The sequence below is a fragment of the Sminthopsis crassicaudata genome, chromosome 5 (genome assembly GCF_048593235.1).
Source record: "Sminthopsis crassicaudata isolate SCR6 chromosome 5, ASM4859323v1, whole genome shotgun sequence".
Classification (NCBI taxonomy): Eukaryota; Metazoa; Chordata; class Mammalia; order Dasyuromorphia; family Dasyuridae; genus Sminthopsis; species Sminthopsis crassicaudata.
Genome location: NC_133621.1, coordinates 68,935,273 through 69,007,361, shown reverse-complemented (window position 1 = coordinate 69,007,361; position 72,089 = coordinate 68,935,273). Strand labels below are relative to the sequence as shown.

At 36.3% G+C, this 72,089-nt stretch overlaps 1 long non-coding RNA gene across 1 annotated transcript; it reads left to right on the top strand.

The window, feature by feature from the left end:
* The first annotated feature begins 32,623 nt into the window (after positions 1-32,623).
* LOC141542575 (uncharacterized) lies at positions 32,624-47,911 on the top strand. The gene is made up of 3 exons (XR_012482210.1): positions 32,624-32,801; positions 38,093-38,208; positions 45,576-47,911. It is a non-coding gene; the product is annotated as an uncharacterized LOC141542575 (long non-coding RNA).
* The last annotated feature ends 24,178 nt before the right edge of the window (positions 47,912-72,089 follow it).

The window sequence follows — 72,089 nt, the reverse complement described above, 5'->3', positions numbered from 1 at the left end:
CCTTTTTTCTCTTCCTCCTCCCTTTTGTCCTCTTCCTCCTCCTTTTTTCCCTTCCTCCTCCTCTTCTTCTTCCTCTTCTTCTTTGTTGCCACCCTGAAAAAAATGAAGAAAACTATTCCCTCTTGGAATCGGACCTTTGGTCAAGATTAGTTTGGTACTTCCAAGAGCCTATATTACTGCCAACAGAGGAATACATTTTCTACTGCTTTCAAAATGTTAAAATGAAAGGTCTTTTAGGTTACATAGCATTTATTCAATCCAATAAGCATTTATTAAGTTCCTACTATGTGGGTCGGGCTCTGTGCCAGGTATTAAGGGTAGAAAGACATAATGAAGAATAGCCCACCTACAAGAAGCTTGAAAACTATTGGGCGGAGAGGAGGCAACAACATGCAGATAAACAAATTAATACAAAAAATAAATGCATTGATCACTTTTCAGTCTGGAGGATTTCTGTGATTCTGTCAATGTAAATATCTTTTTAATTAAAGCAATCATGACACCGTCCATGCCACCATGATTTAATAATGAACTTAAAGAATTAAATATAGCAAAAAAAAAAAATTGTAGCAAAAACAAAACAAAATAAATAAAATCACAAACACCTACCATTATGTGACTAAATTACCATCAAAATTATATGTCCAGATGTAGCTAAGCTGGTTCACAAATGTTTTGTCATCAGGACCATCTTTCCAATCTCTGTGGGCACTAGATTTAAAGTGTCAGTTGAGGATCTCTTTCAAACTATTTTCCTTCTAATTCCTGACAAAAAAGACAGTTTTCTCAATTTAACATCACTTCAAACTACTAGTCAACATTTGTGCATTGTCATGCACAAAATATCATTTTTTTCTGAAAAGTCCTGAGGCAAATGAATTAATTTCTTTCAGGGTTTGCCCATCCCTAAGATTTTCCTGTATATCTACACAAACAGTAATCATGAAGAAAAAGGATTTAATTATTCAGCAAAGAAGGCTGATGATCAGTTGTCCAGGATTTTGTAGGGATGTTCTACTTTTGATTAAATGTTGGACAAGATCATCATAAGAATGTTGATTTAGATTTGACAAATTTTAGAGATCTACTGATCCAAAGTCTTTGCTTTATGGAAGATGAAACGGTGATCTAGTCGGAGATTCTATGATTCTGATTCCTGCCATATGTTACATATTAGCTTACTTTCCATACTTTTCTCTTCATCCAAACATCTTTCATGCTCATATCCCACCTCTGCTTTCTCACGCCAAAACTCAGTGTAATCTCCCTATTCTGCCCCACCCATGTTCTTTCTCTACCTTGTTTGAAACTTTTAATCAGATCCTTTCACAGATAAAGTCATTTTGCTCAGATTTCACCAATTACAAAGGCCAATACAGAATTTAGGCACATTCTCACAATTAGAACTGCTGCTGGACCCAAGCAGACTGGACAACTTATCCTCTACTTCTTTACTAGGATTTCCCACTACTTTGGCATAAACTCAGCAAGGTCTGAATGAGCTTAGCCTCTGGTGAGAGTTAAGTTGTCTTTTCTCACAATCTTTGGTTCATTAAACCCCTATCCCTATTTCCCACAGACAATTTACTTAAAGCTTAGATTTTGACTCACTCCTAGGGGAGTCTTAGTACAATATGAAGTAGATAGGAGATAGGTGGTTTCTAAAATTGCTAGCAATTCACATTATATCTACTTTTGGGAGAAAGTATTATTAGTTTTGGTACTGTTTAAATTTCTTAGGAAGGTAGAACTGATCCATTTGGAGGGAAAATTCTCATTACTTTTGGCCTTGGACACAAGTCTCTCATCTTTAAAGCCATTTTAGTTCTAAATCCATGAACCTTGATGCTTTTTGTATTCTTTATAATGATACACATATATGTCAATCTCTTCCTCTCCCTTTCCCTCTTCTTATCCCTCCCTCCCTTCCTTTTTTCCTTCCTTTTTCTTTCTTTCCCCCTCTCCTTCTCCCTCTCCCCCTTCTTCTTCTCTCTCTGTCCCTCTCCCTCTCTTTCTCCATATCTCCTTCTCCCTCTCCTTCTTCCTCCCTCCCTTCTTCCCTCTTTATCTCTTCCTCTCCCTCTATCTTTTCTTCTTCTTCCTCTGCCTCTCTTCCTCTCTCTCTCTTCCTCTTTCCCTCCCCCTTTTCTCCCTCTCTTTCTCCCCTTTCTCTCTCTCTCTCTCTCTCTCTCTCTCTCTCTCTCTCTCTCTCTCTCTCTCTCTCTCCCTCTCTCTCTCTCTCTCTCTCTCTCTCTCTTTCTCTCTCTCTCTCCCCCTCTCTCTCTCTTTTTCTCCCTCTATCTCTCTCTTATCTTCATCTTTCTCTGTTTATCTCTCTTTAAATAAAAATAGATGTAAATACATAGCATTCTGTGTATATATGTGTGTGTGTATATATATATATATATACACACATATCTCTCTATACAAATATATGTACATATGTGTGTTTACACATACACATACATACATACATGGGACAGACAGTTGTTACTAGGCCTGGAGTTACCAGACCTGGAGTTAAAAAGTTCAAAATTCAAATTTAGCCTCAGACACTTACTAGCTGTTTTGCTGGACAAGTAATTTAACCCCTATTTGTCTCAGTTCCTCATCTGTAAAATGGGGATATATTGAGAAGGAAACAGCAAGCTACTCCAGTATCTTTGCCAAGAAAACATAAGAATCAGACAATAACTGAATAACATGTACATATTTCTTTGATGTTGTGTTAGATGAGTGCTTACATGAGAAGTAGTGTCTTTAAGAGACAATCTAAATTCTGAAGTTTCCAGAGGAAACCCTCAATTGGGCTTTGACTGAAAGTTTTCGAATATAGAGAAGTCCCACATTAAACTTAGGTTAATGTAATCTCAAAGTTACTCCTTTTTTTTTCAGTGAATGCCATAGTTCGCACACTCTCTACATTATTAATCTGTAACTAAAATAAAAGCAACTTCAGAGATCATATTATTCTCCAGTATCAGGTGTGAAATGACTCCTGCACTTCCCAGAGCTCTTCCTGTACTGAATGCTCATGTACTATTCAATCCTCATTTTAGGGATTTTACTATTCTTGCTAAGGTCTATATTTGATTAATGCTCTGCCTCTCTAACTCCCACTTTATATGATGGTTTTTGCTCAGATAGAGCCAGTCTGTAGTCGCTTGCTGTATACTAGATTGGTCAACTTGCTTCTATCGCATCTTGGGTCATCCTTCTGGAAGTTGTTCAATGAGTCCATTATAGGTTTATTGTCAAGGACATACATCCTGGAAAAAAAGTTAAATGCTCAGGAAACTATCTCTGATATAGTATGAAGCGTTGAATATATCCTTCAAGGGTTTATTATTATGTTTGTCTCAACAAAGAGATAAAGATACTTAATGTAAGAATCTTTTATAGGTTAATTAATCAATAATTCTTTCAGGTTTTTCCTTTCATTCTTTCTTTTTTTCCAATTTTTTCTTTCTGTCTTTCATTGGAGGATGAATGAGCAAATTTGGCCTTGGGATGCCATTCAGCTCAATGCAAGTGGCAATCATAAATGACTTTAATAAGTGAAAGAGATATTTTGGCACAGCCCATTGAGGAAAATGAAGACTAATACCCACACCAGCACTGTTGTATATTAGATATTCTACTCTAATTGCTCCTCATGAATGAAGGGGATCTAGTAAATGGAATTTTAATTTGTATGTAGCTGAACTATTGAAGGAGAATGTCTTTGCAGTTTTAATAGATTTGAAAATATTACAGGAAATAACTGAAATAAGTATAAACATTTTGTACCATAATTCACATCATTGTTAGTTGATAGTTGATCATTGGTAGTTATCAAAGTTTAAAAAGGGGGGGGGCTTTATGCGAGCAAGACACAATTATTTAAATGGTTTTATGATTGCGATTGGCAACAAAGGGCTCCTATATTCTAACCAAGAGAAGAAAGACACTGAAGTAGTTTCTTCAAGTTGTGATTTCTGGTAATGGTAGGAGTGATAACATCTGTTTATACCAATAAACTGGAAAACACAACTCTGGGTCCTGGAGAACATATCCTCTATGACCTGAATTCTGTATTTGTTTCTTTGAATGTCAGGAAAATCAGCTCCAGGTATTAGGAGCACCCTCATGTTAGGGGATGGGTGCAAGAAAGGGAGGAAAGAGGGAATTGAAGAAATTATCTGCTCCAAATCAATTGTAGTGAGGATACTGAATCAGACTGAGATTTTGAATTCTTTTCCCTTTTCTGCACATCTAGTACTTTTGTACTATATGTACAAGAATTCTCTCTCCTTTCTCCTAATTGTTCAAAACTGAGTTCATTAGTTTACATGCTTCTACATGTCGGAAAGCTTTCTATGTTGAATGCTCATGTACTCTGTTATCTTCAGGTTGGGACCTGTTACTGTTCTTTATAAGGTCTATATCTGGTTGCTGTTCTGTTTCTATTTCCCAGCTTATATGATAGCTTTTGCTCAGATAGAGACAGTCTATAGCTATCTACCAGATGAGTAAACTTGCCCCTATTTCATCTTGGGTTGCAATCAAAAACATAATAGGTTTTTGAAGCACTTAATATGTACATCTCATTGGAACCTCACATCAACCTTACAAGATAGGTTTTTCAATTTTTTTTTAATGTCTAAACAGATGTACTGAGGCTGCTAGATGGTACAGAAGATAAAGCACTAAATCTGGAAACCTGAGTTCAAATATTGTCTATAGAAACTTCCTAGCTGCGTGACTCTGGCATATCATTTAATTTTTCTCAACTTGTTTCCTTATCTTTAAAATGGGAAACTATTAGTGTTAATCTCCCATGGTTGTTGTGAAGTCACCACTGAGAAAATATTTGTAAAGTGTTCTGCAAACCTTAAAGTAATGTAAATACTAATTATTATTGTATATACTCTCATTGCTATAGATGGCCTTTCTAATGTTATAAATTATAATTCATACCTACCTGTTTATCCTATGCAATTATTGTCCATGCCCACCTATATTTCCTCTTCAAGGAGCTCACCCAACATACTGGGGGCTTCCTTTGGATAGTTTGATATTTTGTGAAAATGAGCAAAACTCATGGGCTGTCCCTTATTTTCCCCATATGACCACCCTACCTCCAAATCTCAGTATCTATTTCATGATTTAATTATCTCTTTTGGCTATTCTCTTGTGCAATTATTCATTACATGTGCAGTAATATTCTACAGCAATACTCACACCTACCAGGAAAGTCCCTCATGTCTTCCTTGTTGACCTACAGCTTTTATTCATTAGAGACTGTGACATCCCATACTTGGTAGTGATGTAACATCATCAGAAAAATTTTTATGTAAAATGATGGACATTTTTTGTTTTCAGGAAAAAGTTTGAGATCATATAAAGGATGATTCAATTTCCTAAATGCAGTCTAGTCTGTTCTCTTCCTCCTATTTGATTCTGGATTCAGTTCATGGTTCAATAACATTGTCCATTTAGGACTATATCTATTAACACAATCAAATACATATATTTATATATGTGTAAAGGTACATATATACATATATATATATATATATATATATATATATATATATATATATATATATATATATATATATATATATATATATATATATATATATATATATATATATATATATATATATATATATATATATACACATATACCACCTATCACAGTCTGGATAACAGGTATTCTTAACCCACTTGGCTTGTCCTATACTTACAGTTAGGATGAATTTATTTAAGTGATAGACATCATTTAAAAGCTGGTGCAGTTTTTAGGATTTGATGCAATTAGCACAATGTTATCTGTAAGCAGGAACATCTGTGGGACTCCATTCTTTAAGAGATTTCCCTTCTATTTGTCTTCCATTGGAAAGTCTTCTTTGAAACCGGTAATCTCCTTTGGGAAATCTAAGCCTTCTTGTTCTATACTTTACTTGCTATTAATATTTAGAGAATCATTGGACAAAATTATTTCTATAATTAAAATTGTTCAAAATATCATCATTTTAAAAATGGATAATTTGGAGAACATTTAATAATTATACATTTATTAAGTCTCTTGCTGTGAAAACTCAAAGGGTCATTAACAAAGTTATATCTATTGTTAAAAATAAGAGATTAATCAATTAGTTGAGGGATTAATCAATGTTATACAATGAAAGATTTTTTTTACAATGAAAGATTTTTGCACAAATAAGATCAATATAGCTAAAATTAGAAACAAAATATTTAAGTGAAAAAAATCTTTGCTGCAAGTTTTGATGGAGATGTGATATGTAATATATACAGAACAAATGTGAAGAGCATGATTCTTTCCCTAGCAGATAAATGGTTATGGATATGGATATATCACTTTTCAGAAGACAATTTAAAAAGTGTATCCTCCTGTATGGAAAAAAAATCACCAATAATAAAATAAATTCAAATTAAAACAGTTCTAAAGTTCTGACTGAGACTTATCAGCTAAACTTACTTATAAAATCTGTTAACTGTGGCATTGATAAGATTGTGAACTGCACTGGTCCAGGGAATATTCATACTGGTGAAATCATGATTCCCACACCCAGACAAATCACTAGGATTAGGCAACTGGAGTTTTGTTTTACTACTTGGAATATTATAGGTGTGACAGTACTGGAAAACAAGGTGTGATAACTGGAAGACAAATATAAAACCTATAGGTTTTATACTTGTGAGCTTTTTCATAACCCTATGCTACCTTCTTCCTTGAGCCACACCCTTTTTCACACATACTCATGTCTTATTTCTTATTATTCCAGATATTTTTTTGCTCCTTTTCCTGCTCGACTAAATTAAGCATATTTGTTTTTACTTACTTTAGTTACTAAAATGATCATTTATAGCTCTTTCTATAAGATTTTGTTCTTGAATTGCTGCCATATTTATTTATTTAGGTTTGGTTTTTTTTATTTGTTTGTTTTGTTTTGTTTTTGTTTTTGTTTTTACAAAATATATTTGACTCAGTAAAACAAAATGCAATATTAAAGGTTGCCCACAGATATATGCAGATAACTCACTCCCATATATTATCATTATACTTGATAAATATGATGATGGAATCATTGTACTCAGCATATTAATATTAAATATTTTGGTCAAGTGAAATGCAAAATAAACATATGCTTACCTAAAATGTCATTGAATCTGTCCTCCATTAGAAAAAACATGGTGGGTAGGATTTGGCCAAGCATGATTTTCAGATGAGAGGTTGCATAAAAAGCATTATTGAGAGTATAGATGACTAGAAAAGGACATGATCTAGAGATATAGAAAGAATAAGAGAAAGCAAAATGTTCAAGTGGTACATGGGTACCACTAAAATTTTAGAAGTATAGGAGGAAGGTCTCTAGAACCTTGGGTAGATTCTTTTTTTTTATTTTTTAATTTTTTTATTTTTTTATTTTTTTTATTCATTTTTCCAAATTATCCCCTCCCTCCCTCCACTCCCTCCCCCCGATGGCAGGTAATCCCATACATTTTACATGTGTTACAATATAGTCTAGGTACAATACATGTGTATAAATACCATTTTCTTGTTGCACATTAATTATTAGCTTCCGAAGGTATAAGTAACCTGGGTAGATAGACAGTAGTGCTAACAATTTACATTCACTTCCCAGTGTTCCTTCTCTGGGTGTAGCTACCTCTGTCCATCATTGATCAACTGGAAGTGAGTTGGATCTTCTTTATGTTGAAGATATCCACTTATTCTGATGGAAGTGGATATCTTCAACATAAAGAAGATCCAACTCACTTCCAGTTGATCAATGATGGACAGAAATAACTATACCCAGAGAAGGAACACTGGGAAGCGAATGTAAATTGTTAGCACTAATATCTGTCTGCCCAGGTTGCATGTACCTTCGGATTCTAATGTTTATTGTGCAACAAGAAAATGATATTCACACACATGTATTGTACTTAGACTATATTGTAACACATGTAAAATGTATGGTATTGCCTGTCGTCGGGGGGAGGGAATAGAGGGAGGGGGGGCAATTTGGAAAAATGAATACAAGGGATAATATTATAAAATATATATATAATAATAAAAAAAAAAAAAAAAAAGAATACATCCTCATACAGTATTGTTGTTGAAGTGTATAGTGATCTTCTGGTTCTGCTCATTTCACTCAGCAACAGTTGATGTAAGTCTCTCCAAGCCTCTCTGTATTCCTCCTGCTGGTCATTTCTTACAGAGCAATAATATTCCATAACCTTCATATACCACAATTTACCCAACCATTCTCCAATTGATGGACATCCATTCAACTTCCAGTTTCTAGCTACAACAAAAAGAGCTGCCACAAACATTTTGGCACATACAGGTCCCTTTCCACTCTTTAGTATTTCTTTGGGATATAATCCCAATAACAGCAATGCTGGGTCAAAGGGTATGCACAGTTTGATAACTTTTTGGGCATAGTTCCAAATTGCTCTCCAGAATGGCTGGATTCTTTCACAACTCCACCAACAATGTATGTGTCCCAGTTTTCCCACATCCCCTCCAACATTCATCATTATTTGTTCCTGTCGTCTTAGCCAATCTGACAGGTGTGTAGTGGTATCTCAGAGTTGTCTTAATTTGCATTTCTCTGATCAGTAGTGATTTGGAACACTCTTTCATATGAGTGGAAATAGTTTCAATTTCATCATCTGAGAACTGTCTGTTCATATCCCTTGACCATTTATCAATTGGAGAATGGTTTGGTTTCCTATAAATCAGGGTCAGTTCTCTATATATTTTGGAAATGAGACCTTTGTCAGAACCTTTCCTTTTAAAACTATTTTCCCAATTTGTTATTTCCCTTCTAATCTTGTTTGCATTAGTATTGTTTGTACAGAAACTTTTTAGTTTGATGTAACCTTGGGTAGATTCTTAATGGAAGATAAATATAGGCAAGAACTACGTAGGAAGAAGAGTTTTAAAGAGGATACATTTATGTATGAGACCATTAAATTCATTAATCCACATCATTGTAGTTCAAATTTGACTCAGTTGTTTATAAATTACCAATATCATCTCCAGACTAATACCAAGATTCAAAGAGACTAACTTGTTCAAGATCATATAATCAACTGATAGCACCAAGACAAGATTATAAATTGTCTAACTCTGAGTCCCATTCTCTTTTACTACACAATGCTGCCTTTATTTCAATCTACTTATTAAAAGCGATGAACCCTATCTTTCCCCATCTATACTCCTAAATTCCCAAGAATTTTCTAACTTCTGCACATACTCAAATGAATCTATAATTTTATTGATATAAGTATTCTCCTCAATGATGCAGATGTTAATCTTTCCAGGTTTACCTGTCCTAGGTAAGTTTCATCCATGTACTCCTCCAACATCCATATAGGAAACACACTCCAATAGGTAAATGCCTTATTTCTCTTGATATTGCAAACATACCTATGGAGTAGACAAGCTATCCATTGGTTTTCCTTGCTCTGACCAACTAAAATTATTATTATTTTTAGCCTATACATTTTTCAGATGATATTCTTTGTTTACATACTTCTTTGTAAATCCCTCTTTTTAATGTGTTCAAATACATACCAATCAATGAAAAATTTTAATATACCTTTCATATACAATTTGATGGTATGTCTCATTTCTGCGGTCAGGTCTTTGGCTCCCAGTCTTTTCTTAGTTTCTTTGGCTTGTCAGAATCTCATGATTCTGGGAATTTAGCTTCAGGTTGTTAGATGAAATTTAATCTGATTAGGAATTTATTTCCTTTAACTTAAAAATGGACCATAAATATTTAGCTTGATTTGGGTTAGCATACAAAGTAAATTGTCAAGCCTTTGAGCTGGTAATGATCAATCCACATGAAGGTTTCCACAGCTTATCTTCAGATAAGCTCCCTTAACTAGTTTCAGTATAATAATTAACCTCTTCAGTCTAGAGATTAAGCACAGGTGTGCTAATAGAAAAAAGTTTGAATCTTATCAGTGTTTAGACCATTTTTACATGATTTGCTAACCATAGCTATCTGTACTGGGGTAGTCAGTTTCTTCCTCTTCTTGTTTAACAAAGAAAAAAAAAACCCTCTCTTCCCCTCCTTCCTTCTCATTGCCTGCAGTTTGATAGAAAGCATAAGGTAAAGACTGAAAGAGCCCTGCATTGTCTGCTGTCTATCCCAGGGCCTGAGCTGCAGCTGCTTTCCCTTCTCCCTTGTATATTTCAATAAAAAGGAAAATTTCCCCAAGATGTGGCAGAGGGAACCCAAACAAATCACAGGCTTCAAGGACAAGGAATTGCAAAATGGCTTACTTTCCCAAAGTAGGAACAGATATCGTTGGAAATTAAAATGATCTCTTTTTATTTTAAGTAGAAATACTAGCAGATGTCATGAGTAACATATGGAATGTGAAGCAGACAAATAGAAGTTGTGTTTTGTTTTGTTTTGTTTTGTTTTTAAGTGTTTGGGGGTGGGGAGAGTGTCTTGTTTGTGAGAACAATTAAGCAGATTTAAGATTTAAGGTCTGGATTTCCTACTGCAGTTTACTGAATCTGGTATCTTCTCCTAATGACCCTTAACATTTTATAATCTTGATGCAGTCATTTAAATACTGCTTGTCAGGTAGGGCTACACAGACTCATCCACGCTTGTGCTGTTCAAAATAGATTGATGCCAGATATTTTTTCAGATATGCTCACCATTGATTTTTTTTTCCTTTTTGCATTGTCTTGCATTCCCTTCCTAGTTTCCAAGTGAAACAAAACAGTTGGACAGGCAGAAAAAAAATTGTGTACAAGCTCTTCATCCACAGGGCTTTTCTCCACTCCAGGGATCTCCCAGCCCTTCACTGGGCTTCTTAATTCATTGTTATCATTTGTCTGTCAAACAAGAGAGGACACTATTAGACAACTGGGGTATTTTCCGGAGCAATTTCTAAAATAGCATTTCTACACATCTCCTAGATTGCCAAAATATAACCAAGGTTATTCTTCTTCAAATTCTGCCTGGAAACAGCAATGATGGAGTGAATAGTCTGATGCCCATGTGCCCTATGGAATAGGACTATTAACCGATAAAAAAGAAGTAGTGGCAAGCTATCTTCCCTTAAGTGTTATTTATTCTTTCCAAATAATTCACCAAGTGCTGTGACAAGAATGAAATGTGTTCTATATACCACAGACTGTTTCTCGGAGTGAATTCCCATCCCCTGTCCCAGCCTTACCGATTGACATTCATGTTTGAGATACAGTGACTATGTGGGAAAAATGGGATTTTCCACAGTGACAACACCAATAAGAGTTGGGAAAAGGTATGGAAGTAATAAAACAGTTTTATTTGGAACAACTCCTTTTGTAAGAGTAAAATGGTCTTCATGTGGGAGAATATATTTGTGAATGAAGTGCCTTTCAATGAGGAGAAATCAATTTTAACAGCTCATTTATTGATGAAACCAAGTCTGGTCTCAGCAGTGAGAGTGCTTTCTTGGAACACGGCTGGAGGATGCAGCTGTCTCACCTTAACAGATGAAAGAAAGCCTTCTCATAAAAAAGGTTTATGGCCACTCTGCCACAGAGTCTCAGATGAGCTCATTTTTGATAATCAGTAAACAAGGGATTTCGGGAACATACAGAGGGTGCAAACATTTCCTATTCATGTGGGATACTGTAATGTTAAGCTCATGCAAATATTCATAAAGTAGAAACTCTTCAATTCCCTGTCTTCTCTGTTTTACAATTATATGGGAGTTCCAGTAACCATTTGTTTACCTTCCACTTTAAAAGGCTGTTTATATATTTTCCACTTCTGAGATTTAGCTCTCACACTATTCCTCCTGCCTAGAATGTTCTTCCCCATTTTCTTTTACCTATATAATTCCTAATCCATACTTTAAGAGCCAGTCTAAATATCATCCCTGCTGTTAAATCTTTATTAATCAACTCAGACCAAAGTGAAACATCCTTCCTCTGAATTTCTAGGAGATTCAATGTCTGTATCATTCAATTAGAACATAAATCTTGCCTTGTATTGTTAGTTATGTTGAGATGTCTTGTCTATATCTATGTCTCATCTCCCTTAAAAAAAATAACAACTGCAAGCATGAGAGAAAGTATCTAAAAAAAAGACCCATGGAGTTTAAGATTAAAAGGGTCATCCTCTTCTTTTTCACATATGGGAAAATTTAATAATGGGAATTTAGTGGCTTCCCAGTGTTGGTCAAAAGCAGAGACAGCATTTGCAAATCCAGCTTTCTTGATATATATATATATATATATATATATATTTCTTTTTTGGTATCTTTCCTGATATTTTTGTTGTTATTCATCATTTTTCAGTCAGGTGTGACTTTTTGGGGTGTTCTTAGCAAAGATATTGGAATCGTTTACCATTTCCTTCTTCAGTTTATTTTATAGAAGAGGAACTGAAGCAAACAGGATTAAGTGACTTGTCCAGGGTCTCACAGCAAATAAGTGTCTGAGGCTGGATTTGAAACCAAGTACATGAATCTTCCTGACTTAAAGCCTGGCATTATCCACTGCCACCTAGCTGCTTCCTTTGTATTTAGGAACCATTTAATAAATATCTGCTGCTTATTAAGAATTGGAGATTAAAACAACAGGGGTTCAGGTAACTGACTCCTCCATTATTGACAAGCTGATCTAATTTCTAGCCAGAAAACTTAATCCTCATGCTCTTGAATGTGGAGAAATTGCTTTGAAAGCATCAAATACTGATGCCTTTTAAGTACGACGGCCAACCTTTACTAGTAACAAGCAACCTTTAAAAGAAAAATTAAACCTACATCAAGCCTGTCACTTGGAAATTTCAGCTACATTCTTTTCAGACATATTGTTCAGTGGGAAAAGAGAGAAAATGTAATGATTGAATAAAAGATGTTTATTGAATGCCTGGGGGTCTGATCCTAGCTGATTATTTGGATTTAAATGGAACTCTCTTTTAGTCAGTATAAATTTAACTTGACCACCAAAACAAATGTATAGATGCTCCAAATAATTAATAATAATTGAAGTATTACCTATATATATATATATATATATATTTAATGGCATTGTTTGACTGTGAATAGGGATCAGAACTATGATTTTATTGGTATTTGAGTCTCCCAGATCAGAAAACCCCCTATAACAATGCGCTGATACCTCCTCCACACTCATAGAAAAGAACTAGAGGATGGAGAAGTTAGGGATTAACACAAGGTCACATAGTCAGTATGGGACCAAAATCTAGGTTCTCCTGGCTATTCCCTTTCTTTCCACTATAGCATCCTGCCTTTTGTAATTTATCATAAAATGATAGAGTCATAGACCTTGAATTGAAAGGGACTTAAGGTAACAGCTAAGGTAAATCCAATGCCCTCATTTAACAAAAGGGAAACTGAGGCACAGAGAGATTGTGACTTTTTCAAATCATGTGGGTGGTAAATGAATGAAATAGGATTTAAATCTAGGTTTTACTTTTTTTTTATTATTATTATACTATTCCACCTCCTATTTTGGAATCCATGATAGAGAACCATGTGCTCTGGGGACCCCACAATCTTATCTTTGTTTCTTCCCTTCTCTTTTAAATGCTTATTGACTAACTATAATTTGGCTTCATCAGTGAGCCTTAGATATTCACTGGTCTACTTGAGGGCAAGGAAATGCTTTGGTGCAGGAAAATCAAGTACATTTGAATGTGAATATCAGTGCTTTAATAATTGGCCCTCACTGGGCCAAATGTTTTATCAACAGGACATTCATTAAATGAGCATTGATTAAGCACTTATTATATATGGAGCATTGTGCAAGGGCCCTGGGGGAGCCATGTTTCCTGCCTGTGTAAGGTTTTGCAGTTTGATAGATTTTGGAAGGGTGTATTACTTTGTGGGTTGAGGTGGGGTGAGGGGAGTTACTATTTGTAGCTGAGTCAGTTGGCCAGTAAAGAGCCATCTTTGTGCAAAGTTGTGACTACGGCTACATTAATCTTTGTTGTTCCCCAGCCTTCCTTTTCTGAACTTTTCTATGCTCACTTTTCAGTATCTTTCCCTGACTCAAAACTATTGCCTTGGTCACCTTCTTCAAGTAAATTAGGAAAATGATCAATTCTCACATTCATTCTAATGCATTAGAACCTAAAAGTATTTTTTTCATTCTGGGAATATTTATAGACAATAATGCATAAGTCAAAGGAAGAAGGTCAATGGCAACAGTGGAAGAGATATTATGTAATAATATGGTTTCTTTGGACAACCCAAGAAATCTAGAATTCAAAGCTCTGTTTTATATTTTCTAGAGAGCACCAAGAGTTTAAGTGAACATGTGTCAGAGACTAGATCTGACCCCTATCCCACCCCCAACCCCTGGCTTAATAACGCTCCATCAACTATGTTATCCTACCTCTTACAAGTGACGTTTAGTTACCTGCGTGTAAAAGCAGGTTTGTGATATCTGTAGACTCCCATGAAAATGCACTGACCAGCTCTGCATGAGCTTACCTTAAGTAGGCAGGACTCAGTAAGCTACATTTGAGAAGAGAATTGGGAATTATGAATATTTCCCATGAAGATGAATTCCCAGTAAGTGTAGATCCTAAGTTTGCTTAACATGCTGCTGCTAATTAGTGTGTTAGAGTACCTATAACCATTGGATGGTTTCATGAAGTACTCAGATGGGCTCATTGAACTGGTCAAGGAAAGTCAAGTGACCTCCCAAAGGTGATACATGTAGTAAAAGTCAGTACTTTTACCCAGATCCTCTGAACAGAAAACCAGGAATCTTTTTACTATACCATACTATGTCTTGTGGAGCTTTCCTTTTTGATATTTGTTCTTTTATTTGATATGGCTGTAATCATTATTTATGTGGTTTTCTTGTTTCTATGCAGATTTATTCATGACGTTGAGTGTAGAGCATGAATAGTTGCCTGACAAAAATTGCATAGAAAAAAGTCAAAGAGATAGGAACCAAACCAGAAAAGGGAAGGGGTCATGAAAATCCAGGGAAGTGGAGCACTCTGGGAGGAAACAGTAGTCAACGGTTCAAATGTTACAAAGGTCAAAAATGATGCAGATTGAAGTAATGTTTTTTTGGATTTAGCAATTAAGAAATCAAAAGTTGCTTGTGTTTCATTAAGCAATGAGGTCAGGAGCTAGATTAAAGGAGTTAAGAAGTAAGTGGGAGATGAGGAAGTACACAATGGACAAATAGTCTATCTTTTACATGTAATTTGACTATGAAAGATGGAAAGATGGAAAAAAGGGAAGGGAATATAGAAAATAGCTGAAGGAAACAGCAGGGTCAAATAGATATTTTTTGGTTTTGTTTTTTCAGATAAGAAGACCTAGATATGTTTGTAGTGATATATCAGGGAAGATGCTGGTAGATAATGAGAGATGGACAGAGAAAATAGAAGGAGAGGAGATCAAGGGCAAAAAAAGTCTTCACCTTGTCAAGGAGACTAAAGAGGCAGTTAATGATATTGAGGTATATAATTGGAGAGAAAATGGAGCTCACATTGTCTGGCCTCAGTTTTCTTGGTAAAGGTTAAGTGGGGATCTACTAAAGGAGAAAGGATAGGAATCATATCCCTACCCTTTCCCCCCATAATTATTGCCCCTACAAATACACATTTGTCTTTTCTTTTAACTGAACTTTTCCTATGCCATTCCTCTTCCTTACACATAATCTCATATGGTATGGATTCAAATCCATGTTATGTGGTTGCCTTCCTTTAGATCAGTGGTCTTCAAACTTTTTAAATAGGAGGCCAGTTCACTGTCCCTCAGACTGTTTGAGGGCCAGACTATAGTAAAAACAAATACTCACACTCTGTCTCCACCCCTCAGCCTTTTTGCCATAACCCTGCGGGCTGCATAAAAGTCCTCAGCGCGTGCTTCTGGCTCTCTGGCCATAGGTTGAGAATCTCTGCTTTAGATATTATCAGATAATCAATATTCTTCCCAAACTAAGGTCCCCAAAGCTCAAAACAATAATGGATAATTATTCTGACCACAGTCCAGTCCAGTGGGCTGTCAGCTACCACTTCCTGCAATCTGCATCTCTCCTAATGTTTATTTCATTTACTTATATTTAGCTTTCAGGCCACTAAAACTCCTAGATTCTTTTCAAAATCTTCTCTATCCATTTCTGCCGGAATTGTCTTCTTTCAAATAAAATGTGATCGATCGGCCAGAGGAGATCCTATGACTCAAAGTGGGAATCCTTGGAACTTACACTTAATCACATCACAACTTTCCCCACTACAATTTCGATATATCATATCTTAGCATAAGAAATTAAATGGGAATTTGGGGGGAGTTTTGCAGAAGTTACAAACCATATGTGAAGGTCAAGAGATGACACAGAAAAAGTTTAGAAACTCATAAATATAGTATATATACACATATACACAGAGAATTGTGGAATCAAATCAGATTTTATAATAAGGTATTATAAACACAGTGTGAAAGAAAAAAGAAAAAAAAATCACACTTCTTCTTTGGTATGAAGAGAGAGCCAAAAATTTTATAAAGATTTTCCAGATCATAGGGAAGCTACACCCCTAACCACTGCAAAGTGGAAGGGATAATTCTATGGGTAAATTGCAAAGGGAACAAGGTTAGCTGGGATTGGACAGTTGAGGACAACGATGGTGGTGGGAATCATGAGAGAAATGGGAGATGGTACCACCCCATGTTCCACTAACAGAAGAACCTCTGAGAAGGTAAGCATCCATGGGATAGTTGACAGTGGGCTTGTCTGACATATAGACTGACATGTTCTCTACAGCTTAGAGACTTCCTACTTTACAGAGACATTAAGTGACTTTCTCAGGATGTGTCAAAAATGGGAATTTGAATCTAAGTTATCCCAGCTTCAAGGCTAGCCTTCTTTCCACAATATCAGGTAATTCATTGATCTTTCATAAGCACATAAGAACTTCAGTGACTCTTATTTAGGAAAAGCTCCTCCCCTTCACTTCTTGTGCCTTATACACATCATCTATCCAACCCCCATAAGACCTTCCCAAAACATATGGCTTTGTACTCTTTTCATCCCCAAACTAAGAAATACTTGTTATGTGGAGAAAATATCAAAGTGACCCATTAGACATATGGCTATGGACGTTGGTGGTGGATTTTATTGTTGTTTCTTACATGTCAGAAGAAAAAAAAGTGGTTGGGGACACAGCCTGGCAGGATATTTGAGCTGCTTGGGTAAAGGGAGAGATTATTTCAATTTTAGTTTTCTTTGTCCAACTGCTTTATTACAATGAGAGGGACACTACTAAAAAGAAATACGCATCTGAATAAAAGCACCCATTGGTCTTATTCCTCTAAGCAAGGAAATGCACACATTTTATAAGGGGGGGGTCAAAGGATAAGGAGAACTTCATTATTTTTAATGTCTTGGATAAAAGAGCTTTTTCTCCCTACATTTACTAGATTAATCCCAATAATGTCTTTTAGACAATTAATTCTACTTTCCCCATGTATCCCACTTTGCAGTTTGTCCAGAATTAAGTGACCATTAGAAAGCATTAGCTAAAAAACGAGTGCCCTAATTATTTCAGTGTCAGCCATAAAAGAAAACATACAATTTTCTGGAATGTCAGCACACATTTAACCCTTTGTGCTTTTCTCTGTCTCACCTGCATGCCCAGCACATGGAAGTGTGGCTATCCATAACATCCGTCCAGGCTTTTAGATCATACCTGCTACCTGGCCTTCATCTTAGGCAGGACTTGTCTTCTCCCTAGAGGGGGAAAAATCATGCAGGAAAAACGCATTAAAATGTGGACTGATTACTCTAGACTTTTGTCAGTGAATGCAATAAAACCAGGAGATGCAGATGGGCTCCAAATGGTGCATATCTGATTGTGAAGAAATGGAGTTTCATTACTTAGAGGGGGAGGGGGGAATGGTTCATGCACTCTGACTTTCTGGAGTAAATGTGCTTATTTCAGCAACAACTTTATGTCTACTGCCGGGTGAACTCTTGACTAAGATGTTGGGTGGGCATGTCGGTTAATAATCTGCTCTTCACTTTGGGTGTGTTGGAGGTCCCGGCTTTTCAATGCATTTTCAAGGTAGGAATGGTTAAGTACCATTAACCTTGGTCAGTGGACAAGCTGAGCTGGGATGGATTCACTTGGCTAGCTGGAACACATTGTTCTCAGTGGAATAAATCTTATGCATCCTGCACGTAACCCATTTGCACGGGTAACATAGAAGTGTTGGAAGGGTTCACTGCCTTAATATCTGCTTATAGCTTCAGTGTTCACCCATGGAATTGCAGATGTTCCTAAAAAGCTGTGGGGGTAGAAGTTTGCTGTGTTTACTCTTTCCCACTCAGAGGAAGGACCTAGATGAATGTGGGTCTTAAACAAAAAGTTTAGGATTACAAATATTGAAGGGTGATAGTGTTGGGATAGATCAACTAAAATGGTTTAAGAAGGTGCAAAGTTTAAAACAAGGAAGAAATTAATCACAAGCATTTTCTCTGGACTTATATCCAGCTCATCATTACTTCTCACATGGACATGTTAATAGTCTTCTTGCCTAAAGTCTTTTTCCCCTTCAAACCAACCTCCATACAGTGGCCAGTGATAGTCTTAATATTTTTAAACTATTGCTCTGTGTCATTCCTTTGTTTCCTAAGGACTAAGGCTTTAAAATCAAATGCAAACTTCTCTTAACATTTAGAACCCTTTACAATTTGACTCCCACCCATCTTTCTAAGATAATTGAATATTACTTTCCTCGACAGCTCTACCTTAAAGTCAAGATGGCCATTTGCAATTCATTATATACAGTCTTTCCTAGCTTTCCTTTGTGCATTTTATCCCACATACCCATAATGCACTTTAAACATACCACCTCTTGAGAGAAAATGGTTAATTCTAAGAGGTAGATTCTCTAGTTTCTTTCAAAGCTCAGTTTAAGGGCTATGCTTTTTTTTTTTTCTTGAGGCAATTGGGATTAAGTGACTTGCCCAGCTAGGAAGTGTTAATTGTCTGAGATCAAATTTGAATTCAGGTCCTCCTGAATTCAGAGCTAGTGTTCTATCCATTTCACCTGCCTCAAGGGCTATCTTCTGAATAAGATTTTTCCTAATTACCCACCAGTAACTTGTGCCTTTCCCTATACTCTTCCTGACCTCCATTTCAAATGTAAGCCCTGTGAAAGCTGAGGCAATTTCATTTTTTAGCAAATCTTTAGCACCTAGAACAATGAATATATCACAGGTCCTTAATAAAATATTTCTTGAGTAAGTGAATTATTACTGTCTCCTAAGCTACTACCTCCTGAATCATTTTCAGTCTTCACGGAGGGGCTTCTGAACATGTATCTCTGATTTGCCACCAGAGAGAGTTTCAATTAGATTATTCAAAAAATATTCATTTTTCCACCACTGAGTCAATTATGAGCGAACTAGATTGATTACCAATTTGTGATATTTGGGGTATCATGTTTGTACCCCAATGAGGAAAAAAAAAAGAAAAAAAGAAGAAATAGAGAACGTTATATATAGTATCCCAGGTTCCAGGCCTCTGCTTCGTGAAAAGTCCAAACCTCAGTATAAATGACAGCATTAACATTACAGCGCTATCATAGTTTGATGGAGTGTCCTGTACCTGCTGGTCTAATGAAGTCTTTGATGTTGTTTTGCCCTGGTTGCATAGGTACCCTACTGATAATGATGTAATGCCAATGACTATTGTGTAAATCACCAGTCTCTCTTTCATCTCAAAAGAAGCTTATACCATTATGTTTTAGAGGTAAATACTTAGATATATTATCTTTGCCTTTATACAAAATTACAAGCAAGTACAAGATAGAGTGCTGTTCTTCAGCCTTCACCATTCGGAGCTGCACAAAGAAAAGAAATGTGACTCTTTTTCCAAATCCATGTATTTTTTTGAACTCCACTGGCATAGAATAGAGCTGAGGGCTCAAAATCTTAAAAGTTTGGGAAACACATAAGCATGTTGTACCCTCGACTCCTTCCAGAAAGGTTGTCAAATGCAGGAATGCTATGAATTCATCATACATTAATCATCTAGGCCCACTGGGGAATTTTCTGTTCCTTGCCTTTTCCGTCATAGAAAAAAATTCACAAGACTCACATGATTCCATTTATTTTATGGTTATAAATAATCAAATACAATTTGCAACTCTGTGGTCTGTAATGCATTCAGATTGACTTAGAACACGATGGAAAAGAACAAGCTTGGTTTGTACTTGAGGCTTGCTAAGGACTGGAATTCCCCAGGTAGATCCTTCTCATTATGGAGGGCACAGTTATGTTTCAGAGACCTGTCTGGAAACCCAAGGGAAGACTGCTTCTCATTAGGCATGTCCCAGTGAGCTCTGCTGATGGGAGTCTATATCGCACTATCTGTAGTCCAAGATGGGAAGGGTAAAGATCTCAGAAAAATGGAAATCAGGTGACTGCTCTCTGATTGAGTTATTGTTGTTATTGTTGCTCCTGCTGTTGTTATTATTTAATACCTTGAATTGTTTAATGCAAAGAATAAAAAGGGACTAAGAGGCAAAGCTGAATATAGTACAAACTAATAGTGACAAATATATGGTTAATGGTTTGTTTTTTCACAGGTCTATTCATACTTATTTTAAAAGTTAGGCACAAAACTATTATTCCAAAGGAAAGCTGTTTAGAGATGATGGGTGTGTAATTTCAATGGAGAATCTTTTATTTTGAAATAGTGGCTTAGGTTCAAGATTTTGCCTGCTGAAGATCTCCTAAAAAAACTGAAGATTAAAATTCGTTCTCTTCCTTTTTCTTTCTAGCTTACATCTTCCCTTTCTCCCAAACCCTGTAGATCACTTTATAAAAGTGATTACCATATGGTCCACAAAGACCTTTCTGAAGTATCATTGTGCTTTGGAGGAATTCTTGAATTCTTGAAGAGAACGAATACTCCAAATGAGTCTACCATGGTGAAAGAGCTTTGGAGTATGGTCTGAGGACTCATGTAAATAAGTGCAAAGAAGTTTATTACCAAGTGGCTAACTACTATATGGTGAATTCTTTAGCCATAGTAATCTATAGAATGAAAGAACATTCTAAAAATTGCCCATATTACAGTGTGTCCCTCTCCACTTATATAGTGATGGTAGTACTATGAAAAAGCATCCTATATTTTTAGACATTTGTAAATACTAAAATTACAATGGCATTATAGCATCTATATGATACTCAGGGTAATACTATTAGAAGTTACTAGTGATGGACTTGGCTCTTTTCAGCAATGAGGTGATCCAAGACAATTCCAATAGACTTGTGATAGAAAGTGCTATCTGCAATGAGAGAGAGAACTATGGATACTAAATGGGTATCAAAGCATAGTATTTTCACCTTTGTTATTGTTGTTATTGTTTATTTTCTTGCTTTTCTCTTTATTTTGTTTTCTTTTCCTTTTCATTTGATTTTTCTTGCACTGCATGAAGAATATGGAAATATGTTTAGAAGAATTATACATGTTTAACATATATCGGATTGCTTTCTGTCTAGGGGACAGAGGGGGTGAAAAATTTGGAACACAAGATTTTATAGGGGTGAATGTTGAAAACTATCTTATACATGTATATGGAACAATAAAATACTATTTTAAAAGAATTTATGTAATACTATAGTATGATATAATACATCTTTATCTAATGACTAATGAATTGACATGCAATTGAAAAGAATTAGCTACATCAATGTTTATATTCTTCTTACAAACAAAACCAAGAAACAATAGAGATAAGTAAAAGAGAGGATAGCGTGAAGGTCCTCCTTGAATGCATAAATTAGGAAATTTGGTTTCATTACACAACCAAAAACCCTAAGAAAGAGTATCATGGAACAATTGATCCTATCATCTTCCTTGAGCTCTCTTGAGCTCAAGACAACGCACCATAATGAAGATAATTATAGTTTCTGCACCCAAAATTGTTATAAGGTTGACAAAGTAGAAAAATTATATAGAGACCTTGACAAAAACCTACAAACCAACTCAGCAGAGATTCAATGTTTGGTGATTTCAATAAGAATTTGGGGACAAATGAAAAAGGTGAAAACTATGTTGGAAAATATGGCTCAGGCTTGAAAAATAAGAGTCCAACGTCGTCTTATAGCTTACCCCCAAAGCCTCAGAACTATATGCCATGAATACTTTCAAAAGGTAAATTGGAAGCTCTTGAATATGGCAGGTGCCAGACAACATATTTCTAAATAAAATAAATTTTATCTTAAAAGAGAGGAAACAGAGCAAAGTTTAAAATGGAAACCAATTTAGAAAAAAAAGGAATAAAAAAGCATGGACCGTTGGATTACACAATGGATAGAATGCTGGACCTGGAGTCAGGAGGACTTATTTTCCTGAGTTCAAAACTAGCCCTTGACACTTACTAGTTATGTGATCCTGAGAAGTTGTGTGATCCCTGTTTGTTTTGTCCCTCACCTGTAAAATGAGCTGGAGAAGAAAATGAGAAGGAAAAAAAGGAAATGGAAAACTCTGGTATTTTTGCCAAGGAAATCCCAAATGAGGTCACATAGAGTTGAACACAACTGAAACTACCAAATAACAATCATTGAAGTGGTTTCACTCTGATGTATGAAACAGTTAAGTGATCCAGTGGTCAGAGTGATGGGGTTTGACATCAATAAAACCTAAGATAAAATCTTGCCTCAGACAATTTCTAGCCTTATGGTCAAGAGTCACTTAACCATTCAGCCTCAGTTTACTCATCTGTAATGTAAGGGAGTTGAACTCAGTGACTTCTAAAGTCCCTTCCAGATTTAAATATGTGCTCTTAGAATACTTTTCAAGAGTTGAAAAATGGGAAGTTGAAAATGGCAAAGACATTGTTCCTTTTTATTACTATTTCATTAAAAAAAATTTAACCAACATAAATAATTATCAGAATAAAGAGACCAAAAAAGCCCAGAAACTACCTTAGCAAATAAACACTTGATAGAAAGACATAGGAACCAATTACATCATAGTTTCATGATATAAATTAATTAACAAAGTGTGATGAAGAAGATTATTGAAAACTATAAAGAAAATAGCCTTATGTAGTAGTAAACTTCAGTGAAATAAAAAAAAGTCCACAGAAAGTTCAGCATAAGACCCAGTGCAATGATCCCAAGAACAGTTATAGATGAAATTAACATTAGGGCAACTGATAGAAAGAAAATAGAACCAAGTTATCAACATTTCTCCAATGACCTGTTTTGTTATTGGTAACATGGGAACCACTATGTTGGGGTCCTAACACTCAGTCCCTGATGTGCTATATGAGAAGATGAATTGGTACTTAAGAAGACAAAATTAGCAAGAGTGGTAAAACTGGACCAAATACACAGTAAGGAAACTTGTGTTGAAAGCAAGGCAAATTTTAATGCATTGAGGGATTATTGTATCTCATGAGAGTGAGATAAAAGAATAAGAAAAGAATAGGCAATATGTGCACTTCCACAAGTCAATTAAGAGAATTACTACTGATATGTATCTTATGTTTCATCTTTAGAAAATGTTAATGAGAATGAACATCTAATGCGTCCTTGAAGAAAACATGGGAGAATGGAAAGATTTTCACAGTATAATTCTTTACAATGGACCATGTCTTCACTTAGAATCACCCAATAGACTAAAAATGCAGGCATTATCTTTTGGTATTTTTAGTTGTTGATTATCCCCCCAAAAATATGGTAGATAAAACATAGTCATCAAGACTTCATTCCAGTAAGTAGTTGCTTTTACAAAGTTTCTTTTTTTCTCCACAACTACAAGAAAACTCCATTCAAAGATCCTCTGATTAAAAATATAAATCAAAACAAAACAGAGAGCTGTATGCTCTTCAAAGGTCATCACCACTGTGATAGAGGTTGTCCTGCTTAACATCTTAAAGGAAGAGAAATTCTTTATTGAAGATGTGATCCTTCAGATTCCCCTATTTGTAGATGATGCTGTCCTAAATCTATCAGGCACTAGAATATTTCAAGGCTCCTCCATGAGATCTGTGATAACTGAAAACAGATTAATCTAACAATATACATAGGCAAATCTAAATGGATAAAAAATGTCTTATGTCTAGATAATAACGTGCAAGCAGTTAGATTTGCCTTCCTTTCATTAGTGTATCAGTATCAGATATACCTGGGATAGACAACGTTGATAGAAAATTATTTGGGATCTGAATTAAATAGGAAGTAAAGAACAAATTGAACTGCATTTGGAAAATAATGTGTTGCTTTTAATAATACTGAGCTACTGGGGATTTCTTTTTTATAGCTTCCATTTGTACTCTAATTGTGTTAATTTTATTCATGTAATAAATTACATGTAATTGAAATTATCTGTCCTTTGTAATCATTCTGTCCTTTCCTTGTTTGTTTAAAGACTCTTTTCTTAGACATACAGATGGAAGTTACCTAATTTCATACCCTTTCAATTTTTATAGTGTTACTTTTAGTATTTCTCATATAATACTATATATCTATATGTATCGATTTATGTATCTCTATTCATCCATTTTATATATATATATATATATATTTATGTATCTGTGTATCTATCTACCTATCCATCCATCTATCTGGGTATTTATATGTATATATGTATGTATGCATCTATTCTATTTCTATTCATCTTTCTTCCTTCCTTCCTTCCTTCCTTCCTTCCTTCCTTCCTTCCTTCCTTCCTTCCTTCCTTCCTTCCTTCCTTCCTTCCTTCCTTTCTTCTTCCTTTCTTTCTTTTGTCTTTCTTCTTTCTTTCCTTCCTTCCTTCCTTCCTTCCTTCCTTCCTTCCTTCCTTCCTTCCTTCCTTCTTTCTTTCTTTCTTTCTTTCTTTCTTTCTTTCTTTCTTTCTTTCTTTCTTTCTTTCTTCTTTCTTTCTTTCTTTCTTTCTTTCTTTCTTTCTTTCTTTCTTTCTTTCTTTCTTTCTTTCTTTCTTTCTTTCTTTCTTTCTTTCTTTCTTTCTTCTTTCTTTCTTTCCTTCCTTTCTTCCTTTCCTCCTTTCTTCCTTTCTTTCCTTCCTTTCCTTCCTTCCTCCCTCCTTCCCTCTCTCTCTCTGTCTCTCTTTCTCTCTCAGCCTATCCATTCTCTGACGATTTGAATATATATATATATATATTTATATACATACACACGTACACACACACTCGTAACACACACACACGTACACACACACACACATATATATATGTATATGAGCTAGCTAGCTCATCTCTCTGCTCTCTCTCTCTCTCCCTCTCTCTCTCTCTCTCTCTCTCTCTCTCTCTCTCTCTCTCTCTCTCTCTCTCTTTCTCTCTCTTCAACCATCTATCTACCTGGGTATCTATTTCTATGTATGGATGCATGTATGGGTATATATGTATATATCTCTCCATCCATCTATCTGGGTATAGTGTGTGTTTATCTAGCTATCTGTCTATTTATCTATCTGTCTCTCTGTCCATCTATGTATGTATGTATGTATGTATGTATCTACCTATCTAGGTATTTGTATGTATTAATGCATGCATGCATGTACATATGTATCTATCTACCCATGTATGTCTGTATGTATCTAATTATCTATCTATCTACCTATCAACATGCCCCTGTAATTAGATTATCTCTAGAGTCCATTCCCACTCTAAATGTATGATATGTGCTCTGGGGCACCCCATTTTCCTTCTTGGAGTTTTAATTTCCTAAAGTAAAATGGATAGTTTGGATGAGCTGGTTTCTAAGACTCTGGGCTTTGGAAATGTCATGTTACACTGCGTCTGACATACAGTAAGTGCTCGCTAATTGCTTACTGAATTTACTAACTATGCCCCAGGTTTTCATGAGAAAGGGTGAAATCAAAAGGCACCTTATTACTATTAGTCCTATCTTAGAATCCCTTTAGAATTCCCTCTCCCCTGGATATATCAGGCTGCTGTTTGCAGTGGATATTTCTTTTATTGTTATTCTATTTGTTGTTCATTCAGTTGCTTCTTCATAGAAAGAAGCTGGGGGCTCAAATCCTACAAAGCCTGGATGTTATCTAAAGTTCTTGCTTTTTTATCTTTGCCAGTGACCTCAGTATCAGCTAACAGCCTCAAATCCTTACCACCTCAGAAGAACTGGACCTACTGCAATCCTACCTCCTCTTGAATCCTCTTCTTATTCTCCTTAAATCTTTGAATAACTAGGATGATTTAATTCCCATGTCACCCAGCCTGACATCTCTTATGCCTTCTCATTTTCATAATAGCCTTTTTAAAAAGATGACTGAATAATACAAAGTGCAGGACTACCAATTCTCCCTCCCTTCTCCAGCCTTGGGAATGAGGAGCTCTTGATTCTGACTGCAGCTTTTTTCTCTCTTAAACTCTGCCCTTTTGGTGCTTAGCTTTCACTGCTATTCTACTTGTCAGTGGATAACTTTACAATTTTATCCACTGGCAACCTCCACTACTGCCCTTTCTTGATGGGTAGAGGATTATTTTTTTCTTTTCAAAAGTTTTTTTAGATTCATAGCAGGGCTTAATAACATCTGCAGGGTCCTCCAGATGCTTCTGTTTACAAAAGATATCATGCTGATTGCATCAATTGCAAACAATCATAGTAGCACAAATTTAGAACTAGAAATAACCTTAGAACTTATCCAGTCCAAACACTTAATTTTTTACAGATTTGGAAACTAAGGTCCAGAAAGGGGAAAATCCTTGCCCAAGGTCAAAGAAGTATTAGTTCAGCCACTATAAAAATAAAATCTGAAACTGTGCCCATAAATTTACTAAACACCCTATTTTACTAAATTTACTAAATACTATAAATACCTTTTGACATAGCAATATCATTACTAGTCCTATACTCCAAAGAGGGAGGAAAAAGGGAAAGGGATTTATATCTAAAATATTGATAGCAGTTCATTTCACAGTAGCCCCAAACAGGAAGCTAGGGACTTGGGGGAATGACTCAACAAGTTATAGTCCATAAATGCAATTGATTATTATAGTACCATAAAAATTACAAAAATAGACAATTTTAGAGGATATTAAGAAGATGTCTATGAATTGATTCGGTATGGATTCAACAGAGCTAGAACAATTTAGACAATGACAACATTATAGAGAAAAAGAAAACTGAAAAACTTTAGAATTCTGATCAATGCAACAAGACTCATTTGAGAAACATGAACATGAAACATGCTTCCCGCCTCCTGCCAGAGAGATGAAAAAATTTAAATGTAGATAGACAAGCATTTCCAGACATGGTTGATGAGGAAATTTGTTTTGCTGGACTATACATGTTTATGATGAGATTTTTATTTTTTCTGTTGTTTCTTAATGGGAAACAGTGGGAGGTTCAAATTATTATAAGTTCTTATTAAAATAGTTGGATTTTTTTAAAGATCCCATATGTAATGAAGAATAGAGTCAGAGATTTGGAACCAAGTTCTCCTGAATCTAATTTTTATTTTCCACTAGAAAGTTTTCTTTTTTGTTCCCCATGTTTTATATTTTCCCCACTTCTTTCTTGTTTTTCATTTTGTATCATCCACAGAAGTAATCTCCTTCCTGGGTCGTTGTCTTTCTAATTCATTCTCTATACAGTAAGTGATCAAAGAGAATCTAATAAATTTTGTACAGTTTGGTAACTTTACATGTATGTTTAGTTTATCTTCCAAGGTAGATTGCTTCTCCAACATAGAGTATGGGTCTCTCTAATCTAAGTTCTTCCCCCAGAGGATAATCAATCAACTAACAAACTATTATTATTATCATTATGTTTATTAATATAATTATTAATTTATTATTATTAAGTGTGCCAGGGACTCTGTTAAAAACAGTGAAAAGAGGAGCATTTAGTTGGTGTAGTGGATGGAGCACCAGCCTTGAAGTCAGAAGGACCTGAATTCAAATCTAGCATCAGACACAACAATTCCTAGCTGTGTGACCCTGGCCAAGTCATTGAACTCTTGTTTGCCTAAGCTTCCCCATCTGTAAAATGAGCTGGAGAAGGAAATGGCAAACTACTCTAGTATCTTTGCTAAGAAAACCCCAGAACAGATCATGAAGTGTTGGATGTGCCTGAAAAATGATTTAACAATAACAATTATCTCAACACCAAACGAAGAGAGACTGTGTTACTATAAGAATATAATCAGTGAACTTGGGTTCAAATCTCATCTCACATGTTACTACCTGTGTGAGCTTGGGCAAGTCAGAAGTTTCAGAAGTTTGGGAACCAAATTGTCCCTTTCAGTCCTCCAGCTGTGCTTCTATGATATGTGGAAACTACATTTTACCTCCAGTCATGGGCAATAATACCTGATGAATTAAAATTCTTAATGAGTAATGTCTTATAGGTTCAAGATGATCAACTTGCAACTAGGGATAAACATTCAATGCCGAGACAGCAAAAAAACAAATAAACACTTCACACTGACCACTGATTGAATCATTCTTTAAATACATACTTACTGACCATGATTTTAAAAAATACTGTTGCCAGAATAACTCCAACAGATGGATCTTTGGCTCTGGCCTGAAGCCCCAGCAGTGTATACAGACTGTGACAATTAGGGAGCTAATCCTGGGCTTTCTGTATGCTTCCAGGCACTCTGAACATTTTGAACAGCGGGATCTAATCTATGGTGAATCCTGTGGTGTAAAGTGGGCAATATTCAGGCACATTCAGTGCCTTCGAATGCTCTGGACTCCCATGGTCAGCCCATATGGGAACCAAAGTACTTTTTATTTTTTTAAAATAAAGTATAAGTCATCAAAGCACGACCATTATTCCTAATGGTAATAAAATAAAAAGTAATGTTTGGTTGTCCTTTATCTGGTGATCTCAGGAGGCCAATCTGAGCCCAAGAAGTCTGGGGACTCTAGGGTAAAGAAGACCTGTTGGAAGTTGGGTGATACTCCAAAATTCCCTAAAGCAGACCAGGACAAGGCAGGATGACTGGGTTTTGTCTTCATGTATTAAATACGCAAAGGGCAACACTATTATCTATCCAACAGGGATTTCCCCTGCCTCAGAGCACCACAGTGACCTTGTACCAGACTTTCCAAAGCTGCAGCACATTCCTCCTGAGCATCTATTATTCTTGTTCCCTGCTCCAAGGATCCAGGGGATGACATACTGCTTTTAAGATATTCTCAAACTCAAGGAAATAATTGCTACCATATTTCTCCCCCTGATTACATACACAAACTGCAACCCTAGATCATCCTGAGCAGTGGGAGTTTTAGGGTTCTGGACTCTCTGGAGGTCACTTCTAAGTAGAAAAGCCAGAATTCTTCCCCTTAATTATAGTGAAATTGAATTTCAGCTCCACATTCTAGCCGGTGTTGTACCTGATGCCTTCTTCCATTGGAGATGAAGTTGACCCTGTCCCATTCTATTCATCTTTCTCTAGAAGTGGGGATATCAAGATATCCCAGGGACTCTTTATACTTACCATGAGTCAGTGAGCTATATAGAGTTTTGTGTCTCAAGGAAGTCTCCTCCCTTTGTTCCAATTCCCTCTCCTCCATAATCTTGCCCAGGATCCAGAATTGTTTGTTATATAGTATTCCAGTATGGTTGACTCAAGGTCCTAAGAAAACAAGTATTACAATAAAAATGTGACCCCTTTTCCAATCTTCTGCTGACAGTGGAGGTGGAAAGCAAAGTCCGAATCCAACCCACAAGTCAGACAATAAAAACCAAAAAAATTGGAAAGAGAACAAAGACCAAAGTTGATATATTCTCTCATATTCTGGCCAATGTTTTCTGTGTTGTTTTATTGCTCAGGTTAAGGTGAAAATGCCCTCAGGCTATGGATAATAACTTTAAGATATCCCAAAATTATTAGTTGATTGTATTCTATTGTCCTTTTTCCTTCATTTTTTGGAACTAGGGTTTATGGGATGATGTAGCTATCCAACCTTTAAGCTCTTCTGATTGTTTAGGACCTGAGTATGTGTTGTTCTTTCTCTACATGTTTCTTCCATCCCCCACTTGGGAAATTTCCATCTGCTTCTGACATTCTCTCCCCCAACTTCCTTTTAGAACTCAAGGGCAAAGATTTAATTCAATATTTTTAGGCAAATCTACCTCTCCTGTCAAAAAATAATCCCCCCCCTTTTCTTTTAGGAACCTTACCATCTCTTTCTCTGACCTCCCATTCATTAGAGGTTTATGCCCCTTTTCGAACTTTCTTGGGGATAATATTTGGCTTCAGCATGGATGAAGAAGGTGCCTCTGGAGGCCTGGAAGGTGGTCTTCCCATGTCATTATGGGCCAAATCCTTTCCCTGTTCTTTTCCATAGGATAAATACAAAGCTCCGACTTCCTGTGCCGTCAATACCCAAGAGGAGAAAAAAGCCATCCATCTATCTGAAAGGAAAACAAGCCATTATGAAGAATTTTGAATGAGACTCATTCTTGTAAATATTTCTTATTGTAGTCACTGCTCAGGTTCCTTACACAGCCTGTGGAGTGAATATGGCAAATACTGGGTAACTTTCCCATTTGATGGATTTCAGCAAAGCTCCATGCAGTTAGTTTGTGTATTTTACTAAAATCCAGAGTGACTAATTAGACAAAATGATCTTTCACACAGAAACATTTTGTATTTAGGACTTAATGGAAGTGTCTGACTGCTGATGGAAGGAAATCAAGGGTAAGTGAACCTTTGGCTTCAGCTGTACTAAATGGAAGGTCTATTGCTAACAGTATCACAGTACCATTCACCTTCTCCTGAAGCACATAGAGACAGTTCCTATTATATAGTAGTTGTTTCATAAGTTCTTGTTGTTTAATTGACTTCCCCTAAACACTGACCTATAATTTCCAGTAGTTTGAGGTGTTTATAAAAATAATTCCCATCCTCTTCATTATCTTCTGTTCTATGACAGTAATTTTCTTCATATTATTTCCTCATAAAGAAAAAAAAAAGAACAGATGTCCTATATTTTAGTTCTTGAACCCAAAACTAGGGATCATGACAGATAATGCAGTAAGACTTGAAGAATTCAGTCTCCGAATATGTCATCATTATTCCATAGCCTCAAACAACTTGATGATAAGAAATTGGTGAGACTGGAGGAACTGTGTATTGTAGTACCCTTCATGCAAATTCCAAGTATCTATTAAAAATGATGCATAAGGGTTGGGACTGGGCTATCCAATAACCCACTGGAAAGATCAAGAAGGAAACACAAGGCACCCAAATCTCATTGGGTAATAAAAAGTTTGGTCTAGCTATCCTGGCAGTGATCATTAATTTTGCGATGTTTTGATTTAGTGTTTGTGTTAATGTATTCTAAGATGTCTGAGAATATGAAAGTAACACCTGGTGTGCTCTGTGCAAATGCTTCTCCACTTCAGGAAGAAAGCCAAAGGGGACACACAGCTGAACCTGAAGCATCATTATAAATAGGCTCCAGGGAATAAACTCCTCAAATTTCTGAGAATAAAACAAAGTCAGGGAAAATATACAAATATATCAGTCTTTCGATATGCACAAGATGTATCTTGAAGGAGATATTATGTATGAAAGGTTGTTTTGGATAGTTTATAAACCAGGCCAACTTTCTATATTGTCTTCCTCTACATGAAAATTCTCTTTTTCCTTCCTTCCTTCCTCCATTCCTCCTTCCTTCCCTCCCTCCCTCCTTCTCTCCCTTCCTCCTTTCCTTCCCTCTCTCCCTCCTTTCTTCTTTCCGTACTTCCCTCCTCCTTTCTTCCTTACCTTCTTCACTCCCTCCTTTTTTCTTCCTTCCTTCCTTCTCTCCCTCTTTCCTTCCTTCCCTACTTCCCTTTTTAAAAAAATCTATAATTTCCTAGCAGAGGCAGTAAAGCCAATTTTTTAAATTCCCATGCTCGATGTTTAATTTTGCCAATGTCTTTGGATTGTAGAAAGGTAGATTTCTCCTAGAATTAAACATGTCACAGTTGGGTATATCTACTACCATGATAGAAAAGAAAGAGGAAATTTTGATATTTTATTCCTTGGAACAATTACTTTGTCATCCAATGAACATGTCCCTCCTTTTATATAATTGAGATCTGGAAACTCACATAGTTTTATTATATAAAAGTCCCTAATAAGAAAGGAAAGGCAAGAGATTCTGTCCCTGAGGCATGGAAAATGGAGCATGCTCAGTGAGAGCAAAACTGTTAGAAAGCTAGAAGTGCATGATGTTGCTACATTGGAGTCAAATTTAATAAAGCAAGATAAATTGACTTTTTGGATTTCCTTGTGCAAAATACCCCAAATCCTTTTCATCTTTTATTCTATTGGTATCCCCTCTTTTTTCAAAGTTTAAAAAGTGAATTTCACTCTAAGCAAGTGTTCCCCGCATTCTCAATGCAAGAACCAATCACCAAGGAGAAATAGCTAATTTAACTGTGACATTCTCTTTGCTAAACTCATCTTAAAAACCTATTGGAAATTCCCGTTGACATTTCTGGGATACAATATGAGTTGCAGAGAATTCTGTTTCCCCCTGAAGTTCAAAGAAAAAAAAAGGATCCCCCTTTTGCCATATGACTTCAGGCTGACAAAAACTGCTTGCAATTTCAGTCCTCTCCTGGATTCTGAAGTTGATAATATGCAAGAAGTGGATTCAATATACATTGAAAATACATTTCTGCCTTGACAAGAGACACTGAGTATTCAGCTGCAGTCCTCAGGTGCAGTAGGAAAATGTAGTGGTCTATGGAGCTCGGATTCAGGCTGATTAATATACTGCTAAATGCTCTTTGGAGCCCAGCCAAGAGAAATATAAACAACAAAAGAACTCACTCTGTAAGTATCTGATTTTTTTTTTAACCAAAACTGTACAATGAAAATGTGTTTTAAAAAATGATGGGAGGATGTGTTTCTGTTACATATATGCTCATCAGTTTCCCAGCTCTGGGAAACCCATTAAAAAGAACATGAAGCATTTAAAATCAGCAGCAATCATCTTGGCTGGTTACTGATTTACAAGATTAAAAAAAAATCAAGTGAAGATGAAGGTACATTGGTAGATGTAGGGACCTAAAAGAATCCTAGGTGATTACTTGTTATTCTGTGTGGTGAGATGTCTAAACATCTTTGGAAAAAATTTCATCCCATAAGGGAGGGGGAAGTGTTGATATTAGACAATGTCCCTAGGAAATTCGGAAGATCATTAATATTCATTTTGCAGAGTCCAAAAGAAAAAATCAGTGTATGGTTTAAAGTCTCCGAAGCCTAGTGATGTGGCAGGACATATTTCCTATAAGAATGCACATTGCTGTATTGTTCACCATATCAGGGTGATTTGGGTCTGGGTTTTGTTTTGTTTTGATTTGAGATTGGGATTTTGTTTTGTTTGTTTGTTTTTGAGCTTTTTGTCACAGCCCATGTGCCTAAAATATAGTAAGTCTATCAAGACAAAGATCCCCTGGAGATAAAGACATAACTGCCCTCCAGCAACTTAAAAATCTTCGGCACCATGGTATCCAAGACAAGAGGGATGGTAGCAGAAAATGAAACTGATTAATTCTTTTTGCTTCAAGAATTCCCAAGATTGAAGAAAAGAGATATAATTTGCCAAGTCTTTTCATTCTATTCTGATTTTACTTCTTAAATATAACTTATATAGTAGTGATTTATTTATTTGCAAAGTAAAGAGAGAAAGAGAGAGGGAGGGAGGGAGAGAGAGATCTGTATATCCCAAATCTAAAAAAGGTTATAATTGCTGGTATTATTCAAAATGTTTATAAGGCCCTCTTCTCTATGTTTGTATATTGCTTCAGAAGGCCATGCCAACTTACCCCCAATACCAGAGCTATATCTAGGAAGGTTTGTACTGGGATGTAAGTAGCAATAGCAGGAAGAGGTAGAGGTTCAATTGGGGTCTTATCACTTAAGATAATATATCCTGAGAAAACAGGAGATGCTGAAATACTCCCTAGGTACCAACAAGGGAGACAGTTGGTCAGGATACAAAATGTGATCAGGATGTCCTATTCTAATCTCCTACCCTCTATTTCTCCAGCCAGCCATCTTGGGGTATAAGCCTTGCAGAGAATCTCCTGTTCCTCCCCCACTACTTTCTTTTCTATTGGACACTCTCACTTTGGGGTTTTAGCCTTGTAGTTCTCCTATCCCCCTCCCTTATCTTCCACTCTTGGATCTTTGGATTGAGTTAGAATGGCTCTTGGTAGAAAATCTTATCTATGTCTTGTGGGGTTTGAATTTTAGACATTTTGGAGATGATAGAAACTAGAAACCTAATTGCTAAGTCTTTACACTGGTTTGAAATTTCTCCCCACCTTGGATAGAGCCTGAGGGCCCTATTCTCTTATAACCTTTTGTAGAAAAGTAAAATGGAATGCAATAATATGAGAATATTCTCCTGCTATTCATTCCTAAATTCCCTATTTTGGAAAGATGCTTAGGAATAGTGAAAGGTCAAGAGGAAAATCTAAGAAGAGAAAAGGGGGGAATGTCTTTGTGCCAAAAATACATACTGTTTCTGGGAAATGGCAGGCTACAATGGCAATCCTTGTTGAGCCTAAATTGTGGACAGTGGGTCACTGTAGCTGTATAGAGTAGCTTATGCCAGTGTGCTTGCCCTCAAGATATATACTTTTAAAAGTGGCCAATATACCACATTTGCCATATAGATTCTTCCTTCACAAGGTCTGCACATTTTTATAGCTTCTAATACCACTAAAATTTTTTAATGTTTTTTAAAGAAAGTTCAGTTGTTTCCCTTTTTTGTTATATTTTGTTTAGTTTTTCCAGGTTGATAAATAGATCTGCTAAGGATACCACAGAGAAGGGCAATTGTCAGACAGAGGTTTATAAGAAATGTGAGCTTTCTTCTATCCACAAATCAAAACTGTCATTCAACCCAATGGGAAAAACCTTTTTCTAGAACCCAGGGAGCAGTAAAAATAATTCTAACCATTATACAAGCTGATGGCATTCAAAACATTTGGTTCAAATAAGTTCAGCCAAAATATATAAAATATATTGGAACATGGGGAAACACTTCAGAGTATTTGCTGGAAGCAGATCCTCATATTCTCTCTGGGAGTACTTTTGGGCGAAGCCATAATATGGAACACCAGAGGGGAAAGAAGTGGAGCTGAGAACTTCAGAGGGGGTCAGAACTTGTTTTCAGACTGATGACAGTTTTCAAAGGGGCGAGCGGTTCTTTTGATTCCCAAGCCTGTCAGAGTAAACTCATGGGTCAGCTAAAGTCCCAAATGGAATGGTACAAAACACCTGGGATTCTATTTAGACCTATGTGTAGATTTAAGGTGAAAAAATATAACCTAGACTCATTGACAAGTTACAGTGATCAGGTGAAACTAATACAATAGTGATTATAATGGTGATGAATGCAGTCTTAAATTTAAACAGATTGTAAAAGCGTAGTAAGAGGAGAAATAGGAAGAGGAGGAAGAAGAGGAGGAATAATAATAAGAGGAGGAGAAATAGTAGTAGTAGTAGTGGTGCTAGTGGTAGTAGTAGTAGTGGTAGGAGGAGGAGGAGGAGAAGGAGAAAGGAGTTGGCGGTGGAAAAGGAGGAATAATAATAGGAGGAGAAGAGTAATAGTAGTAGTAGTAATAATAGTGGGAGGAGGAGGAAAAGGAGGAGAAAGAGGAAGAGGTGAAAGAGGAGGAATAATAGTAGGAGGAGGAAAAGGAGTAATAATAATAGTAATAGTAGAAGTATTAGTAATAGTGGTAGTAGTAGAAGTAATAGTAGTAGGAAACAATATCAATAGCTGATATTTATATTATTTTACTATGTGCCAAGTATGGTACTAAGCATTGTATAATTATTATCTCATTTGATCCTTACACCAATCCTCTGAGACAGGTCCTATTATTATCTCCATTTATAGATGAGGAAACTGAGGCAAAGAAAAGTTAATATCTTGCCCAGGGTCATACATCTGAAGAATAACTGAATTTGTATTTAAACTCAGTTCTTTTTTATTCCATGTTCAACAATCTGTCCAGTACACTACCTATCTATTGTGGCTGCGCCACAATACAAGTAAAAAAAATACTTGGAGGGTTTAATGGACCACTTGCACAAGCTGAATTAATAGTTGGACATTTGTTGTTATTGTTGTTGAGTTTCAGTCATGTACAACTCTCAATGGCATTTGGGGTTTTCTTGGCAAAGATACTGGTTTGCCATTTCCTTCTTCAGCTCATTTTATGGGATGAAGCAAACTGAGGCAAACATGATTAAGTGACATATACAAAATCACAACAGAGTGAAATGGAAGCCAACAGATCTAATCTGATCTTAGACTGCATCTCAATAGAAGCATAGAATTCCTTCCTTGTTGCAAGAGGGATTATTAGTTTTCCCCACAACACTGACATCTGACTAGTCCTTGCTTCCCTAGCACAGCTTCTTGGTCCCTTAAGAGTATAAAAAGCCCTTCCATACACACACACGGAGTTGGGATATTTCTAACTTTGTGGATATGTTAAGACCATGTGATTTACCTACCCATAAAAAGACACATCTCTTTATGGAGACGGTGGGACCTGTTTCAGAGGAACTAAGTGCTACTGATCCTTGGTACATATCCTTACTGCATTATGACAAAATTAACTTCTTTTTGTTCACTGTTCAATGACTTTTGAGTGTCTCATTTTCCCTCTAATGTCAAACTTACCCTAACACCATGACATAAAATGAACTAGTTGAACTAACTGGAGACATTTAATTTGGGGAAGAGAAAATAGAGGGTGGGAGGGACATGATAGTCTTCTGAGTGCATCAAAATTATTGTCATTTGCAAGAAGGATTAGGCTTTCATTGTTTATTCCAGAAGTAAAAGTAGGAGCAAGAGTACAAAAGTGAAAAAAGAGAAATAGCAACTCAATGGTAGGAGAAGAATGGAGTAAACTGCCTAAAAGATAGTAAGTTCCCCATCATCAAAGGTCTTGCAGTGGAGACTGGATGATAATTTGCCAAAGATGTTATGGAAGACATTCCTATTCAAGTATGGTTATATTAAATAAATTGTGAGGTATACAGTGCTTGGCACATCTTAAGATCTTAATAATGCTTTTTTATTTATTCATTCATTCACTTTCTCATTCATACCTTCCAACTCTGAAATCCTATGATTTGTGTTTTAAAGAGAACAGAAACAAGGGTTGCCATAGGGATCTTTTTCTTTCAGTTTTCTGGGATGAGGAATAAAGAAACTAGCTCTCCTTCCTCCTTCCCCCCATAAGGCAGCCACCAGGGGAGGGAACCCTGGGCTATTTGGGAGGCTGAAAGAAAAGAATAGTCTTCTCTTAACTAGGGGTTGAGGAAGGAGGAGGAGAGTGATAATGGCTTGGGGAGGATGGGGGTGGGTTTCCTAGAAGCACTAAAGGGAAAGAAAATCTTGAAGGAAACACTTGTTAATTTCTGGGACTTGGACTTCCAGGTGATTTTTTTGTAAGTATACATCTGCAGAGCTAAATCTGGTCTTTGCAAGCTAGTTTTTTTTTTTTCCAAAGAGGGAGATATTTTTTTTTTTCAAAATGGAAAGAAAAATCTTTGTTTTTTATGGTTCTCAGGTGACCAAAGGAAACTTTAAAAGTATAAAAAAAATAATTCTGTATAGACTGCATAAAAAGACAGAGTCCATGTGATATGGTTTACAGAAGCCAAAGTTTCTTTTGTTTTGGCTAAACACTAATATTGTGGAGATATCAAGTTCATTCTCTACCTCCCCCACTCACCTTTCCTCCCCCCACCCTTATTATACACATCAACCTTAAGTATTAAACACTTTTTATTCATATCTTTCCCCCAAGCATAAAAATCACTCATTATCAATGGAAAAGTGTGGTTTGAGAGTCTTTCTTTTTTACATTTTATTTTATTTTTGGTAGCCTTTTTTTTTCTTAATTGAATATCCATTCTCTTCTCACAGTCTGTAAGATCCTGTCAGGATTCCCAAAATGTTAAAGCTAAACCAGGCGTGAAAAGAAGCACATGCCCAGGGCTGAAACCAGGCAGCAAATCTAATGAGAATCAAGCATCAGGCCAAAGAGAAAATGCACATGATTTGCTTCTTTCTATTCTTTTGCTAGGTTTTCCAGGAAATCCAGCGTGTCCACATACTGATAGTCTGCCTGCAGAAAGCCAACATCTCTCCTGGTCCTAAAAGCTACGGGGGATAAAATTCAAGCCGATGTGTCATTGCTGGGTGAGTAAGCTGCCATTGGTGGCCTTTGTCTATTCCCGAAAATGTGGGAGACCCCTGGGGTTTGACGGCTTTCGGTGGGAGGGGGTTTGGAGGAGGGAGGTCATGTTTGCTTAGAGGAGGCCACGAGGGATAACGGGAGAGCAGCAGACTGTGATTCAGAGGATCTGGTTTCTATCTCATTTGGGCCAGCAACTGGCTACAGCTCTATGGGCTCATTTCTCTCTGCCCATCCTTCCTTTGTCTGGGCAATGGAGATGTGAGATGGTGTTCTCCAAGGCCTCTCCCAGTTCTAAAAGTGAGGATGTCTTAATATCTAGTCCACCTGTCTTTCAGGCAATGATAACGATACCCATCTAGATCTCGACTAGACCTCTGATTTCACTGGCCTAGAAACTCCAGCTCCCACAAGCAATGCAGGCTGACATCTGTTCTCTGCATCTTATAATCTTCAGCAGTGGGCTAAGGTACTGAGAGGTTACTGATGTGACCAGTTCCCCCAGCCGGGATAAATCAGAACCAAAATTTGGTCTTTTCAGACCACACAGTGGTCAGCCTTACTAAAATTTTATACTCTACCAAATTTAGTTGGGGGGAATATGACCCATATTCATATGGATTTAATGGAATAGAAAAAACATTTCCTGAGCCCCAGGGGTTGTGAAACACATGAAATATTCAATCTGTGAGACCCTGGGCATGTCATATAACCTCTATTTGCCTTAGTTTTCTTAGTTATTAAATAGGGATAATAATAGCACCTATTTCCCAAGTTGTTGACTTAGCATTTATAAAGATTTGTGCAAACCCCAAAGCACTACATAAGTGCTAGGTATTCTTTTTATTATTATCTTCTCTAGGCCCTATATAGTCAATCCTAGAAAATAGTTCAAGGATGCTTACAAATCACTGATCTCTTATGTTATCCTATCTTTAAGGTTGGGATATTTTGTACTTAGTCCACTTTTTATCTACAGAAAAACTTTCCAGTTTTCAAAGACCACCAGAGAAGATTTCATATCCTTCTTTAGTCACGCCTTCATGTGTTTCACAGTCCCTGGAGGTCAGGAAATTATTTTTTTTCTATCTTATTAAATTCATCTGAATATGGGCCACATTTTTCCAAAATCTGGACTATTATGAAATTTTAGTAAAACCTATAATTAGTTTTAATTTTCATGTGTATTACATGTGTGTATGTTATTTTTTTTTATTTTCAAAGAGATCTCAATCTAGGGATGTGGTCTCTATTCAGGAAGACCTTCTATTTAGACAAATGTGGTCAATTGGTAATGCTGAAATTTAAACACATTGCTTCTTTATCATCAATCAAGCAACAATTATTATGCACCTACTATACTTATACTTATCTAGATCTTTGAAATGATGATTGCTTCTGGAGACTAATCAATTGGTCCTTGCTTTCCCCCCTTAATGGAAACATATTTAAACCATTGTATACACACACACACACACACACACACACACACACACACACACTAAAGCGTTCTAGAGAAGCAAAAGGAAATTCACTACCCTCAAAGAGCTTACAATTTAAGGAAGCAGACAAAATGCAAATAAATATATACAAGTAAGCTATATGCAGAATAGGTAAGAGATAAATAACAGAGGGAAGGCACTGCAATTAGGAGGAATTGGGGAAGACTTCCTGTAAAAGAAGGTATGTTAGTTAAGAATTTAAGGAACCCTAGGAAGTCAGTAAATAGAGTTGAGGAAAGATTTCCTGTAAAATATGAGATTTTAGGGGTAGCTAGGTTAGTGGATAGAGCACCAGCCCTGAAGTCATGAGGACCTGAGTTCAAATCTGTGTCCTAGCTGTGTGACCTTGGGCAAGCCACTTGACTCTAATTGCCTCAGCCAAAAAAAAAGTGAGATTTTTAGTTAATAATTTAAGGAAACCTGGGAAGTCAGTAAGTAGAGTAGAGGAGAAAAACATTACAAGAATAGGAGACAGCCAGAGAAAATCCCCAAAGCAAGAGATGGAGTGTCTTGTTCATGGAAGAGCTAAGAGTCCAATGTCACTGGATCGAAGAATATATGTCGGGAGTAAGGCATAAGAAGACTGGAAAGTAAGGAGGACAGTAGACTGTGCAAAGCTTTGAATGCCAAGTGGAAAATTTTGTATTTGTTCCTGGAGACAATAAGGGAGTGACTGAAGTTTATTGATTAAGGTAGCAAATTGGTTGGACCTATGCTTTAGGGATTTCATTTTGATGGATATTGGAAAATGGATTGAAGAGGGGAGAGACTTGAGAAAGTAGACCCACAAATAAGCCATTTTAATAGTTTGGGTGTGAGGTAAGGAGCTGTACTAGAGTGGTGGCAGTGTCAAAGGAGGGAAGGGGGCTTATTTGAAAGATATTGAAAAGATGAAATCAATAGGCTTTGAAAATAGATTGAATATGGGGATTTGAAAGGTAATGAGGAACTGAGTCTGACTTCTGGCTATAAACCTGAACGACTTTTGCCCTGTATGGCTATAGGGAAGGTAGAGGGAGGAGGGCAGGATTTAGGGAAAATGATCATGAGTTCTGTTTTGGACATATCAGGTTTAAGATATCTACTGAACAACTAGTTGAAGATTTCTGAAATAAAATTGCAGATGCAAGATTGGAGGTCAGCAGAGAGGTTGTGTTAGGATTAGTAGGATTTGAGAATCCACCTTTAATAGAGCTAGGAAAAAATCCTGACATTAGCCACATATATGGATGTCAAGAGTATTAGGGAAACAAAGAAAATTATCCCAACCAAAAAATCCCATTGATGATGAGCTTACAGTTGTCCTTATCTACAGTCACTCATTTGGTATGATTTAAAAATTAGTCACCAAGGGACTGCCAGCCTCTACCCCAATTTACTCTGATCTTATTTGGTCTACTTCCTTTAATTTCCATCATTGGAGCAATTTGTTTGGCATGGGAGAAAACTGTTAAAGCCTTAGGTTAAAAACATGTTAGAAATCTGGGTGAATATAAAAGAAGAGAAGAAGAGAAGGGGTAATAATGGGAATATATACTATAAGCAAATGAAAGATAGGATGATATAACAGAGTATGATGGGAAATTTCTGGGCATTTGGATATCTGTTGATAGTCTCATTCTGCTACAAGGAAAGTTTTATGGTAAAATTCTGATTTGCCTTGCTGATTCGTTTCTTCTCTTTAAAAGGAGCATAAGCAAATGAGAGAATTTGTTACTCTGGATTTAATTTTCACTAACAAGGAACAACTGGTTATAGAGGAGAAAGTGACCATGTTATATTAGAGTTCAGGCCCTCTGGAGATAGTCCAGTAATTTATCCCTTAGGAGAGCAGTTTCCATCAAGAAAAAAACAATCAGTATGATCCCATAACCAAAGGTTATAAAAGGCCTGAGATGGGCTAACTCTAGCTAGACTATCACAAATGATCTCAGTGATGAACAAAAAGAAGAGATCAAAGTGTATGGCTATAGAAGAAATTCTCACATAAAATACAAAATGATTTATCTGTATTTTTTGCTTATATGAACCTATAAATAAGAGATTTTTTGATAACAACCTTTACTTTGGAAACATAAAATTAAAAAAAAAAGTTGGTGGTATTTGTCAGGAGTGATGGACAACAATTGGATGGCCTATAACATGTTCCACTAATAGAGGAAGTATTATTAATGCACATTAAATTTGTGTGTAATGTATGCCTTCTTTTTCTTCTGGATAATAAATTGTCAAACATTTACTAGCACATCACTGGGCAAATCCCATAGTGAACTTTTAGGAAGATAGGAGATTTTCACAGGATGAACTGGCATTAATAAGTTGTGATGGATCATTGGAAGGATGATCATAGATACATTTGAGTATTTAGTTTGGACAACATAGAGGCCTTTAAAGTTTTATTTGGAGCAAGAAAAACAAGGAAAGGCTAAGCCAACTGCTTGAAGCAGATGGCGTAATGTTAACAGATGACTGACAAAGTAGAACTACACAACTCCCATTTTAGTTCATTTTTCACCAAAGAAAATCATCTTCAAAACTCCATAGAATATCATAGAACTGATTAAGAGGGAACCAAAGCCCAGGGGCAGGCAACCAGGTAGTATAGTGAATAGAGTGCCAGGTATGGAGTCAGGAAGACCCATGTTCTTGAGTTCAAATATGGCCTTAGAATGTGTGATCCTGGGATGCCTGAAGTCAATTAACCCCCTTTGCCTCAATTCCTCATCTGTTAAAAGAGCTGGAGAAGGAAATGGCAAACTACCCCAGGATCTCTGCCAAGAAAACCTCAAATAGAGTCACAAAGACTCACAAAATGACTGAACAACAACACAAAGCCCAGAAGAAGGGAAGGTATAGAAAAGAACTTCTAACTACTTTAAATGACTTGAGACTCTGGAATCCAGATGAATTATGTCCCAGGATATGAGAAGAACTTTAAGATGTGGTCACTCGACCTACATTTAATCACCTCAAAGGAACTGTGAACAAAGTAGGAGAGAATTCTGGACTCAGGCAATTTTTAAAAAGTTCTAATTTTCAGAAAGCAGAAAGGAGAAGATTTTGGAACCCACTAATTAATAAAGTTATTCTCTACCAAAAAAATCTAAAACTTGTGTATTCAGAAAGGAAAGCAATATTCTCTGAACTTTGTAATGGATTCTCTAGGATTCAATATTACAATATTTTCTCCATTGGACAGTGTTATTGGAATGGAATATCAGATGAATGTCACAAAGCTAATGTGTGTTTATTTTAGTAAGATATTTGACAAATTCTCTGTTATGTGTTGGGTTGAGGCTCAGCAGATACTGCAAAACAAAAGGATAGTTAGATTCCAAGCAATGATCTTTGCCAAGAGGTCAGTCTGGAATTGCAGTGTAGGACAGATTATAGAGATATGATTTGTAGGGAAAGGACGCCAAGAAAAAAATCAGACCATTTGCCAGAAGAACCAAACCAAGTTTCAGTAGACATGGGAAGTGGTAAGTCAGGAAAGGATTACAAGAGCTTTCCATGTCCCTCTTATTTCATTTAGCATTTAACCAAGAGTTGTGGTTCTCTAATGAACTCCAGAGTGTCAAAACCACAAGCATTATCTTTGTGGGCAACATGGGAGAAATGACCTGGGGGATATTATAGTTGAATAATTGTATGAACTTATAATCATGTGGACTTGAATTCAAATTCTTCCTCAAACATTTACTAATTATGTGATCTTGAATAAGTTGCTTAAAATCTCAGTACTTTTGTTTCCTTATCTTCAAAATGGAATTTTTTGTACTCCTTTATCTTGAAGATTACTTCCAACTCTAAAATTGTGCAATCTAGAATTCAGTGATGGATTATTATCTTTGCCACAGAGGTGAAGAGTAACTGTCAACCTGGAGAGATGAATGTCATCGTGTACTGAAAGATGTGATTGTCTTATTCTCTTCAATATTTGCCTCAATTATTTAGACAAAGGTATAAAAGGACTTAAGAAGACAAAATGTGTAAAGTTAATTTTAACAGAAATAAATGGAAAATCCTGCATTTAGTTTCCAAAAAATAAAAATAAAATGGCTCGAGCATTTGGGAAACTTGGCTAAAAAGCCATTTATTGCAAAAAGAATGTTAGCTTAGGTTCTCATCAGGGCCCAACTTGTGACATGCTGCTAAAAAGCTAAAGCAAACTTTTGGGGGTCTGGTCTTAATATTAAATCTGTGTAAAATGCTCCCAATGCATTAAAACTTGCTCCACCAATCAAGATTGGCAAACCCCCATAACTTATATGGTCTTAGAGTATGGAACAGTACTTAACACGGTACTTGATACATATTAGGCATTTCATAAATGTTTGTTGATCCAACAACAAGATACATGAAATTTCCATAGTCACACAGCCACCATGCTATAAGATCATAGATTTAGAGGTAGAAATGATCTTGGATCATATTAAGTTCAACCACCTCATTTTATTGGAAACTAAGACATAAAGAGGTTAAGGTATTTAACAGCTAGTTAAGTGTCCAAGTGAGATTTGAGCTTGGGTGCATTTGAACCCTGCTCCAAGTTCAGTATCCTATTCATTATACCATGCTGCCTCTCAGTTCAAATTTAGGTGCATAAATTTGAAAACTCATTGAGTTCTTCAAGATCTTGTGCTTTTTGAAAGATCTGGAAAACACTGCCTATGAGAAATAGTTGAAAAAGATTCAGTTGGGAAAGAATATATTTTAAAGTAGAGATGAGATTGGCTCCTGAGAAGCCAGTTTCAAATAACTGAAGGGCTATCCTATGAAAGGAGAATCAGACTCTTTTTTTTTTTTTTTGTCCCAAATGGCAAAGCTATGACCAAGGATTGGAAGTGACAGGAAGGAAGCTTTTGATTCAACATTAGCAAACATTTTCTGGAATGGACTGGCTCACAAAGAATTAAGTTGCCTGTTGTTAGAAGAATTTAAGTCTGGATAGCTTTCGATGAAAGATGGGATAGAGAAGATTCATGCTTCGAATGAGAGATGACCTCTTAAGTTCTTTCCCAACTCAGAAACTTTATGTTTTTAAGTTCCTCTTTATCCTCTGTGTTTCTCTTTGCTGATGAAGAGCTAAGGTGTTAAGTGTGCAGCTGGCTATGCTGGAAAGAAAATGTCTACAAACTCCCAGATCTGCAGTCCTTGGTTGCTGAGCTACTAGGAGCAGCCCATATGTGTCACTTCCATAATACATGCAGCCTCAAGGGAAAAGACACCTCTAACAGCTGGCCCAGGAAAAGCCCTGATGTCAACTGTCAAAGCAGCCAAGAGTTCCCACTTCCGAGTCAGGGGAAATGAGATTTCATCACAGCATTAAGAAGAGCATATGATATGTCTAAGACAAAATGATCCTAAATAAACATATATTTATTTGATAGCGAGAGTTCTCCTGGGCAAGGCAAAGCAATTATAATTGGAGTTAATAGTTACTATTAATTAAATATTATTATAATGATGGTAAATATTATAATTACTGCCTGTGATCTTAGAACTGTCCTATTCTCTCTACATTTCTCCTTGAAAGACAACGAGGTTAATTTTCCTATTTGCTTGTTCTTATATGAATAGCAAGGGCCATTTTTTTCTGGGAGTCAAAATCAGAAATTTGGGAATTTGTAAAGGCTGAGTGAGTGGTTCTAAAACAAAATGTCAACAGAGTTTTCGCATATTTTTCAAACAGAACCCAAACATTGAGCCTGAAGCTTATGCAAATGAGTTAGTGAGATTCATATTTATGTCTCGTATCAGGGTCTATCTTAGCATCACATTAAAATGCAAGAGCAAAAATTTTACTGTCACTGCCCTGCGATCCACATGTTGGTTAAAAGCAGTTAAAATACTTTCATGCTTTTCAGGTTTTCTCTTCGCAAGGTTAAGTTCAAGACCTGACTTCTTTTGAATGACCCCAAAAGCTCCACAGAGAATCTCAATCAAGTGGTTCAGTGCAATTCAAATGAAGTTAAGGTAACTCAACAACCATTTATTAAGTACCCACTATGTGCCAGGCACTGTGTTAGGTGCCAAGGATTCATGTACTTGTGAATATAAAGTATATGCAAAGTGGTGGAAATAATTTCAAGAGGAAGAGAGCATTAACAACTGGGAAGATCAGAAATAGCCTCATGATGTAGCTACACACCTGCATAGTGCTCTGAAAAAAGCTAGAATCACTAAGAAACAGAGGACATCCATGTCAGATATGGGATACCAGGATGGTCATGTGAAAAAAACTGATTTGTTTGACTGGAATGAATTATGATAAAGGGGAGTAAAATGAAAATAGAAAGGTAAGTAGGAACCATATTGTAAAGGATTTTATATGTTATACTGAGGATTTTTTATTTTATTTTGGAAGCAATAGGAATCTTCTGGAGATTTTGGTATAGATAGTATGCTGATCAGATCTGTATTTCAAGAATATCAATATGGCAGCTTCACGAAAATCGGATGAGAAAGGTAAGAAAATGGAAAATGGACGACCATTTAGAAGGCTACTCGAATGGTCAAGGTGAGAGGTGGTCTTCCAGTGGGCCATGACCACTCCTTGGATCTCCATCCTCCTCAATAGCCATTTGATCGGAAATTTTAAAGTCTTCCTAATCTTTGTCATGGATTTTCCACTTTCCTCTTGGCGTACCTAAGGTATCACAATGACTACTTCACAGTGACTTTGAGTCAATTGGGTATGAAAAGTACTTCCTTTATGCATGATTTTTTTTTCAGGTGAGAAGATTCAGGGCAGATACCCAAAATAATTTGTGGATTTATTGACTCAACCATACAGACCTCTTCCTTTCATCTTGAAATTATTTTGGGAAGTACATTTGAACAGCAACAGGATGTTTGACAAAGTACTATATTTGGTACGGTGCATGGGACACAATGTCATGTGATATCCAAGGCACTAATGAACCATGCAGATAATTTTAGTACTTCACTAAAGCTTTGTTCCATAAGTGGCTTGATTCTCAACCTCTGAATGCTTCCACTTATCTCCTTCTCATGCAGAGTTACCACCAAAGTCAGTCCCACTAAGCTAATGGGAATCCTGCAGAGAAGGGGAAAATTTATCGTTCTTCCCTGGGATGAAATCAAGAACCGATGACATCCGAGCCTTTCTGAAATCCTCTCTCAGCTTAGTCTATGGGAAGTGAGGCATCAAGATAAATAGACAGGTTTTCCATGAAATTCAAACTGGAGAATAGAGATTGAGTAAAGGGTATGAAGGGTAAAGCCCTGATGTTTGTTGACAGAGAATATCTTCCATTTAAATTATTTGCCTACTGTGAGGTCCTCCATATTATACCTCAATTTCCCTAATAACTGTATAAAATGGAGTGTAACAAGGATCTGTGCTGATTCCTGTGCTGCTATTTAACATTTTTATCAATGATGTGGATGAAGGCACAGATGGCAGCTTTACCAGATTTAAAGATGACACAAAGTAATAGTAGATAGCAAGCATAATGGGCGCTCAAGCCAGGACTGAAAATAATCCTCAAAGATAAGAACATTGAGCCAAATAGAATAATATGTAAAAGGACTAAATATAATGACATGTTTGCTTTCAAACTATCAACTTCAGAAGTACAAAATGGGAAGCATCACGAGAAAACAATTTGTCTGAAAAAAGTAGGGGTTTTAAGTAGCTTCAAACTCAGCAAGAATCAACAATGAATTATAATAACTACAAAAACTAGTATTTTCTAAACTGCATTAAGGAAGGGAGAGCTTCAAGGAATAAGGAGGCAGTAATCCCATCTCACAGTACATTGATCAGACTACTGCTGAATTGTTCAGTTCTAATCACCAAATTTTAGGATGACCACTGATGAGTAAGGAATAGCCAGAGAATGGCAATTCAAAAGCTGAAAGGACTCAAGTTTGTGACATTTGAGACCAAAGGACAAGAGAATGAAAATGATGGATTTCTTGAAAGATGGGCATGTAGAATAGAGACTAGTCTTCTTGTTTTGGACTCCAATGACAGAATCTAGAGCAATAGATAGAAGTTATAATGAGGGAAATTTAGGTTAAATGTATGAGAATTATCCAAAAGTGCATTGAAAGGTTGTATATTCTCTCTCCTTCAAAATCTTCAAGTTCCTATAAAGGCATGTTATAAAATAATAGCATTATTATAACCATGATAATGTCTATGGCACTTTTAGGTTTGCAAAACACTATATATATATATATATATATATATATATATATATATATATATATATATATATATATATATATATATATATATATATAAAACCTTGTTTGATCTTCACAATAATCCCGTGAGATAGCTAAATTTATTCTCCCCATTTTACCAGTGAGCTAACTGAGGCTGAGAGATGTTAAGACTCTTAACCAATTTTTATAAGTATGAAATACCTAGGGACAAATTCAAACTTGGGTCTCCTTGACATCAAGCCTATACTTCATATTACCTTCCTTATTTAATAGATAGTCAATGAGGTCCTTTCTAATGATAAAGCTCTATGATATTATGATAATAATCATTATTCACATTTATATAAGACTTGAAGCTAGAAACTATTTTCTCTATGAAGCAGGTAATAGAAATACTGCTATCTATATTTATCAGATAAGAAACTTGTCCATGGTCACAAATAGTGCCAGAATTTCATGGGGGCTTATGTTAATAACTCAGATTTATATAATGCTTTAAGATTGACAGAATGCCTTATCCACTGTAGATCTATGAGATAGCAGGGCTATTATCTCCATTTTACTGATAGGTAAATAACAAGAAAATCAAATGTCTTTCCCAGCACCAGACAGCATATGTCTTTTAGAGCCCAGATTTCAATATACATTGTTCTCCAATACTCTGAATCAGATATAGAAATAAAAGAAGAAATAAAAATTATTAGAATACAAATAGAGAAGAAAAGAAAAAGTAAATAAGACCTGGTCCTGCTCCCCACGAAACTCAAGGTTTTCATCATCATCAAGCAGAGCTTCATGTTGAGTTCATAGATTTCGGGGAGGAGACCTATGGGGGATGGGAGACCTGAAGGGTCAGTTTATATTTATCAGGCACAGCATCCTGTGCTCCTGGGCTTATTGTACTTCCCAGGATCCAGCTAGTGGATCGCCCGGGCAATCGACACTGAGCATGTGCTTGGGGAATTACCTGGACGCGGCGTTCATTGATTCCCTCCCTGTTGTCATTTTTCTCTCTGTTCCTTGTATTTCAGTCCTCAGTATAACCTAGCAGCTTCTAGACAAACATTGTTCTCTGCACATATGTTTGAGGGGGTTGGCGTATCCTCCTTGGGAGTTCTGTGATGAGAATGCAACTTAGGATGCCTAGCCCTCCCTTTTAAGAGATTCAGTGTTAGCAGACCATTTTAATTAAAGTTCTCTAGACGGGAGGCAGAAAAACAAGATTGACTGGAATGAATATAACCTGCATGGAGTGGTGGGAAAAAAAAAACCCATGTGGGGATGTATACTTACACTACATGTTTCAGCAAAACAAATCAATATGTATCCCACAAACAAAGTGAGAGCAGCTGAAAGATGCAGTTAAAAATATCACATCAAGCGTCTTGAGCCACAAGTTTATTTGAAAAGGACGTCTTTATGGCCTTACAAATTCATTTTACCAAGAGACTCGTTTTTCCCATTGAAGGACGTGCTGATTATTGTCCTGTGGTTTTCAATTAATAAGTTCACGGTTAACAGTTTTTAAGTAGACTGAATCATGTGAATTTCCATATCACAGCATCTAATTTATTTGTTTATTGTGGTATATAGCAAGCGCCACATGAATCTGGTTTTGAAATCAATTCCAAGTAAAGCAGATGATTTTTTTGCAGGGACAGGAGGGAAGAACAATATGTAATGGAGGCCTCTGCTTCTCTCGGCAGGTTTCTGATCTTGGAGTGGGTTTCGTGCCTCCGCAGCCCACCTGAAATGTCAAGGACCCCAGATTGAGTCCTGCTGTCAATACCTAAACTGCCTGGACTGAGAGAACAGGAGTCCTTTTTTTCCTTTCTTTCCTCTGTAAAATTGCTTGTGATTCCACCCCCCACCTCCATCTTTTATTTATGATTACACAATTTTTTCTCCAAGAGCTCTTAATGTATTCGCAAACACACAAACACAAGGATCATTAAGTTACAAGCTGAATTTATTTACCGTTTGCAGCAAGTTCAGACAGTATAGAGCTATAGCACGGCGTTTGAATTTTAAGATAGACTGGGGATTGTTGTTACTTGGGACTGCTTTTTGCCTTGCTTTGGTATCTCCAGAGCTTAGCACATGGTCTGGCACAGAGTAGGCCTTTAATAAATATTTGTGGACCAACTAATTGTTGCATCATGCTCTCACACTTGAAGTTAGAACGTAACTGTCCCAGAAAGGACATTCTCTTGGAATCAGCCATCTGAAGAATATGGCCAGAGTTAGGTAAGAGGAAGGGAGAAGGAAAGAAGGAATACTTTTCCAAAGTTTCTACACTCCTTTTCCCCAGAATAAAAATCTTTTCATACTGATGATCTAGCCGATCCCTACTGATGCATAGCTATTGGTTGGGAATGAATTAAATGAATAAATGAATAGACACTTGAACATTCCAATCAGTATGTGCAAGAATCCTGAAGAAAAAATAGCACAAAAGCATTGAGAGATAAAATTGGCTAAAAATGTCCAGAGTTAATTTAAAAATTTCAATATACCCTGAAAATTACTGGCAGCCCAACTAAAATCCACAGTCATGCAAATTATATTTTCCCCTTCTTGTATGTCGGGACTGATGGCACAGTTACATATCTGAATATGTATGTCTGTGTGTATATTTACATAAAATATGTGCATGTATAAAGATATACATTATATATGTATATGTATATATATATACATTTATATATATATATATATGATCATATTTATACTGGCCTTCAAGATGTTTATTTTGGATCTACTTTGATGTAATGTATTAATGCTCACAATTTTCTCTATTCAATAAGAGCAACCGTAAACATTTTAGTCCTGAAGCAGCCTGGTTTCTGAATTTTGAGAACTTGCTTCATCTTTGGCAGTTCCCTGCTCATAATGAGGAGAGGATGTCTTTGGTCTTTCACGTAGACATCATTTAAAAGCTACCCCCACCTTCCACATGTCTGCCCCATCTGTCTCCCTTCAAGTTTGCCTTTGTTATGCAGTGGAAAGAATGGGCAAAGTGAAGATGAAAAGCAATGAAAACCACTACAGATAGAAAAAAATTTTGAATAATTCCCTTAAAAGTGGTTTAATTTTGGTTGCGCCACAGAATAAAATTCAGATGTTGCTATGCTGGAGTCAAGATTGGATGAATTTGCCTTCCCAGACAGAGTGACTAATGTTTCCAGAAAGTTGGACAATGTCAACTTTCCTTCTTACCCTCCCCATACCACACAGGTAAGCTGATTCTCTCTAGAGAATCACATATGTCTAGCTCAGAAACACCTGGTTCTGTCAGTCACTCTGATTTGGGATCCAAAGGAAATCATCATGATTCACATTTAGTAGAACTGGTTGAGGTCTCCTGAGCACAAGGCATTTTATTCTGAAGAAGTACTTCACGTTTATTCAATGGTAAATCATTATTTTAAAAGTCAGAACAGGAAGATGCAATTAGTCCTCAGACTAACAGAACATTCTTAGAAGACTAAATACTAACTGGGTGTTCTAGCAGCTTGGAAGAGAATCATTTATTGTGTTTTACTGATTGTTATGATGGATTTGAAGGGGGGAAAGAGTTGGGGGATGTATATGAAGAAGGTTACCAAAATTATTTGAATCAGGACTGATACAGCACAATTGTTCTCTAATTATTCAGCACTGGAGCAGTATGTTAAGTTTCTGTGTCTGTGCACAGGGTGGGGTAGAGGGTCAGAGGAAGGAGGGATTTGGGGAGTGGCTAAAAGGCAGGTATGAAAATACACTCCTGATTCTCTTTCTTGAGGTCTCTAACAAAGGTACCAATCGTGGAGGTTATAATTCTGACACCCATCCATTAGCAAATGTCAGAGGTTGGCAACTAATTTTATACAGGTGACCCATGGGCAGGGGTTTTTCAGGTAGAGTTCATGTGCACCTGATATAATAAACTCAGTATGTAGACTTATGAATCCTAGATCTAATCTCTTGGGCAAAGTTTTTTTTCAAGTCAATGAGTGCAATGTGTTAGTTGAGGAATCCTTTTCATTTTCCTATGCAATATCATTGGTGAGATACTCTAAGAACTGAGTGACGTCTAAGAATTACAAAAAAAACTACCCCAAGAGTCATGTAATCAGTATCTCCTGAAAAATATTTATCCCACTGCTATTTGAAGACCTTTATTGCTGGGACAAGACACCATCTGTCAAGATACCCAGTTCTACTTTGAGATACCTTTTCCTAATTATGAGAAAGTTCTTTCTTTCTATTGATCAGACTTTTTCTCCCTCTCTGACATTTCTATCCACTGATTCTCCTGCTTCTCTTTGAGGATAAGCTAACTCTAAAACCTTTTTCACTTGACAGCCTTTCAAATAGTTGAATCTATTATATCCCAATTTGTCTTTTCTAAGCTATACATCCCCAGTTACTTCACCTGATCATATAGTATATCTTTCAGTCACCACATCACCTAGTTGCTATCTTCTAGACTCACTCTACCTTGCCAATCTCCATCTTAAAATATGATACACAGAACTGAACACACTTAAATTATTTTATTTTTAATTTGTGAAATAAAATGAGAATTTCCATAAGATATTATAACAAAAAAGATGATTGCATATGGAATTGCAAATCTATTATGTACAAGTGGTTATCATATATGTTCTTATCAGAACAGCAGACAGCACTATCACTATGATTTGGATGCTTTATTCCTATTGCAGCAACCTAAGATTGATTTAGCTTGGTTGTTGTTTTTGTTGATGTTGGTGGTGGGGATAGCCATGCCATATGATTGTATCATTTTGTGTTAGTAATCCATTAAAACCTTCATATCTTTTCACTCAAACTATTTTTAGCTATACCTCTATCTGACAGAAGTAAAAATGTACTTGTACATTGATCTTTTGTAATCTAGGTGGAAAATGCTTCTTTTTTTCCTTACTAAATTTCATTTCATGAGATTTCGCCACTCCCTTATTTATCTTAATGTTGTTATCTACAATATTTGCTTTCTATCCCAGTTTCATGTCACCAGAAAAAATTAATAACATGTATCTATATCTTCAATCAAGTCATTGATAAAATAGTGCCAAGGATTGATACTTAGAGTTTCCACTAGAGACCTCCCTCTGGTATGATATCAGCCTATTGATTATTCTTTGATTTTGGTCAGTCACCTAGATCTGAATTCATCAAATTGTATAATCATCCAGCTGATATCTTTCAATGCTCTTCAAAAGCATATCCAGAAAGTTTTGTTATTTAATTTGATAAAAAGCAAATATAATTCACAGAATTTCCCTAGTCTACCCATTCTAAGTTTAACAAAAAGAAAACGAAGTTTGTCTGCAAAAAACTTTTCCATAATTAGTCAATGTTAGCCCTTAGTGATCAGTTTCTCTTTCTAAATGCTCAGAAATACAACATAGAAGTGACCTGACAATGTAGGGGGAATTTTCTTACCAACAGTTTGTTTTATCAGTTGAAACTCAGCTCTAATCCTTATCCCCTATTTCTTCCTTTATCTTGATTTTCCATTTTCTTAGACTTTTTTTTTTCATTCAAATCATTTTTCTTGGGAGAGAAAGCAAAAATAAAATGAATTAAAATAACTTTTATATATCCCTTGCTTGTTACCATTCCATCCATTATAAATAGTCCTCCCTTTGTTGATTTTCCTCTTGACCCAACACTTAAAAAAAAAATAAAACTGTTTGTTCTTTTTAGTACGATTACTTTGCCTCAGTTCATTTAAAATTTTATCATTCCTAACATGATTCTTAAAGTACTGTGTCATTCTTACAGAGTCTATCTGTTTCTATTTTCTGTCTTTTAAGAGTGTGCTATAACTGTAAATGTTCTGTATCATGCTTCCCCTCTCTGATTTTTGGATTTTCTCTGTGACTATAGCATCTTGATGTACATTGGTATTCTACCACCCTTTTTATCTAATCTGTTCTTTTTGAATAAAGCTTTTCTTTCCCTAGACATATGCTCATCATGCATCACATCCCAATTTACCTCTTTGCATTCAGATCTCTGGTTCACCTTGATTATCATCCATATGCAGCATAATTGTAGAGAGGGATCTTGGGTCATGGGTCTTGTTATTCCTCTTCTTAGTTATCATAGCCTTTGAATGACTGTCTTCAAATTCTTTTTTCCAGTGCCTTAACAGTTGCTCTCTGTGAATTCCGTCTCTGCAGATGTAACTGAGCAGTTTTCACTCTTTTCAGTTTCAAGTCTTTGTATTCAGATGTCCAAGTTTGCAGGCAAATATATCATTAGCTGTTCTCATTAGATGCATTCCATTCCTTTCCAAGAATCTATGGAATCTCTATTCATCCCATAATCCAAAAACTGTTCATAGAATCATTCTCTTTTCACTTCCCAAATTTGCTTTTCTCTACTGAAGATCCTCCTTCAAGTTGACAGCAGTGATGAAAAGACCACTTAGTATATGCTCTTAATATCCTTAGCTTCTTGCCATCACTTAATAAACCAACAAGAATCAAATGAGTTATTTATTAAAAAAAAAAAAAAACTTAGCACTACGCCTGGTACATAGTAAGCATTTAATAAATACATGTTCCCTTTACCATACCCCTACTCTATCAGGCATTCTTAAGTACAAAGATTGTAATAACTCCTCCTTGCAAAAGAGGTTTACATTCTAATGCAGAGGACAGCAGCACATATATAAGCCTGCAAGGCATAAATATAGGATGAATAAATGAAAATACCTAAAAATGGTCAAATAGATATTTTGGCAGAAAAGACAGATGCAATTAGGGGGTCAGGAAAGGCTTTGTGCAAGAGAATGTGCTTTAGTTGAAGACTAAAAGAATAAAAGGGGCTCTGAAGGAGGAGGAAAGGAAGAGACATAGAGAACAAAGTCGTGAAGATGGATAATGAAGTACCTTTTTTTTCAGGAGCATGAGAAAGCCAAAAATATGATGGGGAGTGATGTTGGAAAGATAGGTTGGAGGCAGGACATAAAGGACTTTAAAAACTAAGCAGAAAAACTTGTTTTATCCTAAAGACAAAAATGAAGCTAATTGAGTAGGAGTGCTGAATAGTCATGTTTGCTCTTATGAATGGACTGGTGTCATAAGAAACTTGAGGAAAAGAGAACAGTTGGGAACTAGGGCATCCTCCTGTGCTATGCATCTGGGACTTGCTGGACAGTCTCCAGTAATCTGTCAAAATTTATGCCTACTCCCCACTTCTAGTAATACATGTGGGGGCAAAAAACATCCAGAAGCAAACTGGACAACACTGTTATGTTATTAGGAATCCATCATCTCTTACTTAGACACCTTCGGTAAGCTCCCAACCATTCTCTTATTCTCCAAATCAGGTTGACATGTGGCAACCTTGGTACCTCTCAGTAGAATGTCACTAGGCCCTACATTATTTTCTTATCTTCTTCTCCTCAATACTAGATAATTGGTGGATCTTGTACTTTATTTTAGAAGAAAATCAAAATGGCATTACTATGTTAAAGTCAAGTTACCATGACTGTGGCTTCAAATGCTCTATGACAGGCTGAACATAAATAATCCCCCTGAACATTTGGGGGTAGATTCTCTAACTTTGCAAATCTCCTGTTTCTTGTGAGCTGCTTCAATCTGTCTTGCCCCTCGAGCCCCTTTTCAGATGAGGATACGCCATGCTGGGTGATCCTGTGCCAGCATCTGCCATGTCATGCTCCCAAGTCAGAGAGACTTGAGTCTCATTTTTTCTGACCACTGTGTGAGCTTTCCCCAGTGAGAGTCCTCTACAAATACTCTTTTAAGCAAGTATACATTTAGCATTGAAACAACATGACCCTCCCATTGGAGTTGAGCTGGTTCAGCAGAGTTTTAATGGGTGGCAGTTTATTTCAAGAAAGGACTTCAGTATTTTCTATCTTATTGTGTTGGGTAATCTTCAGAATCTTCCTAAGACAAGTGAATTGGAAGTGATTCAGTTATCTGGCACAACGCTAATATACTTCAGGAGGGTAGCTGAAGGCTTAAGTTGATGGACTGCTAATCCATTGTGCTCTCCTTGTGTGAGTTTGACAAATCCCATCCTCATTGATAATAATGGGAAGTAGAGTGATACTGGATAACTACTCTCCTGGTGACATCTGTATCATCATTCCTTGGAATACAAAAAGTTGCTGCTTTCTCCTTGTAAATTGGCTCAAATTTATTATTTATTTCCAAGGATTTAATGTTGCCTCTTCCTTCTTGTCTCTGTCATATTCCTTTATGTGTCAAATTCTTCCTTTGTTTTTCCTTTGAATTATCTCTTCTTTTTTTTAAGAGATCCATCATTCTACCTGATAAACTCGAAGATAGGTATTCTCTTAATGTCCTGTGGCTGGGGAAATCCATCTAAATTTTGTGCACATATCAATGTGATAAGGGTACCAGAAATATCCTCTTTGCAGGTAACTGAGATATTCCCATTCCCATAAATAGCAGTTGGAACTGAGTTCCTCAGTTTTTTTTTGTTTTTTTTTTTTTTTTTTTTTTTTTTTTTTTGTTTTGTTTGTTTTTGTTTTTTTTGCCAGGTAAGCTTCAAGTTTGAGGGGTTTTCATTGGTAATTGCTATTGTGGCTCTTTACATTTTCTGCTTTCTATCTTCCCATCCCCTTCTTATATAATGCTGTTTATTTGATTTATAATTTATAAGTGCAGAAACCTTAATGAAAGTTGTAGCTGCCTATACCTGTTGTCTATGGAAAAGTCCCAAGTAAAAAGCCACCTAGCATCCCTTCTTGCCCCTGTCTCTTTTTTCTCTCCCCTCATAAATGATCCCACTTCAACCATCTTGTCTCTTTACTGCCTCGAATTCTTTTGGACTTGTACATATGGTGACATCTTATTGGGCTTGGTTCATTATGGTTATTTAATATTTGCAACCCATCCATAACATTCTTGAGACTGTATTAAACACCATAATTTGTATACTTAAAGAGCTTGTGGTCTAATTAAAACCAGATAGAAGACTAGAGCTTAAAAGAAGTATCATAAATATACTAGAAGAGAGCATTTGTCCCTTAGGGATTTACAAATCCTATTCCAGGTTAAAATGAGAAAAGAGAGCAGAAAGATTGTTTCTAAGGGGGGAAAGGCAATAAGTTTAGTAGTGATAGTAATATTACCTTGTGTGCGATCAAGAAAGATTCCCAAATAGTTCTTAATTATTATTTATTATAATTCATATTGTATGCCATAATACAGCCTCAAATGCATCCTCCCCCATCCTCTGTACTTTTACAACATATACTTTTCATATTATTTTCCTAAACACTATTAATTTCTACATTCTTTGAGTCACAAATGTGAGAACAATGGGCAACAGAGTAGATTTAGCAAAGTTCCCAGAAATCTATTCTGGGAATCTCAATGAATCTATACATGGCGGCCAGGATTTCCCAACTGTAACCACTTTCCACTTTACTTAGTCTGTTTAGGGGCCGGGTGAATAGTCACCCCTTTCCAACTCTCCAAAACCCCATTCCAGCATTCCTTCATTTCCATAACTGTCCCTAGGACCTCTGATTGTAGAAAAAATTGTCCTTATATTATTCAGTACAGTATCAAGAATTCTATGCATGTGACTCAAATATTAACTAGCTCCAAATTTTTAAAATGCCAACCAGCCCATGTAGTACAATCTATACAGAGGAAAAAAACATTAACTCTGGAAGAAGGCTAGAGTTTAAATTTAGCACTTGGCAGTGTCAGACACATGCTAAACACAATAAATCCTCTCTGTCTCTCTGTCTACCTGTCTCTCTTCTCTAACATGGACCACATCTACTACATCCAGGGAATGTCCCCAGCACATATGGGTACTATAGCAACCTCTAGTACGTCTGTCTGTTTCCCCAACTAGAAAAACACTATATCCTGTTCCATATAACAGCAGGCTGGTGTCCTAAGTTCTTGGTATAATAGCTGTCCATTTCTCCAGCCTGAATGAAGTTAGACAGAATGAAATAATAATACTGATCAATAGTCATGTTGCCCGATTATGATATATTCTCAAATGGGGAACATATTCAATTAGTTCAACATTACACTTATCTTGGAAAGTTCCTATCCAAGTGACTTCGATCCAGAATGGAATAGAAGGACAAAAGTTGGCTGGGTTGCATTTGGGAAACTGCAACATTTTCAATGATCCTGCTTTCAGATATAAAAACCCATCTTTTCAGATATAAAACTCCATCTTTTTGACAGCACTAACTATTCACCTAATAATGCTATATACCTGCTAATCATGTAATACTACATTCTCTGAATGTTAAAATTGTGGGTTATATTAACTTAGAGGATAGTGGATTTAAGTTAGCAAGGATATTTTGCCAATGGCAACTTATATGACAAAAGTGGTATAAAAACACCATTAAAGTAATGTATGGTTAGAAATGGAAATGAGGCAGATTATATATAGTGAAACATTGCTGAGAACTAACAGATTGGTCAAACTGCCAATGTAACGTTAAAAGTCCTAAAGGAAGGAGAGCTTCCAGCATTTGAAAACCAAGTTGTGGAAGATTTATGGAAAGACTTGGACAGGAATCACACAAGGAAGGAAGGGGGAGGTGGATGAATGGCAATATAATTAGGTACAGGGAATCCATAGATTGATGAATTCACTTTTCTTTGGAAAAAGTGAGAAATAATGGTTAGTTAGGGTTGCTTAATAAGACTTAGGGTGAAGAACAATGTAATAGATATTGCATGTATCTCTTTGTAAAGAGTAGGAGCTTAAAAAGAAGCATAAGCTATATCTTATATGAAGTAAATGATATATCTTATACTATCACCTGCCCTCAAAAAGTTTGCTATCAAGGGAACTTAGCTCCATCCTCTAAAAACACATAAAGAGATCCCCGGCCTGGAGAATTTATGATAGAAAATAGCAAACAGACATAAAAGACCTAAAAACAAGACAAACCAAAGCAATAATGGGAAGAAAGCTCCAAGAACACATTTCATTTTTTTTTTCTCCCAGCCTCCTCAGGCACTATGCATAAGGAATGAAAACATAAATATGTGGAAATTACTTTCTAAAATAAATCCAAAGCAGGGAGGACTTCATATGAAGCATAGAAAGACTCCACATAATGTTTAGGAATCTTTTTAGACGGAAAGACTTGATTTGGATGGAAACCCTAGTGAGAAGAAGCTAGTATTTTACTAATACATTTTACTAATGTACTTTTTTGTCAGCTTAATAGCTATTAGATTATGCATGTAGCCAGGGGGTACAGAGCTACAGCTTTCCAAATTAGGAGGTCCCTCCAAATCTAGGAAGAAGGTCAAGAAGTGGCAGTTTCAATGATGGGCATTAAAATGAATCCATACAGAAGTTAAGTGCCGAGGTCCTCCATAGGTAAAAGCCTTAGGAGAGGCAGCATAGTCTTAATGGAACGAATAAGTACAGAAGGGCTTTGGACTAAATGATTTATAAAGTCCCTTCCAGCTCTAAAACTATGATTCAATGATCCCATGGATTAGACTGGGAAATCATGATCAGAATCTACTTCAGGAGTGAATGCATGTCCATTTGTGAGCTGCCAAATGGGGTCACAAAGAGTCAGATATGACTGAAATTATTCAAAATAACAGCAGAACGGAGAGATGCTTATGAAGCCTATGTCACAGTGCTATTGTGGAAAAAAAAATGATCCATCAACATCAAAACACCGTATTTAAATGTGTAGGTATTATTTCTTAGAGATATTTAAATAAGGAGGATAACAGTATCTTCCTAAATACCATTAGGAAATGGCCATTCTAAATTTTAACAAAAGAAAAATAACATAAAATTGGAGATTGCGTCACATTAATGAACACCTGTTGAAGGTTAAGAAAGCATCAGTCAATCAACAAGCATTTATTAAGCATTTACTATATAAGGGGGAGAGAGCTCCCCTCGAAGTCTAAAAAAAAGGAGTTGGACAAAAAGAATCTTTTGTTATCCAGAGTACTGTCCAAGAATAAGGGAGGACGGTGCTAATCTTGTTTACCAGAATGCTATATTCCACGTAAAGCAGTGAGAGTGCATGGGATGATTTCCCCCATGTGTTCCAACTCTATCACTTTACAGATGGGGAAACTGAGACTCAGAAAAGGCTGAATGACTTTCCCAGAATCACATAGCAAATGGTTGCAGACTTAGACCAGAATCCAGGCCTTCTGACTCTCAGTTCCTTTAAGGCTCGTGAACTCCCTTAGCTATGATTCCATTGGTCACATCAAGCAGACTTTATTAATTTTTATTACTAATTTAATTTTTAGGCACTTTGAGGCCATGATTATATATGAGATTCAGTGGAAGATGGGGAATTTATCCAACAGTAAATGAATACATTGACTATTTGATTTATAAATCAGCCTCTAGTGAATTTGATTAGGGTAAATCAATTCACCGGTGCTTGATCACTCCTAGGTGAATGGATCGAAATGACTACGTAGACATTCAAAGGTAAGAGTCAGAACTTGGACCTGTGGTGATTTAGTACCCTGAGGAGCCCGACCTAAAAAAGACTGATGACCTTACCCATGATATTACAGGAAAGCTAATGTAGGCTCATTTTGTTTAATTTGAGTATCATTACCTGTATAAAATGGAGAGACCCTGGGCTAGGGTCCTGGCTTTCCTACTAACCATCATGGGTAGTCCAGAGGAAAGAGCACGAGAACTAGAATAATACAACCTAGATTTTAATTCCAGCTTTGCTGCACACATTGCCTGGTACATAGTGAGCACTCAATAAATGTTTACTGATTGGTTAGCTACTTGTATGTTCTTGGGCAAGTCTAGAAAAAGGAGTTTGTGTTATAAGTGAACATTCAGAGGAAGTAGGTTCCATCACTTACTGAGGGGGTGACCTTGCCCAAGGTGAGACCATTTCTTTCACTGAAGAAGGAAGGAATTGAATTGGATAACATCTGAGGCCCTGTCCAGTTCTGAATCCATGATCCTGTGATTAAACATTGCATGTGCCATTAGTGACATTTCTTCTCTGAGACTTTCAACCCTTGAAGCTGAGACCTTTCATAGTACTCCCTCAGTGGCAGTGTTAAATGTCAGGCTCCTTTTCTGCCATGTTTTAAAAACAGGCTGAAACTGCCAAAAATTAATATAAAGAAGGAAAACAAAAATGAAGTCATTCCTGAAGACCTTGAGACCATTTTTTTTAAGAGTTTCTTTTCTTTTTTCTTTTTTTTCCCCTAACACAAATTATAAGGACCATTACTTTAGGCCCATAAGGAACATATTGGATTTGCTCCTGTCTTAGTTCCTCTTTTTTCCCTACCCCCTACTGCAGAGCTATTTTTCTGGAAGTGCTTGGGAAATCCATTAACAAAAAAATCCAACCGCCTTTTCCATTCTTCCCCAGGAATAGCTCTGGGCCACCAGATGAAAATCCATATCTGCACCCAGAGCAATAAAAACTTCCCTTTCCTTGCCAAGATAACAACTGGTTGGGAGCCCGGTCTCCTTCTAATGACTCTTCAAGTTTTTAAATGACTTGCTATCACCAGATACAAACAGGAACTAGGGCTTTAGTCAATAGGCAGGAAGGCAAGGGAGGGGAAGTCAGCAGGGGAGTCTCTGTCATTCTGATTATGCAGCAGATCTGGAAGAAGCAGCCCAAGCTGGCAGGCCGTGGGAGTAACTAAGCAAGACAACAGAGTCTGCTCAAGTGGGGCTGGGCTGGGTTGGGTCACAGAGCTGGGAGCTACAGAACAAAATGGAAAGTGCATGTGATTTATACTCAGAGAACCTGGGTTTGAATCCCCCCACTGCTACATCCTATTTACATAAGCTTATACAAATGCCCTAATATTTATAGGTCCAATTGCCTTGATTGACTTGCTTACTGAATTAGAAAGTAATAATAATAGCTAGCAGTTATAGAGTACTTTAAGATTTCAAAGTTATAAAAGAGATATGTACATTTATATATAATTTTATATATAATACATGTGATTTATATGTGTAATATATATCTGTGATTTGTACATGTAATATAAAGTTACATGTGTATAATCTATTCATGTATTGTTTTACATATATATATATATATATATATATAATATAATGCGTAATTTATGAAATTTGATCATCCTGGCAATTTGGGAGGTAGGTGCTATTATTCCCATTTTAAAGATGAAGAAACTGAGATTGACTTTTCCAGATTTGCTTAGCTAGTAAATAACTGAGAAAAGATATTAACTCAGGTCTTCCTGACTCCAAATTCATTCCTCAATCCACTGGGCTCCCCAGCTTCCTCTTCCTGCCATATTGATTTAAACTAGGAATCAAGAGACTAATTATTCTCCTTGGTCTATGCCTTAGCATTATCATCATGGTTCTTCCTCTGAGGACTTAGGCTTCCATTTAGCCCTTTTTAACTTTTTCCCATGGACAAGAACAGTGTTTTAGAATCAACGTTACAGAGTAGATAAGGAGCTGATCTTGGAGTCAGCAGAACCTGGGTTCAAATCCTATGTCCATCCTGGTTTGTGACTCTAAGAATATTATTTAACCTCTTAATGACTCAGGGAACTTTCTGGAAAACTATTAGTTGATCTAACATTGATAAAATCGCAGATCAAGAAAGAAAGGAAAGAAGGAAAGAGTAAAGGAAGGAGGAATAGAAGAAAGGAAGGAAGGAAAAAAGGAAGGAAGGAGAGAAAGGAAAAAAAAGGATGGAAGGAAGGAAGGAGAGAGGGAAGGAAAGGACAAAGAGAGAGGATTTTTATTCTTTCTGCTTTATAAATTGTTATAAAGATTAAATGAGATCATGAATGTAAAACAATGTTGAAAAGTATCTCCCAGAGGAGGGATTCTTATGTATTTTCACTTATATCCTTTTGCATCAGTTTCCTTTTCCATCAGATGGTACTAATAATGTTAGCATTCTTCATGGGGGAGCTTCAATAAATGCATTATGATTCACCCTTTAATGACTAGTGGAAGAAAGATGTGGTGCAATCAAATCCCGAAATGCACATCTGCTTGTTTAGTAGCTGTTGGGTGTGGGAAGAGGCAGAGCAAAGCTTGGATCTTAACACCATAGTCCCTTTTAATAAATATTTCCTTAGTTGTCCAAGCAGTTGAGACCTGTCTGCATGAAAGTCACAAATGGTAAAGTTGAAAAGAAAGTTAAAAACTAATCTGATTTAGCCCTTTGTTTCAGGAACGGTGCCATTTTTTTTAGTTGTTTCTCCTAAATGGAGACCCCACTGCTTCTGATACACAATACCAATGTTAGAGACAGCAGGGTATAGTGGACAGAGTACTAACTGTGGGTCTAATTCTTACTAGCTGTGTGATCTTGAGCAAGTCATTAGCATCTCTTTGAATCCCTTCTCTCCACTGTCAAAGGACAAACATTGGATTCAAGTCTTCTAAGGTTTTTTTTGGACCTAAATCTTGATGCTACAATTTCATCATTCTATCAGTCATTGAAAATTTCCCTTCTCCCAGCTTCCTTATGGATTTAAAGCTGTTAATGACATTATCTAATCCCTGCATCCATTTTTTCCCTTCTCCAATCTATTCTCCACATAGTTGCCAAACTGATATTCCCAAGGTACAGGTCTGACTCTCACTTATTTACTAAAAATTTCCTGTGGCTCCCAATTGTCATGGAAATCAATTCAGCATTTAAAGACCTTCCCTAGTGCATTTTAGACTAACTTTCCTAAATTATTACATATTATTCCCTCTCATGGACTCCACACACCAGGAAATGTGATCTGCTTACTTACTTCTGCTTGATGCACAAAATTCCATTTCTCATCTTCCTCTCTTTGTCCACGCTGCCTTGACTCATTTTGCTAGGATGCTTTCTCCTCATTGCCATATAAATCCCTTCAAGAAAACTCCTGGGATTCTCCTCCCAACACCCCAAGCCTACAACTTCAAACTGATTTTGCTATATTTTTGCATCTAATTCTCTTGTGTCTGTTGCTTGCTCCAAGTCACAGTCTCACCCAGTCTTGATTTTAGTGCAGGAGTACAGGAGGCAGGAGAGCCACCAGGAGGATGGTCAAAGATGGAATGTCTCACTTCCAGTCCTCTCTGCCCTTAAATACCTCAGTATGATTCCATCATTACAGCACACTAAGTATGTGTGAACTAGAGAACCATTACATCACCATACTAGGTACTAAGTATATATGTGAACTAGAGAAGCATCACTCATCAATTCCACTTACCTTGTTGTAAGTATCTTTTTTAAAGTATACTTCTCCAAAGTTCTAGCCCTCTACATTTATATACTTGCAAATATTCATTCTATCAAAATGCATTTATTAAGTTCCCACCATGTGCCAGGAAATACTTTGAAGTCTGGGGATACAAAAAAGGTAAAAACAATCTTTGTCATCAAGAAAATCACATTCTAATAGGGAGGACCACATGCATACAGGTATATATGTAGAAACTGTGTGATTCTTTCATAGGAAAAACACAAGTAACAGAAAGGACTGCAAAAGCCTCTTATGGAAGGTGAGATTTGAACTGAGCATTGAGGGAATCCAGGGAAATTAAAAAGTATTGGTAAGGAAAGAAAGATTTCTGAAACACAGCAAACATTTCATAAATAGTGACTGATTTGCCTTAAGTTTAAGTTTCCCCTTCTGTAAAATGGGGCTAAGAGGAGCTATAACCTAGTGACTTAATAGAGTAATGGATAGAGGACTAACCTCAAGGTCAGAAAACCTAGGATGGAGCCGTGATTCTTAGACCTCCTAATTCTGTGACCCCCCCCAATCACATCAATCAATCTTTCCATGCCTCCAGCAACTTTCTGAAGTTCTAAGTTTCCAAATAAAGATACCATTTACATCACCAAGAGAATTCCTCACCAGAACTCTTTAGTCTAATGAAATCATGGATCCTGGTTTACTGTTATTGTTGTTTTAATAGTTTATAATAAGTACTTTTCAAGGTTTTTGGAGGCTGAAAAAAATGAATCTGTCAAATACTTGAAAATGTTCTGGAGCTTTGTAAATACTAGTAATTATGATCAGAGGGTAAAGTTCCCAAATGGAGTAAAGTGCATTAGGATTTCAAAAGTTATTGAGAGCTAGAGTAGTCAAGGAATATATCACAAAGGATGTGACTTGTGAGTAGTCTTGAGCAACACCGTTTCCATTAAATATTCCTCCTTCCACTCATGTATAATTCAGTAGGGTTGTTCACCATTGGAAAGGGTTTGGGATGTGGTATGGGTATAGTTGGATTCAAATCTCATCCTTGAAACTCACTAGCTGTGTGACCATTGGCAAGTAATTCAAATTCTCCAGGTCTCAGTTTCTTTATCTACAAAACAGGGAAAACAATTACCCTGTAATACTTATTTCAATGGTATTCCTATGAAGAACAAACATGCTTAATGTAAAGCACATTGTGAATATTAAAGTTTTATATGTGTCAGTTATTATTTAAGGCACTCTTTAATGGATTCTTTCAAAGAAAATGTGATTTTTCTAACTTTTCTCAGAAAAACAATGATCCAAGAGATCTCTGAGGGATTTAATGATGAAATATGCTATCCACATCCAAAGAGCTGATGGTATATGGATACAGATTGAAGCATGTTTTTTTTCCTTTGTATTTCTTGAGGATTTTTTCCATGTTTTCTTTCATATCATGGCTATTAAAGAATTGCTTTATATGAATATACATGCATAATCTATATTGAATTGCTTGCATTCTCAATGAGAGGAATAGAGAGAGAGAAGGGAAGAGAATATGAAACTGAAAGTTTTAAAAAGAAACATTAAAATTACTTTTACATTTAAATAGGAAAAAATAAAACACTAAATTAAAAAGAAAATATGATCATTCTATATAAAAATATATTGTAATCTAGAGATGAAACTTAGAGTACAGCCTAATTTACCAAGTTAGGACAATGTTCCTTAAGGGAATTTAAAAGCCAAAACTTTTAGAAATCCATTTCAATGCCCTGATAATATTCAAATGCATCTTTCATCTCATCAATGTGAATATGAATAAATATAGTCTGCAACCCAATCCTCCTTCCATGGTACCAGAGCATCTTCTTTGTTTTCATTCTCTCTATATAATTATCTAGCATTTTAAAGCTGATAAAGTATTTTTGTACTTTTGACAAAACATAGGTATTATAAAATAGTATTGTCTCCAGATTATAGAGGAGAAAATTGAGGCTTAAAAAAGTTGAATAATTTGACAAAAATCAGATATGATAAAGTAGCACAGCCAAAATCCAGGTTTAGTTCTTCTTTTTTTTTTTTTTCCTAATCTCCAGATCCTCGCTAATTACTCCTTTCCAATAAGGAATAGTTTTCCAATAAGGAATGGTTTCCAATAGCTTTCATCATTCAATGGAGATTTGAAACTCTTTTGTTGAACTGTCTGGTTTTGGAGCAGTCAGAAACCTTATTTTCCCCAGCATTGGTGGAGAGAAAAATAGTCGAGTATCCACAAGAAAGTTGATGAAGGGTTGCCATCAAGGTATTAATTAGAGGAGAAAATGACCCAAACAGTGTTCCTTTTCCAAAAACATGTCTTCTTGTGCTCATCCTCATTCACCCAGCATGTGATGTGAGTGACACTCAATTCATTAGACTTTTTGTCTAGGAAAATTAAGGTGAGACAACTTTGAAAGGAAAGAGTTAGAAAAATGTCCAAGTCTGCTTCACAGAGATATGGACATGGTAATACTCATCTTTCTGCCTGACAATCATTATGATGAACATCCGGTATTAACTCAATACATAATAAGCAGAGGATATATTTTCATTAATCTTTTAAGACCTTTCTAAGCAGCTAGTTGGCACTGGGAATGCAGTGCTACGCCTAGAGTCAGGAAGACCTGATTTCAAATGCAGCTTCAGATTCTTACAAGGCAAGTCATTTAACTTCTAGTTGCCTCAATAAAATGATAATAATAATACCTACCTTCCAGGGTTGTTGCAAGGATCAAATAAATGCATATATAACATAGTACCCATCACATAGTAGCTGCTATATAAAAGTTAGCTATTATTCATTCTTCAATTAAGCAGAGATTTCCTTTGGTTTCAACTGGTATATGACCCTGAAGCAGTCTTAAAGAATATTTCTATTGTTTTTGTTAGGGTTTTTCTTGGATAAGCAGATTGCTTCCAGTTCTCATCCTGGTACTGCTAAATAGGTCAAATCTACGTGAAAAAATTGATTCTATGCTATGATTTTAGGGGCCCTTGAAGATCTACTTGCCCCCAAGCAACATGTCTAGACTAAAATTTAAATCATTAGAGTTGTTCAGGATTGAGTCTTGGAATTTAGTCATTTTCTTCCCAATATTCTTGTTAAAATGTAAATCTGTTATAAAAAAAAATCCATTACCCATTAGCTTAACCCACTTTATCAGATTGGCTAGAGATCACTTAAGGGGATGATCCATAGGCCCTTCAGGCTGAAGGGTAAAGAGCTAAGACTTGAGAGAGCACAAAACAGAGAAAGAAGTTCACATAACAGAGAGACACAGCATTTGGGAAAGTTTGAGACAGAAACTCTGACTCTGCTTCCTTCCTTGGGACTGGACCAACTATTAAAATTTTGGAGCTATTGACATACTTTGTATTTATGAAAAGAGATAAAGAAGTTTCCTTGTAGGCCCAGATTTCTCCAATGATGAAAAGAAATGGAATTCAGGAATTCAGGATTATACCTAGATACAATATTTATTCATGGAGACAAAGCTTTAACTTTTCAATTTCTTCAATCTGTGGAACTGGCATAAAAGTAACTGATTAATCTATCAACTTCATGGTAAGGATCAAATGAAAGAATAGATATGGAAGTGCCTTAAATATAAAAATTGTACCAATGTACACAAATAATGTATCTAAGGTGCTTTGTAATCATAAAGCACTCCATAATGTTGATCTTTCTTGTTACACCAGTATCCTGCTTTTGACATGAAAAACTCTTTACAATCTGGTTCCAATTTATTTTTCTAAACTGATTTCAGTTTATTCTCTCTTAAGTGCTCTTGGTTCCAACTAAAATGGCCCTCTTCTTGTTCTCCATACAAGCCATTCCATCTTCCTCCCCCATGCTTTTGTAAAGACTAGTCCTTAGGCCTGGAATCTATCTTTTGTCATATATGTCTTTGGAATTTCTTGCTTCCTTTATATCTCAGCTCAAATGTCACTCCCCCTGATGTCCCCATACAAAGCTTTTCATAATCCCCAAAGTTATTAGTATATTTTCTGAAATCATTTGGCATATATTATATTTTTGATTTAGTTACATGTTGTGGTCCCATTCCCATCCTACCAACCTCCCCAAGAAGAATGTAAGCTTTTTTGACACATAAATATTATTCATTTATTTTGATAAAAGCTTTTTGTTTTCAAAATATATGTAAAGATAATTTTCAACATTCACTTTTGCAAAACCATGTGTTCTAAATATTTCTCCCTTCCTTCCTCCCCAACCCCTTCTCTAGACAGCAAGTAATCCAGTATAGGTTAAATATGTGCAATTCTTCTAAACATATTCCCATATTTTTCATACTGCACAAAAAATCAGATCAAAAGAAAAGAAAAAAGATGAAAAAAACCAATGAAATTACAAAAAAGTGAAAATACTATGTTTTGATCCACATTCAGTCCCCACAGTACTTTCTCTGGATGCAGATGACTCTCTTCATCACAAGTCTATTGGAATTGCTTTGAATCACCTCACATTTGAAAAGAGCCACGTGCATCAGAGTTGATCATCATATAATCCTGTTGTTGCCGTGTACAATGATCTGTTTCTGCTTATTTCACTTAGCATCAGTTTATGTAAGTCTCTCCAGGACTTTTTAAAATCATCCTCCTGATTGTTTCTTATACAATAATAATAGAATGTAAGCTTTTTAAAGATATGGATTGTAAAATTTTTGTTTCTATATCCCCAGCATCGAGGAGGATACTTTTACTTTGTAGATGACTTTCAGATCCATTTATCAAGCACTAACCTCCCTTCTGACTCACAATTTCACAATAATTGTCTATTGGATATCTCAAACTGTACACCCTATAAACATCTTAACCTCAATATGTCCAAAGCTAAGCTCATTAACTTTCCCCCAGCTTCTCCCCTCTTGCTACCTCCTATTACTGTCAAAGAGCTACCTTTATCCCACTCACCAGCATCCTCCTTATCTCCTCACTGTCACCACTTCCCATAGCCAGTCACTTATCAGACCTATTGATTCTACTTTCATAAAAAAATTTTTATATAGGCCCCCTCTTCTCTTCTTCTTCTCCCCAGCCCAATCTCATCAATTTATCATTGCATGTCTGAAATACTACAATAATCTTCTGATTCTTCTTGCCTCAAATCTCTCCCCACTCCAGTCTAGCTGTCCATTTGCTGTCAAATTGAACTTCTTAGGAAGAAATTCCAACAAAGTGGCTTCCCTCCCTCCACTCCATCAAGTCCAGTGACTCCCCATTACCTTTAGAACCAATTGCAAAATGCTTGATTTAATTGTTAAAGTCCTTCATGATCTGGTTATCTTCCTTCCTTTTCATTCTTATACCTTATTACCTCTACATCCTCAGCACCATGCACATGACACTAGTTCCTGACTACACGCATTTTCTCTGGCTGGAATTCTTTCCCTCCTCATCTCTGCCTCCTGGATTTTCTGAGTCTCTTCAGGTCCATCTGTAAGAAACCTTTCCAATCCTCTTTATTTCTAGAACTTCTCTCTAAGATTATCTGGAATATATCCAGTATATAGATTGTTCATACATGCTTTTTTGCATTTAGTCTCTTCCCCTAAGACCGAGTTTCTCAAAAGTAGGGCTGTTTGATTTTGCTTTTCTTTGTATTGTGAAAGTTTAGCACAGTGCCTGGAACATAGTAGGTGCTTCATAAACACCTGATATTGATGACTTGATAATTTTATAGATACTTAATATAAGTTTGTTGTATTAAAGTATCATCAACAGTATTTTATCATTTGAACTGCTGAGGAAGATATGCTCCATAGACTTTCCAATGGATTTTCACATACACACATGTTTATATGCACGTGTATATTATATGTTTATGTGTGTTGGATTGTGTGCACACGTATATGTACATGTATGTGTTGTATATATTTTGTGCATAGACACATATGTACCCATATATGTGCACATAGATATAAGCACTCAGTATGTATATAAATATATACCACATACACATACATACAGATACAGACATACACGTATGTACAACATGTATCTGTGTATAGATAAATACATTTCTATGTGAATGTGTATACACATGTGTATATGTATGCGTGTGTATATATGTGTATATTGTACTGAATATCCATATATGCATTTTGTGTATATCTATATATGTGCATATATGTGAAAACAGGTAGTTGTATGATTCAAAATTAGCTAATTCGTTAAGAAATGACTCAGTTGTAAAAGGCTCTGTGACTGCTTTCTACTCATGAAGTCCTATTAGCCTAAAGGAGTCCTGAGAGCCCCCAACCTTCAGAAGATGCATTCCCTCCACCCATATACTGTCTAACAGACTAGAAGAGGATCTGAGCATCCAGCCCTTTTGATGGTTAGTGTGCCCATCTCTGAGTAGGTGAAGGGGCTGAAGACTGAGGTCTCAGGTTGAAAATGGTCTCATCGCTGATTCTGAGACCCCAGCTGGGCTCTGCAGCTGGGGGGGGGGAGGTCTCCATAGGTCAGTTGAGGTGGCAGGTGAATTCAGCAGCTATGCAGTAGGGTCAGGGAAGGGTTATAACCAAAACATCCCTTCTTTTGTTGGGAAAGGTTACAGAGAGGGAGAGTCACAGCTGCGGAGGTCATATGTTTGAGCCCCTGGCCCTTCCGCTGCCCACTTGCTATTATGGTACATGATAAATGGGTGCCTAAAGAACCATGGCCTTATGGACCTTTATTTACCATCCACATGTAGCATTGTGCTACCCACAAGGAAAGTTAAAAAAAAACATTTAAAAACCCACAAAAATTGACTCCCAACTATTTGTTAAAGTGTTCTTTCTCTCCTGCTTCCTTCCCCCCAAGTAAAGAAGCTGCCAGATGAACAGGCCACACATCTCTTGTTTATTTGGGCCACAGATGGTTGATTTTCTATTTGTCAGGGATCCAATGGGAGAACCTCCTGAGCAGAAGAGTTTAAAGGAAAGAATTTTTTTAAAATAATAGTCACTTGAAGTAGCCCTACCCATGCCATAGTGATGGGGCTCTCATTCTGGGTTATGAATTTAGGAATGTTTTAGTCCTGTTCCCTTTAGTTTCCCTGGATTCCCTCCTAAGAGATGAATTCTCAGTAATAGTATCCACAGTTGGGAGTATATTATAACTTTATTATTTAATAAAATCAATCTTTTCATTTAACAATTTTAACAATTAATTCCATAATTAATGTTTGATTGCTAATTTAATAATTAATACTGCTTCAATAATTGTTTAATAATAAATAATTTAGTAATAAGCCTTAGAAATTATAGCATACTATAGCATATATATATTATATATATATACATGACAAGTACCCAATTATGTTAACTGACATAGAAGATGTACTGTTTAATCTTAGCTCTTAGGTTCTTCCACCTATTTCCCTAGGTCTTTTCATTGGATCATAGATTCAAAACAGTAAAGGATCTTTTATAAGTTATCTTATATGGCACCCTGATTTTAAAAGTGAAAAAGCAAAGCCTTAGAGTAGTTCAATTACTTGTCACTATCATGCAGATAGAGAGGGGCAGAATATAGTTTTTAAGGCAAGATTGTCCGACCACAAACACAGTTTATTTCTGCTCTGCCGTGCTACCTCCCCTTCTATATTTGTAAAGTTGATTTTCTAAATCTAGTTGCCTGACTTTTCTTTTGTTGCCTGATAAATTCCAGCTAAAGATTCAAGCCAGTGTTCTATCCTTTTGAGGTCTTTTCAAATCCTGTCATCTAATATATTAATAATCCCCCCACACACACTGTCCTATCTCTGCTACCCACATTCCTTGCTTCACTTCCAGTCTATCCCTCATCATATCTATCACAAATTTGATTCACAGAATACTCATACAACTCCCCCAAACACTGAGTAGGTAGATAGGAAAACTCAAGACTGCTTATAACCAGCCCTTTTTTAAAAAA